Source organism: Marmota flaviventris, chromosome 6 (genome assembly GCF_047511675.1).
Source record: "Marmota flaviventris isolate mMarFla1 chromosome 6, mMarFla1.hap1, whole genome shotgun sequence".
NCBI classification, from domain to species: domain Eukaryota; kingdom Metazoa; phylum Chordata; class Mammalia; order Rodentia; family Sciuridae; genus Marmota; species Marmota flaviventris.
Window position 1 is genome coordinate 116,157,897 of NC_092503.1, and position 53,636 is coordinate 116,211,532.

The 53,636-nt window shown below is 41.3% G+C and overlaps 1 protein-coding gene, 1 non-coding gene and 2 pseudogenes across 4 annotated transcripts; 2 read left to right on the top strand and 2 right to left on the bottom strand.

Annotated features, from left to right (window-relative positions):
- Positions 1-4,696: 4,696 nt before the first annotated feature.
- Positions 4,697-51,346, bottom strand: Rnf8 (ring finger protein 8). 3 transcript variants are annotated; one of them, XM_071613439.1, is made up of 9 exons: positions 51,330-51,346; positions 50,654-50,859; positions 41,921-42,049; positions 30,295-31,023; positions 27,804-27,866; positions 16,360-16,449; positions 12,824-12,931; positions 10,467-10,671; positions 4,697-5,176 (listed from the first exon to the last, which is right to left on the bottom strand). In XM_071613439.1, exons 2-9 carry the CDS (start codon positions 50,762-50,764, stop codon positions 5,160-5,162), a joined length of 1,452 nt encoding a protein of 483 aa, XP_071469540.1. In that variant the 5' UTR covers positions 50,765-50,859; positions 51,330-51,346; the 3' UTR covers positions 4,697-5,159. The 3 variants fall into 3 exon arrangements, 2 of the variants coding, with proteins under 2 accessions (XP_071469540.1, XP_027799470.1); XM_027943669.3 differs by lacking the exon at positions 51,330-51,346 and having other exon boundaries at positions 50,654-50,940; XR_003583878.3 differs by lacking the exons at positions 4,697-5,176; positions 51,330-51,346 and having other exon boundaries at positions 10,581-10,671; positions 16,328-16,449; positions 50,654-50,944.
- On the bottom strand, positions 14,674-15,172 carry LOC114099365 (small ribosomal subunit protein eS25 pseudogene; annotated as a pseudogene).
- Positions 27,037-27,143, top strand: LOC139706299 (U6 spliceosomal RNA). The gene has a single exon (XR_011707906.1). It is a non-coding gene; the product is annotated as a U6 spliceosomal RNA (small nuclear RNA).
- Positions 47,336-48,279, top strand: LOC114099364 (ribose-phosphate pyrophosphokinase 1 pseudogene; annotated as a pseudogene).
- Positions 51,347-53,636: the final 2,290 nt, after the last annotated feature.

Below are 53,636 nucleotides of genomic sequence, written 5' to 3' on the forward strand. Positions count from 1 at the left end.
TCACTGCACTGTACCATCCTGCTACGTAGAACGCCTTACCTTCATTCCATCAGAGGCCACATGCTCGCTCTCCCTCACCTCCAAGCCTTCCCACCTCTCTCCACCCAGATGTTCCTTGTCCCCTCCCTAGTCCTACCCTCTTTGCAGCTGTACTCTGCTGATCCCTAGCATTCTTGGGGTCTCAGCTTAGATGTCACATGCTCCAGGTTCCGTGCTTTTTTGGCTCTCAGGACTATCCCACCTAAAAATGCATTTATATGTATTCCCCAGAGGACAAGTTCAGCGAGTGTGTCCATCTTCTTCAATGCTGTAATCCTAGTATCTAGCACAGTGCCTAACATGTAGTAGGTGTTCAATAAATATCTGGGGAACAAATGTATGATGAGAACTCTTCCCCTCCAGCAGGGGTTCAAAACCTAAGGGCTTCTAAGAAGGGCCTGGATAACTGTAGAAGGGAAAGGGAAAGCGAGCAGTCCTGTCCCTTCACATTTGGGCATCTGAAGGGGAGATAAAGGGGAACTCTATTTCACATTCTAGAACTTCAGGATCTGGGCCACAGGGGTAGGGAATTTTTGGTTTTGGTACTGGGGATGCTTTACCACTGAGCCATATCCCCAGCCCTTATTTTTATCTCGAGACAGGGTCTCCCTAAGTTTCTTAAGGCCTCGCTAAGTTGCTGAGGCTGGCTTTGAACTTGTGATTCTCCTGCCTCAGCCCCTACCGTGCCACTGGAATTACAGGCATGCGCCACTGCTACTTGGGCTGCACATTTGGAAACAAATCATGTGACTAGGTAGATTCACAAGGTTGGCCCTCAAGCCCCACATCATGACCTTTGAGTTGAGGGTAGCTGCTAGCTCCAGGACATCGCAGGGTCACCTGAGCCTTCCTCATAAGTCCCCTAGGTGTCTGCCTGCACCGACCGCGATGTGCGGTGCTGAGGGCCCAGATTTGCCACAGAGGTGCCCTTGAAGGACCCTGGCTAGAGAGAGGCAGAAGCCCAGGAGAGCCTGAACTCTCAGGACTGGTCCCTACATCCCAAGGGGAAGTCAAAGGAGAGGACTGAAGAGGTTTGGGCTGCACAGGCCCCTCCGGTGAGAAATGACAGCTTTGGACATGAGCCGGGCTTCAGCATCGCCGCAGACTCTGCTGCCTGGAGTTTGAGGAAAATGAAAAAATATTCCCCCCTCTCTTAATTTCTATGTCAAATAGAGCCGATCGTAGGATTCATCAGAGACCAGGTGGGATGTGTGTCAGATAAACACACCTGGGGCACCCCAGGTTGCCAGGTGATCCTCAGATGTGGGGTAGAGAGACTCCAGCTTACAAAGGATGCAAGAAATACACAGGCAGCTGAAGGGAGCTGCCCCTCACTCCTTGGCACTCCTTGGCACCCCTGCGGTCGTGGTGACTGCCTGGTCGGTCACTCACAGAGGAGGAAAGAGCAGTAAAGAGACAAGGCTCCGAGGTAATGAGGGAATTTAGGTCTTCCCATGAAAACAGCAGCTTCCAATCAGAGAAACAGACGACAGGTGTCAAGCCACCAACCTGCAAAGGGCAAAGTCCCCACCTGGCACAGTCTGATGGTTGGGACAAAGCGAGCCGAGAGGTAGAATGAGCCCTTTCTAGGCTAACGTGACCAGATGGCTATGGGACACCTGCCACTCACTGCAGAGCCCCTCATAGAAGCTGGCTGCGTGCATCTGCTTAATGAAACCCTCTCCGCCCAGGGTCTCCAAGCCCTGCTGTAGTGACTATGCCTTTAATTAAAGGCAGAACGCACAGCAGGGGGCTCAGCTACACTGCAGTAGTTTGGTGCTGCAAGGCAAAAAAAGTTACCATGAATTTTTCTAGGCAAGCAAAATGCGGATGACACTTATTATCAGATATGTCTCCAGGAAAAGAACACTCTGTAGTTCAGAGGGAAAAAATGCTAGTTTGGGTTAATTTTTGGTTTGTGTCTTTTAAACACAGAATATTCTTACTTGTTTAGGAGTAATGCAATAACTGGGATGTAATTATTTAGGCCTCACTTTGCTATACTTTAGAGATGGAAATACATTTAGAGATGAAGAAATCAAGGCTTCAGAGAGCTTAGGTAACTTGCTTGAGGTCACACAGTTATAAACAGCAGGACTGGGATGCAAACCAGCTGGTCTGGCTTTTACATTTTAAGTTTTTATGTATTATTATTAGTAGTAATATGTCTTTGAGAGGTTTGTTGTTTTGGGTATCAGGGATTGAATTCAGAGGCACTCAACCACTGAGTCACATCTCCAGCCCTATTTTGTATTTTATTTAGAGATAGGGTCTCACTGGGTTGCTTAGCACCTTGCAATTGCAATTGCTGAGGCTGGCTTTGAACTCACAATTCTTCTGTCTCAGCCTCTGAGCTGCTGGGATTACAGGTGTTCACCACGGCGCCTGGCTTGTTGTTGTTTTTAATAAAGCATGGCACACTTGAGAGCGACGGGACATCCTGAAAGGAGTAGCTGCAAATTGGGGTTGGTCCGTTTATGAGGTCAGTCTCTGCAGATGACCTTCAGGTTCAAGTCACAGTATTTAAAGAGAGAGAGAGAGAGAGAGAAGAGAGAGAGAGAGAGAGAGACAGATTGACTCTTTTTTGTAGATGGACACAACACAATGCCTTTATTTATTTTGTGTGGTGCTGAGAATCAAATTTGGGTCCCGCCCGTGCTAGGCGAGCGCTCTACCACTGAGCCACAATTCCAGCTCTAAGTCACAGTATTTTTAAAGGGTCTTTTCTCTAATGATGGATGTGCACGGGTGTCCACTGTAGCAATGTTTTAACAGTAAAAGCAACCAGACTTTCATCAGAAATAGACTGGAGAGCTGGAGGTCAGCTCAGTGACAGAGCATACCCTGCATGAGGAATGGAAATGGGTTCCCAGCACACATACAAAAAAGTAAAATACAGGCTGGAAAAGTAAATCATGGGGCAAATATACAATGAAATAATAGGTAGCAGTAACAAAGAGCAAATCCTTTATGTACTGACATGGAACTACTGGCCAGCTATATCTGAAAGAAAAGCAAAGTACAGAATACTACAGAGTTTATCCTCTGTGTAAAAGAAGGGCAAATACCATGCACGTGTTACCTGTTTATTCAGAGAAGGTCCCTGGAAGGGTACAGGAGAAACTGTAATACTTGTTGCCTCTAGGGAGGAGAGGGCCACTGGGGATAAGAGTAAGAAGTTTTTCACTCTGTGTCCTCTTGTCCTTTTTAATTTCAAATGATGAAACCATATTACCTATTTGGAAAATGTGATATATGTCCTCTTAAAAACCAATGAGAATATGTGAACTTAAAACAGAAAAGAAAAAAACTAATACGCAGCCATGCAATCATGTCAATCAAACACGTGCAGAGAAACAAGAAGTCCCTACATGAAGAAGGGAACAATCTTCTCCTTCTGTTCTGTTTTGTTTTTTTTTTTTTAAATTCTTATGATGTGTTCATAATAAATACTTTATATGCAATTTTTCTATGTTTAACCTTATTTCCTCTTTGGCTCTACCAGTATTCTTTCTTTTGGTTTCCTTTCTTACTTCTTTCAGTGTGGGAACAAACCCAAGGTCTCAGGCATGCTAGGCAAACACCTGCTCTACCCCTAAGCCACATTCCCAGCCCTGTACCAGCATTTCAGACAGTCATTCTGGGCAGAAAGATGGATAAGAAGACCAGAGACTCCAGAATCAGAATTTCATGGTATATTCAATAAAGCACTCCCACCATTCCTAAAAAGTTGCCAAGTCAGTCGTTTTTCAACATTTTATGAAAATACATGTTGTATAAAAAACAAAATAGAAAGGTTCTTAGACAGTAAAAAGTGAGAGGGAAGCAAACCATTTGATGACACAAGTAGTTTCACAATTCTACTAGAGGGCCCTTACCTTCAAATGACTACTCTTCAACTTCCTGTGTTTTTCCTTCATTTTCATCACAAGTAACCAAGGACACCACAATCTGTCCTAAGCGTCTCTCTCCCAAACATTAAAACTATGGGGTTTTTTCCTTTTTTTCCTTCTGTTTAAAAAGGGGAGGTGGACCAGGTGTGGTGGTATACAAGTGTAATCCCAGCTACTCAGGAGGCTGAAGCAGGAGGATTGCAAGTTAGTGGGACCCTGATTCAAAAGAAAAAAATAAAAATAACTGGGGATGTAGCTCAGTGGTAAAGCATCCCTGGGTTCAATCCCAACTACCAAAAACAAAAACAAAAACCAAAAACCAAATACCCCACACACAAAATGGGGGAAGCAGAAAGGAGACACTTTTTAATTTTTAAAAGATGAGGAAAAACGCACAAGTAAAAGTACTAAAACAAAACAAAACAAAAGAAAGAAAGAAAGAAAGAAAGATCCCTGCCCCTGAGTTGATGACATTGGGAAAACAGACATGGAAATGTCTTCAGAACACCAGCTGAAGGCAAGGAACCTGAAAACAAGTTAAGTAGTAACCAGACTCTGAAATGAAAACAGGACAGGACAGAGGCCCCCTCACGTGGCCAGGGTCTCGGGCTTGGCTTCTCAGGCTGAAATTCACTTGAAGTCTATCATCTGCTACAGTCACTTTCTTGGTTGTGATCTATGAGCTGCCAGTGTTTACTCGTGAGACTCTCTGGGAGCTGGAAGGGAAGGAAGGTAAATACGCCAAAGCTCAGCTGAGCAACCGATAGGTTTTACATTTTATTTCCAAGAAATGACATCTTGTTTTCACAAAGAAGAGAGAAACTAGACTGTCAAAAACAGGCTGCCTTTAGGGGCGGCATGAGGTACACCCAACTGTCCAAAACGAACATCAACTGAGTGCTTCTGAGGTATCAAAAACAACAACAACAAGTTAAAAAAACAAAAACAAAAAACAGAACTTAAATAACCCATCCAACATGTAGTGAAGCAGTCTGTTAAGTACCCTGAAGCACTTGGTGCTGTGAGTCCTGGTAGTGCTTCAGAAGACGATGGCAGCAGAGCTGGCCATCACGGAGGCGGGTGACGCAGGGCTTCCTAACTCAGTCTGTCCCACGTGGCTTCTCAGATGACCTCCAGAGTGGCCCGAGTCACACCCAGAGACATTCCTCAGGAACGTCCCGAGCTCCCATCGCCTTGAAGTCTTTCAAGTGTCCTTCACGCTGGTCTTCAGGACAATCTCTTTGCTTGGGAAAGAAAAAAAGAAATAAGGAGGAGCCCGCGTTCTCTCCCTCCTCCCACAGCAGGCAGAAGGAAGGAAAAACACAAGTCGGATCATGTCACCCTCTGCTCAAAGCCAGTGACCAGCGGCAAGAGGGGCTGAGGACTGAAGTTACTGCCGTGGCAGCAACAGGGTCCCTCTGGGCCAGCAGGTTCCAGGCTTCACCTTTTTTTTTTTTTTTTTAATGTGGTGTTGAGGATCGAACCCAGTGCCCTGCGCATGTCAGGCGAGAGGGCTACCGCTTGAGCCATATCCCCTGTCCCAGGCTTCACCTTCAAGAAAACTGCACTCACTCACTGGGGCTCCCCACAACCAGACTCCCCTCTCCTGCACTGGCCTCCGCAGGGCTTATTTAAAGGTGAGGGGGCAGGCAGTCAAGGTCAGCCCTTGACCTCTCTACTCTAGCCAGGCACAGTTCCCTCAAATTCAACTGTCTACAGCCACTTCGATGTTTATAGCTGCACAATTCACAATATTAAACTGTGGAGCCAACCTAGATGCCCTTCAATAGATGACTGGATTAAAAAAACTGTGGTAACTATACACAATGGAATATTACTGAGTGTATAAAAGGAGAATAAAATCATGGCATTTGCAGGTAAATGGATGGAGCTGGAGAATATCATGCTAAGCGAACTAAGCCAATCCCAAAAAACCAAAGGCCAAATGCTCTCTCTGATACGTGGATGCTGATCCATAAGGGGGGCAGGGCACTGTGGGGAGAATGGAGGAACTTTGATTGGGCCAAAGAGAGGGAGGTAAGGGGAGGGGGACTGGGGGCAGGACAGGTGGTGAAATGAGACGAACATCATTACCCCAGGTACATGTATGACTGCACATCTGGTGTGACTCTATATCGTGTACAACCAGAGAAATGAAAAGTTGTGCTCCATTATTGTACAATGAATTGAAATGCATTCCGTTGTCATGTATAACTAATTAGAACCAAAAAAATTTTTTTTTTAAATTCAACTGTCTATGAATTTAGGGTTCAATGAAGGAGGGTTAACAGTATCCAGGAAAGCCACTCTCCTGAGCTGTGGAAGCTTTTCCAGGGACTAGCAGGGAAGTGGTAGCTTTTGGTGAAAGGAAAAAGACCCTCTCCACTGAGCACAAAAGTCAGGGAACCTGGCCTCCTTATGGAAGGATGGCTCTGGAATCACAAGGAGTACACCTCAACAAGGAACCTGAAGTCCTAGGACTCTCTGGCTGCTGTTTCACATGGTCCAATTAATGTCACAGCTGCCCTCCACTAAGCACCGGGAGGACATTCCTGTGACGCCCTTTCCATATCACACTGCATACCTAGATGTCAGTTATGGGTGACGAGGGGAGGAAGCTAAACAGAGGACGATCCCATTTTGATGACAAGAAAAGGATAATAGTAGACAAAAGAACAGAGAGGGAAAGGGGGGGTGGTATTAGAAAAATAAAACCTTTGAGTAACAAGATCATTCATTTTCTATCCCATGATACATTTTTAAAAATCAAAACTTCCTAGAGTAGTGTTACACACTATTTCAGTGCGTGCATGAGAGCCATTTTCTCTTGGGTGAGTGTGGTCCTATACAAGGCAGGCAGTAATACTTCATGCATATAATTCTGGATTCCCTCAGAACAGGACTAGATAAGTTAAAAGGCCCTATTAACAAGTACTCTCTCTGGGTGGGTACAGTTTGCCAGATAACCATATTGCTGTCACTCCCTGAATATGTCAGCAAAGGAGGATGGGCAAGATCAGGAAGATACTTCAGAGTCTGACTCTGCCAGCTGCTCCTGTCCCATGTTTGGACCACTCTCCTCCTAACATCCAGCAACCTGGACAGAGCTGTGGGCCAGGTGCATCTTTCCAGAAATCTCCAACTCTGGAAGAGCCTCTGTCTCAGAGTCATAAAGGGTGTGGTTCACTCTGTAGTTCACAAAGGCCGCAGTGTACTCTAACCAGTAACCTCAAACCAACATTTTGGTGTCAAGGGAGAAGGGGCTGTGAAACCGAAGCACAGGCTGTCAGCCCGGGCAGTCCATGGGTGAGAGCAACCCCGCCCAGGGTCCTGCCACAAAGTAAGAACTAATATCACCAAACATTTGCCAATTGAGTTTCTAGATCCTAAATTTGATCCTTTTTAAAAATTCCCATGCACAAAGGATTAAACCAGCTTTCAACTGGCCCTAGAACATGCAAGGAGGATTGGTATTTGAACTGAGAATTTTGTCTAAACCCCATACTGCAGCCCCGTGAAGCTGCCTTTGGCACATCTTTCCCTAAATAAGGTTTTAGAAACTTCTATCTCTAGAGAAAACCTCAAAGCTGCATTCACTGTGATAACTACAGAAACTGAGATGGTTGCCAGAACTGTTCTCAGCAAGCGCATGCAATAGGAGAGGCTGTTTCTGTTTCCTGTGTAGCCCCTACGGTTACCAGAAAGGGCAAGAGGTAACCTCTGGAGAGAAAAGCGGGATTTGGTACTTTCTCTGCATAATGAACTGTGTAAGGGAAACAGAGGTGGACATAGAATATGGGGTTCTTCTTTCCCTTTCCAGTGCTTCATGAAGTCATCTACTGTGCTTGGACTGTGAGAAGGAACTTAGGCAGCAGGCCAAGCCAAGAATGCACATGGGTGTCCCCACCTAGGCAACAACCAGTATACTTCATATGTCAAAGGTCATGACCTAATTCTAATTAAATTTGGATTCCCAGGGCATGGCAAAGAGGGAAGAAAAAAGAAAGTATTTTTCTGGCCTGAGCAGATACTTCCTAAGTCTTGGCTGTCCTGTAAGACTAGCACCATGTAAATACTGTCTCATATGGACACACGAGGCAGGGGTGGGAGACAGGTCACCCCTTTCTCGTGCCTCTGTGTTTTGCTTGTGCAGTTTCCTCTGATTGGAAAACAAATCCCCTAGGGAACCTTTAAGGCTCAGTTCAAAAGTCATATCCTCTGTGGAGCTTCTTAGACCTCCACCTGCCCAGGCCAATTATGTGGCCCCTCCTCTGAATTTTCACAGCACTTTTTGCTGTGGAATTCACTGCGCTGTCTATGGCCTTTATCTCCTCCACCAGTGAGTGCTGTGAGGCTTGAGATGAGGCCTTATTATCTCTTTATCCTGATGTCTAACACAGTGGTCCTGTGGGGGATAGGAAGCAAAAAAAGGAAGAGCAAGGGAAAATCACGTGGACCTTGGAGATAAAAACCTGGAGGGGGAATAAAAAACCAGTGGGAAACACTGGTTCTAAAGAATGAACGAGCCGGGTGCAGTGGCGCACGCCTATAATTCCAGCAGTTTGGGAGGCTGAGGCAGGATAGTAAGTTCAAAGCCAGCCTCAGCAAAAGCGAGGTGCTAAGCAACTCAGTGAGACCCTGTCTCTAAATAAAATACAAAATAGGGCTAGGGGTGTGGCTTAATGGTTGAGTGCTCTTGAGTTCAATCCCTGATAACCCCCCCCACCAAAAAAACAAGAATGAATGAAGTTCGCCCCAACCTCCACAGGTCAGAATATCTTCCTCGGGCACACATAGCTCAGGTACACTCACAGTCCTCAGCTCTGTGCTGAGCTTTCTGGGATCTACTCTGGCTAACCAACCAAGGCTAATTTCATACCATAAGTGCTTGAAAATCAGGGTCAGATTCTTGGCCTGACTCAAAATGGCTAACATCTGTTGAAGGGCTAGAGAAAAGAAAGCAGTGACCGGAAGCTTCTATTCTTAGCAGTTTGGCCTCTAAGATCTTCCAGCTTCTCCAGACTTAAAGAAAAGTACAACCAAGAATCTCATGACCATGGAGTTCAAATGGCCAGGTGGTAGGGGCCTATTACAGGGAGCCAATTGACATCACAGCACTTTGGCTCTGAAGCTGTCCCAGGAGGTAGTGCTGGACTATTTAAGGGACTGAACATGATAATCACATCTATGCTATTTTAATGCACAATGGATCCTTATTCAATAAGCAATCCTTGTGTTCGGAGCCTAGACATTCTTGAGCCAAAGTCCTGCAAGTCTCAAGCACAGAGGCTCTCTGCAGCCCTTAACAACAGGCTCCAAGTGTGGCGACATCAATGAAATGAGCAGCTATTCACTACAGAAGCATAGTTCATTCAGGAAACTTACTCATCCCTTCCCCGACTCTTTATCCAAACTCCCTCTGACTGTGATACTTGCTGGATCCCCAGATTAACTGCAGGATTATATTTGTATCTTTTTTATTCCTTTGGTACTAGGGATTTAATCCAGGGGCACTTTGCCACTGTGCTATTCCCTCAGCAGTTTATTTATATATTTTTAAAAAATTTAAATTGTAGTTGGACATAATACCTTTATTTATTTATTCTTATGTAGTGCTGAGGATCGAACCCAGTGCCTCACACATACTAGGTGAGTGCTCTAGGGGAGTGGGGGATAGGAAGCAAGAAGGAAGAGCAAGGGAAAATCACATGGACCTTGGAGATAAAAACCTGGGGGGGATCAAATAGCAAAAGCACACAGATATCAGTGGGAAACACTGGTCCTAAAGAATGAGTGAGCCGGGTGCAGTGGCGCACACCACAACCCCAGCCCTGTTTTTGTTTTTTTATGTGGTGCCAGGGATCGAACCCAGTGCCTTATGCATACTAGGCAAAGGCTCTATCACTGAGCCACAACCCTGGCCCCGTTTTATATTTTTGAGCCAAGGTCCTGCTGAGTTGCAATCTTTCTGTCTCAACCTTCTGAGTTGCTGGGATTACAAGTGTGTGCCATCACATGCAGCAGGATTATATTTATATCTCTTTAGCTTAACCTTATATCCAATTTGTCTAATTAAGCTGTGGCTCTTATGGATAAGTCCAGTACGTGTTTTCTTCGGGCATTCTTCAAGCTGTGAATCTGTGACTTACACACATTCTACTTGAAACTGTCCACACAACTCAAGGATTTTGCAACCCCTGGACGCAACTCAACTGTACCGAGCAACAGCACCTCCAGTGCAGCAAATGATCTGTTTTCTAATCAGATCTCTTTTTCTCTAATTTCACCACCAAGCTACAATTACCTAAGTTTTCCACTTCTCCAATGTTCAAACAGCAGAGGTTACTTCTGCCTTAATTCTTTCTTACATAATTATCTGAACTTCCTTTATTCTTTTGCATTTCTTCTACCTTGTCCTTAGTTCAAGAATAATCTACCTAGCGCTCTCTCTTCTTCAACAATAACAACTACCTGTTGGCGTTAAGAAGTAAATCGGTCCTCTGTTGAGGGACAGGGATTCTCAGAACCACTCACCTTTTCGTTCCCTAATGAGGACAATTCGTCGTTCTTTCACTTCTGAGCTCAGATTATCCACCATCTTATTAATGCAATTGTCCAGAACCAGGGAGTGAGTTTTGGACTCAATGTCCTTCCGACAAATGGGGCATTCTATCTTCCGCTTCATCCATTCATTGATACAGTAGGAGCAGAAACTGTGGGCACAGTTCAAGGTGACCGCCTACGATGGAATGGGAAGATACGAATCATACTTGTTATGCTTACTTTCTCAAAGCTAGTTTCCAAGGCCAAAAGGAAAGTGGGCTACTGTTCCATCTGGAAGGCTTACAAAGGGTATTAGAATCATCCTTGGTGATGGAAAATTTTAAACTTCTTATTAGACAATTAATTTTCTCCTTTTTCAAAGGCCATAAACTCAGTTAAGGTCCTAGACTCGATCAAGGTCACATATTCAGGTCTCATGTAGGCTGATTTGCCTGTTTTGTTCCACAAACCAAGTTCCACCACTGCCAGAAAGATCAGCCACTTGCAAACAGATATCACTGGACATAAGTAGAAGGTATGTGAATGCTTTGATTCAAATACATTATTAATTCCCTTTTAAAAAACAAAATCATGTCTTGCTGTAATCCCAGCAACTCAGGAGGCGGAGTTCAAAGCTAGACTCAGCAACTCTGTGAGACCCTGTCTCTAAATTTAATAAAAGGAGGGGAGGCTGGGGATGTGTCTCAGTGGTTAAGCACCCCTGGGTTCAATCCCAGGTACAAAAAAAAAAAGTACCCCAAAGGTGACCAGTGGGGCTAAAAATATGATTCAGTGGTAAAACATCTGCCTACCGTGCCCAGGCCCTGAGTCGATCCCAAACATGGCAAAAAAGAGAAAGAGGCAGGAGGAAATGATCAGAAGAGTAAGTCAGGCAATGTGGTGTAAATACAAACCAAGCCAAGTTATTTGTCTTTCCTCTGACTCTGAAGATGCTCCAGGTTGGCTGACACATCACCCATTCCAACCTCCCTTTCCTCTTCCTCTACTGGTGTCCATAAGCCCTGTCAATACAACACTGAGTTTCCCCAAAGTAGGGAATCATCTAACTAGAAAGTGTGGGGAAAATTATGACCTGGAGTCAAAGTGGATCCAGACTAAAGAAACTGGTTTCCTCAGGAGAGATATTTTCAGGAAGCTGATAGATCCTACCTCTGCAAAGACTGCCTGGGAAAATAAAGCAGTGTACATATGGGTTTCCTCTTTATTTATTTTGGTACTGGGAATTGAAGCTAGGGATGCTTTACCACTGAGCTATACCCCCAGCCTTTTTTATTTTAAGATAGGGTCTCTCTAAATTGCTAAGGGTCCTGCTAAATTACTGAGGCTGGCCTCAAACCTGCAAACCTCCCACTTCAGTCTCCTGGGTCATTGGGATTCAGGTGAGTACCACTATATACTAGTCTAAAAAGAAGTGGCATTTAACAACCTGACTACGACATTTGTAGTCTAACAGGAACTGGTCACAAATGGTAGAAATTTATGAAACCAGAAAGAGATGGTGCAAAAATATGACAGAACAAATTATAGCCTTGGAGAGTGAGATTTCATTTTCAAAAGGAGCTTCAGAGTCCTGAAGTGTATTCACTTTAGCCCCTGAATTCCCAAAGTGACCACACATCAAAGACATTTACCACCTTGTTTAAAAGGTGGCATTATAGGCTGGGATTGTGGCTCAGCGATAGAGCGCTTGCCTAGCATGCGCGGGGCCCTGGGTTCGATCCTCAGCACCACATAAAAATAAATGAATGAAATTAAAGGTATTGTGTCCAAATACAACTAAAAAAAAAAAAAAAAAGGTGGCATTACAAGCCTACTCTTAGCATTGTGCTCATTCGGAGTAAAGCAAGCTTTATTATTTTTTTAATACTTTTTTTTAGTTGTAGGTGAACACACAATATCTTTATTTTTATGTGGTGCTGAGGATCGAACCTAGTGCCTCACGCATGCAAAGCAAGCACTTTACCACTGAGCTCTAGCTCCAGCCCAAGCAAGCTTTATTGAGCAGCTGTGTCCTGTTTGAAATTATAATGTGGCCCTGTTTTCCCCTCCCTCACCACAAAGAGATAAGGCTTTATTTCTGCTAAAAGCGTTAACTATAATAATAAATATTCAAGGATAAATACAAAAAAGGTTAGTGAAGGGAAAGACAACTACAAAATCAAGTAAGCGGCCATCTCTAGATGTCACTTTGCAATCAAACAGTTATAAATTGCTGAGAGAAAAAAAATCTCTTCAAAATGTTTCCCTTTAGCAGAAGGAGGCTGCATAGTTCATGTTCCACTCAGGGCTGGAGGGATGGGAAGGGGTGAGCCACAGCTCATCGTTACCTCGACGAAGTATTCTGAACAAATAATACACTGGAGCTCATTCTCTAGCACGTCATTCATGTGGCTAAGCACTTCCTCCTTCTGTGCTTGCACCTTCTCCTTTTCTTCCTGCAAAGATACACAATACCATCTGTCATTTGGAAAAACTGACAAGAATGTATAACAGGACATGGGGCAAGGTTCATTGACTAAAGTAGGACTCAAGAGGAGTCTAAATTAAAATTCATTCTGGTGCAGCCACATGAGAATAAAACTCTTTCCTATGAGTTACTGTTTCTCAAGAATTGCTTTCTAATACAGAGCGGTAACTAACTTCCTTTCTTTCCTCTCCTATTTGCTATGGTCTAAATGTCTTGGGGCTGGGTTTGTAGCTCAGTGGTACCCCACTTGCCTAGCATGTATGAAGCACTGGGTTTGATTCTCAGCACCACATATAAATAAACTTTTTCCTAAATTGTCTATATCTCTCCAAAATTCACATGTTGAAACCTATCCCCTATGTGATGGTATTAAGAACTAGAATCTTTGGGAGGGAACTAGGTCATGAAGCCTCTGCTCTCATGAATGGGATTAGCCGTCTTATAAAAGAGGTTCAAGGAAATGTGTTCTCCTTTTCTACCATGCAAAGAAGATATCATCTGTTAACCCGAAAGTAGACCTTCCCCACACACTGAATCTGGCAGATTGGTCAAGAACCTTGGTCTTGGACTTCTCAGCCTGTAGAACATGAAAAATACATTTCTGTTGTTTACAAGCTATCCGGTTTATGGTATTTTATTATAGCAGCCTGAGTGGACTAAAACACTATTTTCTTTTTCAGTATCTGCATGATAGCTTGTCTCATTCCCCAAAATTAACTCATCAAAAAAGTGAAGGTAGCAATACTGAAGTATACCAAGTTGCAATTCAGAGGTAATATATAAAAACATCCCAACAACAAAAAACTCACTGGACAAAAAAGAGTTATGAAGACCAATCCAGAGAGGCAGGAAGTTTCAATTAGTTATAAGGTTCCTTGTGTTTTTTGTAGTAACTTCTTCTATAATATAAGGATAATATCTATATTCCCTGAAGGCAGAAGGCAGGAGAGATGGCCTCCTAAAATACTTTCAGGCTCCAAGCTCTATGATGCTTGCCACTCCCCACACCTGTAGAGGTCTCAAGGATAATTTCCCTGTGCTTTTTCCAAGAAGTCAGGCTGCCTATGGACATACATTTTGGGGAGGATCCTAGGCAGGCTCTTTTACTTTTTTTTTTTTTTTTTTTTTGGGGGGGGTAACCAGGGATTGGACTCAGGGGCACTCAACCACTGAGTCACATTCCCAGCCCTATTTTGTATTTTATTTAGAGACAGGGGCTCCCTGAGTTGCTTAGCACCTCACTTTTGCTGAGGCTAGTTTTGAACTCATGATCCTCCTGCCTCAACCTCCCAAGCCACTTGGATTACAGGTGTGCGCCACCATGCCCAGCTCTAGGCATGCTCTTTTGATACATTTAAGACAGTTAACTCATCCCCTCAAACAAAAGCAACAAGAGCCCCTGGGGAGGAAAGAAAAAGCCATTTGGAGTATATTTGAGTAACTGGTTCTTTTTCATCTTTTATTTTCTCTTCCAATCAAAGCAAAGACTGTTAGGTTACTTAAGGAAGTGAAGAGATTCTGGACCCATTTCTAACTAGAATAAAGTTCCCTAAAAACTTAAAGAGCACAGGGATTGGGGGATGTAGTTCAGTGGTAGAGTGTTTGCCTAGCATGCACAAGGTCCTGGGTTTAATCCCCAGCACCACAATAAAGAAAAAAATAAGATACGGTGGTTTCTTGGAGGTTGGGGAAGAAGGTACTAGGTGATTTGTTTGTTTGTTTGTTTTAATAAAGTTTTGTTGTTTCAAATGTACAGTTGATTGGACCTGTTCCTGCATCTTCACCAGCAGCTGGAGAATCTCCACCCTTGGTATTTCTGGTATAAATTACTTGAGCTCTATGCTTTGAAACCAGTTTGATAAGTCCTTTACTGAGGAGCTCCTGAAGGGCTGCCCTGGCCAGGGAACCTCGAATCTTCAGTCTCTCAGAGACCACAGCTGGGGTAATAAGCTTATAGTTGGGAACTTCCTTACAGAGTTTGTCATAAGTAGCTTTGTCAAACAAGACTAGATTGTTGGGATTGTCCCGAACTTTGCCTTTGGACCACTTCTTCTTTTTGGCTTTGCCCCCAGATTTGTTCACTGGGTCCTTGTCTTTCTTAGCCGACTTTCCGGCGTCTTTCTTCTTCTTGTCATCCTTGGGCGGCATCGCTAAGCTTGGAGAGCAGCAACAGCCACTGGAGCCTCGTCAAGATGTCGCACAAAAAGGGTACTAGGTGATTTGAATACAGGACACGGATATCAAGTCAACTGAAGAAAAAAGAGTCTCTTTCTTCTGCACTCAGCTTCAGGTCTGTATGTGGAGTAGGAAGGGATGCAGTCAGGTATTCATTTCAAGGTTTTAAACTGGGTAACCTGTGGACCGGATCTATCCTGCAGACTTGTTTAGCTTGGTCTTCATGGTATTAAAAAGCACGTATAAAAACCCTAAACTTATATGCGTATTGAAACGTCATGTAGAACCTCTTAAATATGTACAATTTCTATGGTTTTATGCATCAGTTAAAAAATTTAAAACTGTGCCAGACATGATGGGACATGCCTATAACCCCAGCAACTTGAGAGGCTGAGGTAGGAGGATTGCAAGTTCAAGGCCAGTCTCAGCAACTTAGTGAAACTCTCACAATTTAGCAAGACCCTGGCTCAAATTAAAAAATAAAAAAGACTGGGGATGTAGTTCAGTGGCAAAGCACCTCTGGGTTCAATTACCAGTACCAACAATAAATAAATAAATAAATAAAACAAAATAAATAAAAACAAAAAATATTTGTGGCCAATGTTTGAAAACTGGGGTACTTTTATACAAACATCTGGATTTCCATCTCCTGTGGAAAAAAACAAATATATGACAACACCAACCTGCATTTCTGGACAGCAACAAATGACTGAGCAAAGAGCTGACTCATCAGTTTGTGTGGAAGGCGAGTACCACAGTCCTCAGCAATCCCTACTATGTTTTTATACTCAGGCCCCTTTGCTCACTTTTATTACTGGCCATGGTAGGCACTTAGGTTTATAACCCGATTTAAGAGTTCTACCGATTCACTGAGGGAAGGAATTGCATAAATGCATCAAGATGAACTATTTTTCAATTTTGATTACAATACTCCTTAGTCTGCATTCACCATACCCTGAAGGAGCACCCATCATTCAGAAAGGACTAGAATGCAGGGTGCAAGTACCTCATTCCCAGCACTTAGCTTCTAAACAAGGGAAAGAATTAGATGTTGTCTTGCAAGCAGAGTCCTCTACAGGCCTGAATAATTTTACAGATTATTTCCCCCGAGGCTCGGAGCAGCCACAATCTCTCTCATTCACCATAGCAACCCTTGCACTGTTGAAAATGCTGAGTTGCATGTACTAACCAAATTCTAAACCTCCATCTTCTTTCCAGTACCTTGGTCTGCTCCAATTCTTTGTTCTTAGCTTGAATGATTGTTTCAAAATCCTTCTTACTGCGATTTAACTCTTCCATTAGAGCTCGATGCTGTAGAAACATAATAGATACATAGATGAGCTACACACCTGTTTCCCCCCCTTATAGTCTCTGTATATATATATATATATATATATATATATATATTCAGAAATCAATGAATTAACAATTTCAAAATATCTTCTTTCATTCAGAGTATCCCATCTACCTGCTGCTTTTTTCATGCAAAGGGGCCGGTAGGGAAGGAAGCTATCAAGTCTATTAGTTTCTCTCCATTAACCCAGCCTCAGTGGCCAACCACACCAACTGAAAAACTTAACACGGCCTTCCAGGAAGTGTGATTCTGTACCTCTGGTCTGGGGCCCATGAATGTGCATCTTATTAAAGGGTCACTTATATGATTCTGGAAAACCAGTGTGTAAGTACTATGAGGCTACCCAGCAGGGAACTAATCCCCCAATCTGAGGGGGATACTCCCCCAATCTGTATGTCTGAGGGGAAGGCCCCAGTTGGCTTAGGGCCAGCACCCCACTTTCGTTTTTGTCAACAATCTGAAAAGGGAATCTGTGTCTTTTTGTCTATGTCTCTGTTAAGTGTGATGGCATTGTTTTACTTTGGACAGATGCAGTGTCCCAAGTTCCGATCTGCCTTAGATGTGTGGAGGTAACTTTAGATAAATTTTAGCCTGAAAATGTCCCTGGTATGCTTCTCCTGCTTCCCTGAAAGGGACCAAAAGTCAATAGAACTGCCAGCTTTTCTGTTCTCACCCTTTACACCCCTTTGAGCTGTGTTTTAAAAAACTTTGATAAACTTTACTCCCCTTTGTTAAATGGGATTAGGGAAGCAATGTTTTCTTTTCTTCCCGTAGTTGGCTTGAGTGCACCCACTGCAGAGGGAAATGCCTTCTGGGGATCTAAGAACTTTGATATCTCCCTTTTTCTTTTTCTCAAAACTCTGTCCTCATTATTAAATTGGCATTAATTGGCTTCAAGGACAGGAACCGAACTTCCAGTCACAAATTTTGGCACCCCAAAGGGGACTCTAGAGGAGCCCTCGCTCTGCTTTCCTGGGAAGGCCTAGCACTTCAAGCAACTGCATGCGGAGGATTAACTTTTTGACAGCTGACTACTGGAAAGTTAGGAGATATGCAGCGTGCCTGGGATTGGACCTAACCAGAGGAGCTAATCCTGTAAGTAAAAGGAGGGACTGAGGGACTCCCAGCAGTTGCCGAAGCCCCTTTTGCTTCGGGGAACTCCCTCCTTCCTTCTCTGCACTGTAAAGATTGCTCCATCTCTGTCTACTTAAAAAAAAGGGGGGGGGGGGGAGACACTGAATGCAGTAAAACCGCCACACTGAGACCCTTGATTTTACACTTCTGGTTGCCCCTCTGTGAGAACATCTGGTCCACTAGTGTGGACATCTATGGTGCCACTGGTGTAGAAGTCATAATTAAATGGGAGTTAGAAACTTGGGGAGATTTTTCTCTTATCTGGTCTGTTTTAAAAGTTCCTGTCTGTCAGCCGTAGTCTGGAGCTCCTTTCTCTCTATCTGTATCTGTTTCTGGCCCTTTAAGACATGGGCAATAATGTGTTGATATCAACTGTGGAGTCTTTAAACATTGCAGTGGAGATTTCCCCTGCGAAAAGCTACAAGGCCTTTACTATTGTGTTATGTGTGCACACTAGTGTTATGTGCTGTAACAGATAAAAATAATGATGTCTTTATGAAAATTGGCAGATATATAGAGCACTCATGAAAATTAAAAAAAAATGGATCCAAATATCTTTGATTCACGTGATTTAAACGGTTCAATTTAAATTGGGTAAACAGATGAAAATAAAGATGTTTTTAAAATTAAGCTTACAAGTTTTTCTAGGTGTCCAAAAAAAAAAAAAAACTAATAAAATGTTGATGTCTATGAAATAATCTGCCTAAATTCAGAAATTTACAAGGATTGTTTTAAAATGTGAATAGAAAAGGAGGCTAACAGATGGAAAAGGGAAATTAGAAGGTTCTAGGTATGGATTTTAATAGAAGGAAAATGTGTTTCTGGATAAGAGAGTCTATGTGATTAAGTAAATAAGAGGGTTTAAGTAAGTGATAAAGCAGGTCTGTGTATGTTGGCTATATAGGTTTAAGTAAGTGATAAAAAAGGTCTGTGTAAGTTTGTCTTTACAATCAGTCATATGTTAAAAGGACAAAGATTTCTCATAACATTTTGTTTTATTAAGTTTTGTTTCTTGTTTCTAAAGTAAGTAATCTTAAAGGAATTAAACAGCTGATTAAACAAGAACTGTTATTTTAGAAAATTGTGCTATGTCTTTAAAAGCTAAACTTGGTTAATATAAAAACATCAATACACCAACAAGACTTAACGATCATTAATATATATGCCCCAAACAATGGTGCAGCTACGTTCAAACAAACTCTTCTCAAGTTCAATAGTCAAATAGACCACAACACAATAATCATGGGAGATTTTAACACACCTCTCTCACCACTGGACAGATCTTCCAAACAAAAGTTGAATAAAGAAACCCTAGAGCTCAATAATACAATTAATAACTTAGACTTAATTGACATATACAGAATATACCACCCAACATCAAGCAGATACACTTTCTTCTCAGCAGCACATGGATCCTTCTCAAAAATAGACCATATATTATGTCACAGGGCAAATCTTAGCAAATACAAAGGAGTAGAGATACTACCATGCATTTTATCTGATCATAATGGAATGAAATTGGAAATCAATAATAAAATAAGAAAGAAAAAATCCTACATCACATGGAGAATAAACAATATGCTACTGAATGAACAAAGGGTTACAGAAGACATCAAAGAGGAAATTAAAAAATTCTTAGAGGTAAATGAAAACTCAGACACAACATATCGAAATCTCTGGGACACTATGAAAGCAGTACTAAGAGGAAAATTCATTTCATGGAGTTCATTCCTTAAAAGAAGGAAAAGCCAACAAATAAATGACCTCACACTACACCTTGAAGCCTTAGAAAAAGAACAAATCAGCAGCAAATACAGTAGAAGGCAAGAAATAATTAAAATCAGAGCTGAAATCAATGAAATCGAAACAAAAGAAACAATCGAAAAAATTGACAAAACTAAAAGTTGAATCTTTGAAAAAATAAATAAGATTGATAGACCACTAGCCACACTAACAAAGAGAAGAAGAGAGAGAACCCAAATTACTAGCTTACGGGATGAAAAAGGCAATATCAAAACAGACACTTCAGAAACACAGAAGATAATTAAAAATTATTTTGAAACCCTATACTCTAATAAAATAGAGGATAGTGAAGGCATCGATAAATTCCTTAAGGCATATGAGCCACCCAGATTGAGTCAGGATGATATAAACAACCTAAACAGACCAATATCAAGTGAGGAAATAGAAGCCATCAAAAGACTTCCAAGCAAGAAAAGCCCAGGACCAGACGGATACACGGCAGAGTTTTATAAGAACTTTAAAGAAGAACTAATACCAATACTCTTCAATCTATTTCAGGAGATAGAAAAAGAGGGAGTACTTCCAAATTCATTCTGTAAGGCCAACATCACCCTGATTCCAAAACCAGAACAAAGACACATCAAAGAAAGAAAACTTCAGACCAATATCCCTAATGAATATAGATGCAAAAATTCTCAATAAAATTCTGGCAAATCGGATACAAAAAAGATCGTGCACCATGACCAAGTGGGATTCATCCCTGGGATGCAAGGCTGGTTCAATATATGGAAATCAATAAATGTAATTCATCATCACATCAATAGACTTAAAGATAAGAACCATATGATCATCTCGATAGATGCTGAAAAAGCATTCGACAAAATACAGCATCCCTTTATGTTCAAAACTCTAGAAAAATTAGGGATAACAGGAAATTATCTCAACATGGTAAAAGCTATATACGCTAAGCCTCAGGCCAGCATCATTCTAACTGGAGAAAAATTGAAGGCGTTCCCTTTAAAATCTGGAACAAGACAGGGATGCTCTCTCTCACCACTTCTATTCAACATAGTTTTTGAAACACTAGCTAGAGCAATTAGACAGACGAAAGAAATTAAAGGCATAAATATAGGAAAAGAAGAACTTAAATCAGCACTATTTGCCGATGACATGATCCTATACCTAGCAGACCCAGAAAGTTCAACCAAGAAACTTCTAGAACTAGTAAATAAATTCAGCAAAGGGGCAGAATATAAAATCAATACCAATAAATCAAAGGCATTCCTGTATATCAGTGACAAATTCTCTGAAATGGAAATGAGGACAACTCTCCATTCACAATATCCTCAAAAAAAATAAAATACCTGGGAATCAACCTAACAAAAGAGGTGAAAGATCTATACAATGAAAACTACAGAACCCTGAAAAAAGAAATAGAAGAAGACCTTAGAAGATGGAAGGATTTACCTTGCTCATGGATTGGTAGAATTAATATTATTAAGATGGCCATATTACCAAAAGCACTTTACAGATTCAAAGCAATTCCCATCAAAATCCCAATGACATTCCTTGCAGAAATAGAAAAAGCAATCATGAAATTCATCTGGAAAAATAAGAGACCCAGAATAGCTAAAGTAATTCTAAGCAGGAAGAGTGAAATTGGTGGTATTGCAATTCCAGATTTTAAACTATACTGTAAAGCAACAGTAACAAAAACAGCATGGTACTGGTACCAAAATAGGCAGGTAGACCAATGGTACAGAATAGAGGGCACAGAGACAAATCCACAAAATTACAACTACCTCATATTAGACAAAGATGCTAAAAACATGCAATGGAGAAAGGATAGCATCTTCAACAAATGGTGCTGGGAGAACTGGAAATCTATATGCAACAAAATGAAATTGATTCCCTTTCTCTCACCATGCACAAAAGTCAACTCAAAATGGATCAAGGAGCTAGGAATCAGACCAGAGACTCTGCATCTAATAGAAGATAAAGTTGGCCCTAATCTTCACCACATGGGGGCAGGCCCCAAATTTCTTAATAAGACACCTATAGCACAAGAGTTAAAGCCAAGAATCAACAAATGGGACGAATTCAAACTAAAAAGTTTTTTTCAGCAAGAGAAATAATGTGAGGTGAATAGGGAGCCTACATCCTGGGAACAAATTTTTACCCCTCAAACATCAGATAGAGCTCTAATCTATAGAGTATACAAAGAACTCAAAAAGTTAAACAACAAAAAAGCAAATAACCCAATCAACAAATGGGCCAAGGACTTGAACAGAAACTTTTCAGAAGAGGATATACAATCAATCAACAAATACATGAAAAAATGCTCACCATCTCTAGTAATCAGAGAAATGCAAATCAAAACTACTCTAAGATACCATCTCACTCCAATAAGAATGGCAGCCATTATGAAGTCAAACAACAATAAGTGCTGGTGAGGGTGCTGGGAAAAAGGTACACTCATACATTGCTGGTGGGACTCAAATTGGTGCAGCCAATTTGGAAAGCAGTATGGAGATTCCTTGGAAAATTGGGAATGGAACCACCATTTGACCCAGCTATTCCCCTTCTCGGACTATACCCAAAAGACCTAAAAAGAGCATACTACAGGGACACAGCCACATCAATGTTTATAGCAGTACAATTCACAATAGCTAGAATGTGGAACTAACCTAGATGCCCTTCAATAGATGAATAGATTAAAAAAAAATGTGGCATTTATACACAATGGAATATTACTCAGCACTAAAAAATAACAAGATCATGGCATTTGCAGGCAAATGGATGTCATTAGAGCAGATTATGCTAAATGAAGTTAGCCAATCCCTAAAACACAAATGCTGAATGTCTTCTCTGATATAAGGGGGGTGACTCAAAATGGGATAGGGAGGAAGAGCATGAGAAGAAGACTACCACTAAATAGGGAAGAGAGGTGAGAGGGAAAAAGAGGGAGAAGGGGAGTTGCACGGAAGATGGAAAGAGAACCTCATTGTTATACAGAATACATATATGATGTTGTAATGAGAAAAAGAAAAAAAAGTGTGGATAGAGAGAAAGGATGGGAGAGGAGGGGAGGAGTAGGGGGGATAGGAAGGGCAGCAGAATAGAATAGACATTATGATTGATGTATGTACATTCCATGTATGTATTATATGTCAAAATACATTCTGCTGTCATGTATGACTAAAAAAAAAATAAAAATAAATCATATGGTAAAAAAAAAAATCAATGTAATTATTGTGCTATTAATGTGTTCATATCTTCCAGGTATACAAGTCTGTAAGGTAGAAGCTTTAAAAGAGCATTTTATCAACTGGTATTGTAAAGTTGTATGGTAATTTTAGGCTTAAAAGAAAAACATATTGGAGATTTATTTATGTCATTTGATGTTCTATAACTGGACCTGTTATCAATAAGATATGTAAAGTTTTAGGTTACTTTTTACACTGAGGTACAATTTAAATCTATTTTTAAGTTAATGAGAGCCTGAGCTATGTAAAAGTTAATACTGTAAAACACAAAAATACTTTGCTACTTTTCTACAAAAGGTTAAAAGCTTTCAGCCTTTCTTTAATTCATGTTTTAGATGTGATATTATATTGTTACCTAATATTCATGTGAACTTGAGCAACAATTTATGTAAACTTTGTAAAATGATGTTTAAAAAACAAAGATCAGCTTCAGAACTAGAGCACTTAATACTTAAGAATTATGAAGAGCCCCGCCTTAACTGAAATAAGGCTCTGTGTCCCATCTTATTACATGTGAGAATGACTCTACGAAAGAAGTAGGCCAGATTTCAGTATATTTAAAGTTGTGTCCAAAAGCTGGCTTTTGTCAAGATTACTAGGATCTCAATCAGGGGATATAATGTATAACTCTGCCAAAGTTCAAGGTAGCTATTTCACGAACTAAATATGTTTTTACTCTTGTTTGTTTTGTTTTGTAGTTTTCTTATAAATGGTCTAAAGATTGCCTGTTAATATTTTGCAGAGGTACTGCTTTAAGAACACACAACCTGGGTTAATTTAAGATAATAAGTTATCACCTACAGGATAGAGAGATAGACATTAAAGCCCAGTGCTCTTAATATAAGACTGTTGAAATTGATTTGCTGAATGTTTAAGATTTAGAATTAAAGTTAAATTAAAAGGGCCAAGAAAACCAATATTTGGCTCTTGCCCTCTGAGTCAGTCTGAATCCAGGAAACAGGGAACTTCTCTCAAGAGCTTTGCAACTCTGGGCCACATAACCTCCCGATCAGGGAGATTAATGAGACCACTGAAGAACAGAAAGCCAATCTGTGCATTTGCTATGAAGAGGAGGGTCATTGGAGAAGGGAGAGATCCCTGATGCTTCCAAGAGAAGCCACATGGTCAAGCAAGACCTGGACCCATCCTAGTGCAAATGGCACTAGCAGAAACGAGAAGCTGCTGTAAAGTTCCCCCAGGACTCCCATGGAAACTCAGCTGTTAACAATAGATAGAAACAAAAGTCAATTTGCTTCATCTTAAACACTTAGCAAAGACAGTTAAAACCCAAACACCGTTATTATTGGGCATTTTAAATAATAATAATTAAATGTAACTTAAGGTATACACCTTGTGTTAGCCCCCAAGAATAAGTATGACTGGAGGCTACAAAAGAGATTCTTAGGCAGGAATGCCTGATTACTATCAAAAGAAACTATCAAAAAGAACTGCCAGAGTAGTTTTTAGTTTAAGGCCTACAGATATTCCTAACATACACATGTAGGCTTGGTGTTTGCTAGTATAATCATGCAGCCCCAAGTAACAGAATTAAAGGTTTCTCTATTAGACACAGAGGTCATACTAGTAATAGGATTTTGCAAGATCAGATGACATTATTAAACTGTATCTTAATGGGGAAGGACATCTGTAACACTAAAAGTTAAAGTTAAATGTTATGCTTTCAGTCCTGATAACTGGGGATGTTAAAGCCTGGTGAGGAAACTTTTATTATACAGCGACCTGTTCCAGCTGCTGCAACATTTATTCAGTACTCATGGTTTTTGTTTCTCTCATAGAAGCATCCATCCCCAGATGACTTTACAATCTGTTCTTCCCCAATCAGACTTCAAACTGAACTGACTTCTAAAAGGGAACTCTTGTCCCCCACGTCCCCTATGTTGTCATCCCCCGCATCGTCGAGCCCCCTCATGTTTGACGCCCCCCTCTCAGCTTTGAAGCAGCTAGAACGAGCCATCGCCCCTTCTTACAGCAATAAGGTGTTCCTAAAATTAGAGGGGGGAATGAAGCCAGAAATAGACAGTGTAGTAAATTGAGTCAGGTTGGATTTAGGAGGCCAATTTTGAGTGAGTCTGGGAAGTTGAAGACTGTCCCCTGAGGGTTACTGTTTACTCTACCAAGATGTAGAGCCTGCCCAAATAGACCCTCAACTGAGGGAACCATGATTGGTTCCCAAGTTTCCAGACAAAGGGGGGAATAAGAAACTGATGTGACTCTATTTTTTGAGAAACCAGCCTCTACCTCAGAGCAAAGCCTGTCCAAGGAAGGGGGCATGACCCTTGTCCTTGGAAAAACCCACAGAGCACTCTTAGGCACATACCCACTCTGCCTATCTATAAATAACAGGAGAGATCTGTGGCACCCTGACTCAGTCAGGCTAGGTGAGGACCCACTGCAACCCCCTAGCAGCCACCAATCAGCATGAGACAGGGAAAATACCTGGGATGCCAGATGACCCTCCCAGTAGTTTATGGTGGTTGATAACATGTTGGGAAACCATGTAGTTCAGCATGCACTCCCCTCATGGCTTAAACCAATCAGTTCAAACGAATCCCCCTCTTGTACTAACCAATCACCCTTACCCAACTTGTTCCCACCAGTGAATGTGCTAATCATGTTTTAGAGTTGTTTTATGATCTTCCTGCGGTGTGTGATGATTTGCTAAGAGATGCTATGATGTATGTGAAGTCCCTGCTTTCCCCAAAGAGTATATAAAACTGCTGCAAACCCTGGGCTCGGGGCCTCTTAGCGACACCAGTTGCTGTGTGCACGGAGGACCGAGCTAGCTCACCATAAACACCTCTTTGCTGCTTACATCGATCTTGGTCTCTGGTGGTCTTTTGGGGGTCCCGAACTTGAGCATAACAACCCCCACCACACACACACACACAAGGAATCAAACAAACCAACCAGCAAACATTCAGGGGGAAAGAGGATTCTGAGAAATGAGATACTTATTTTCATTTAAATAAAAAAGACCTTTAACCTATTTATTCTACAAATCACAAGGCAATGTTGCCTGAACCTTGCCAGTATCTTCTAGAAGTAGGCATAACCAAGAACTAATAGTTAATTCACTATAACTAACTGCCCACTGCAAATGTCTAGGAGTTCCATGTCTATGAAACAAAGTTAAGGCTGGAGGTGTGAGTCCGTGGTAGAACACGTGCTTAGCATGCTAGAGGTGGAGGGAAGGAGGGAAGAAGGAAAGGCGAGAGGGAGGGAGGAGAAAAGGAAGGAAGAAAATTTGTGAGTTCCTTCACATGTAAACATAGCTTATTTTTTAGAATCTCACCTCAAATTATTTTTTAAAAGAAGTGGAGAAAGGCAAGCATTTCTGCAAAGACATTCCTCAAGAAACAAAAGTTTAAATGTGTGATCTCCTGGAATAAGTCATGTCAGAGGCCTGGGTCTTCATCTTGACCGCTAATTAGATTTATGTTCCTTAACTTTTTCACCTGAAAATGGGAAAAATGGGTGCTCCTCTTAACCCCAGTGTTGATAAAAAATAATAGGTATGAAAAACATTCAAAAAAGTTTTTAAAGCTCTATGGAGCCAGGGGTGGTGGCACAGCCTGTGATACCAGTTACTCAGGAGACTGAGGTGGGAGGATCACAAACTCTAGACCAGCCAGGGCAATTTAGCAAGTTCCTGTCTCAAAATAAAAACATAAATAAATTCAGCAGCCCTGGGTTTCATCTCCAGTATAATAAAAAGAAGCTCTATGGAAATACAAAATTTTCTGTGGGCCTAGGAACTTCAGAAGGCCCAGCAGGGTGGAAGGGTGAAAGAGAAAACAACCATCGCTCTCAAGTTGAGAAAGGCATGCCCTCAGGCATGATGGTACAGAGCCATGATATTTGCATCACACTTTAGGTTGATGAATGCATGCCCAACCACCCTTTGACATAAGTGTTTTCCTGTCTGCCTCAAGGCAAGGTGAGGGGTTTGTGGGTGCAGGGAATTTAATGATCCTCATGGAACCTTACTCTTTCCCAATTGATGAAAAAAAAAATTATTAATTTAATAATGCTCCAAATGGGAAACATGCCTACCCTCCCACTCTATAAAAATAAAAGAGCCCAGGAAATAAAATTCCAAAAAGACTAAATTGATTTTCACCCAATTCTTTCCAAAGCTACTTGTGGACCCCTCAAGGAAATTAAGGCAGGCACCCTGTCATGCTTCCAAACAATGTAGCTGTTAGTACTGTAAGTTTGAAAAGATAAATTCTAACAGTTTGCTAAATTTCATCAAAGAAATTCAAGTCACCCCACTAATCTAAGTAAACTTTTATCAAACTACTAATTATAGTACATAAAAGGCAGAAAATACAGCAGGTTTTAAAGATGCAAAAAAAATACATAAAAATAATCAAATGGGTGATCGCTTTAGTGACACATATACTAAAATTGGAACAATTCAGAGAAGATTAGCATAGCCCCTGCTCAAGGATGGCGCGCAAATTCATGAAGCGTTCCATATAAGCACTTGCCTTGCAAGTGTGAGGCACTGGGTTTGATCCTCAGCACCACATAAAAAAATAAAGAAATGTGCCCACCTACAACTAATATATATATATATATAAAATAATCAATGGGAGAAGTAGCCAAGTTGAATGAAATAAATTATAGGCAATCTTATAGAGGAATTTTATTCCTGTGAGCTTTACTCTTCTGTTGATTTAATGTGTTTTTGGTGACCATTAAAACTGAACATTTTCAATCTGACTGAAAATGCTTAATTAGAACATTCTCGAATGGTTTCTGGATGGCCACAGCTCAGGGATGATGAGGCTTAGAGGCCCTCACAAGCCCTGAGAGCCAAGTCATAGACCACATTTCCTCTCCGCTGCCCTCACTATTCTTGAAGTAGAGCCACTTCCCCAGAGAGCCTCCTAATTGCTACAGACTCGGTTCCATTGACACCAGAGCAACTTCTGTTCAGATGAAGATGTAAGTTTTCATACTGAGATCTGGCATATCTGTGAGGCTCCAAGTCTCCAGCCTGATGGTGTGAGCATCTGCCACCTGCTCTGTCTGCAGACTAGAGACGCTGCAGAGGTATGGGCTAAGCCACAGGGGCAGCTAGTGGCCATGTGATGCCCGGCTACTCTACAATCTCCTTACAGAAGCAAGAGATAAGTTACCTCCTGCAGAGCCTGGGCCAGCTGTTGCTTGAGATCTTCTTCTCCTTGCTCTTTATCCAAACCCTGCAAAGCCAAAACAAAATGAAAGGTTTTCCTATTAAAAAAGGGGGAAAAACCCAACAAGGAGCAGAACCTATGAGCTAGTGTTGGAATCTAGAAATAACAGAGGTCAGTGAGCAGGTTGAAATCTCTTCACTCTCACCTAAAGCTTATGGCAGTAAAGGATTTGAGCAGTTATCCCCACAAACACTACACACCTCAGGACTGTCAGCTTTAAGCCACCACTTGGGTGGTTCTGGAACAGTCCATGCCTCCTTCACTGGCTAATGCCAAGACACCCCAAAGGATATAAACTGAGAACTTCTGAATCTAAACTCAGACATAATGTCTAATGCTGGGACTCAGAAGATCTTCTATGTTTTTTCCCTAAATTCTGGTCACCCTGTCTCCTCATTCTGAGACCACTTTTTGCTTATAAACTAGTCTTCCTGTCCCCGAGCATGAGCTTATGTTATATTTCCTCCACCTGACGGTGTGAGCGTCCGCCAAAGCTGCGATAATGCAAGCCTTCCACAATCTCATTAATCTAGTCCAGCTTCTTCCAAAAGAACCTCTGGGCTCTTCCCTCCTTAAGAATTACCTACCCATTTAGTATGCCCACATGAAATTGTAGTCTGGTTTAGAAACTCAATGAAAACTGTTTTCCTATTATATTATGTGCATAATACATCTTGTCTCTTCAACAGGATGAATTACTTAATGGCAAAAACCATTTATTAAGCATTTTTTGCCCAGCAGAACTTCTTAGTGCCAGGCATCATGGTTACCCAAAAAACAAACACAACAAAAAAAAATCTATGTGAACTTCTGAACAAGGAGCAGGGGTAGGCTAAATCCCCAGGGTTGGGTGGGCAGAAGGAAATGCAACTAGGACTATATACACTTTGCTTTGAGCCATTAATACACGACCCCTGGAGAAATTCTCTAAACCAGGCTTTTTCACCTTTAGTTAACATTTGGCTACAGGAATAGGTTTTGCACCTATACCTTGAAGCATACAAAATGGCCACAAATATTAACAGTAACTCTTCAGGATGTAGCTCAGTGGTAGAGTGCTTACCTAGCATGCGTGAGATCCTGAGTTTAATCCCCATCATCACAAAACAAAGAGTAACTCTTATTCCTGAACACATTATCCCTTCAAGAGGGTTCTGTTCTAGTGAAGGTTTGACACACTAAATACGTAGAGATAAAACACCCTTTATTAATCTAAAGAACTAGTCTAGGCTAGATAAGGGAAACAAAAAGGTACACACATGCAACAGTATATACCCTAAAAAGAGCTTCATTTTTTAAAAAATATTTTTTTAGTTATACATGGACACAATATCTTTACTTTGTTTATTTATTTTTATGTGGTGCTGAGGATCGAACCCAGTGCCTCACATGTTTGAGGCAAGCGCTCAGCCACTGAGCCCCAGCCCCAGCCCTAAAAAAGAGCTTCTTAATCCATGTTCTCTGCTACTACTAGCCAGCTCAAAGGGATAACAGAAATTAGAATGAAATTTATAAATTGTTCAGAAATAAGCCAGTTGTTGTTCCTTGCCCTGAGCAACCTAAGCAAAAATAAAAGCTTATTCACTTCAGTTGTGATTGGTCCTTCTTATTTCTAAGTCAACAACAGAGAATTCCTGACATTCAACAATACCTGAGCAAATGGGTGGGAGTAATGTGTGGTTCCTGCCAGATGGGAACTGACATTTTGAGTAGGAACAGAATCAGGTTTGCCTAAAGCTTGTGCAAAAGCTTGTCATCTAAGCAAATGATTCAGGCATGGAAACACATTTAGCATTATTTTGACACCACCAAGACAGTCATCCCAGTAAAGGAAAGTAAGTGGCTTATCATTTCAACATAATACCAGAGTCATGGTGTCCCTGTCCTCAGCATGCTGGATGCTCAAGACTGAAACAAAAACATTTTCTGTTTTTCTAGCCTCTGACCTCTTAGGTTAGCTACAGAGTGGACTCATCCTCAGAGCTAACAAACTGTCAGGTACAAGGGCAGAGTAACCAGCTGACCTACTGCCTTGCAGCTAAGTGATTTGGCTTTGATCACTGAGCAAAGACAGATAAGTCATGAGGTCAACTCTTGGCTTAATTGGAGTGGAATGTGGTTTTGTGCCATCCTGACCTTCATCCAACTTCTTCACCTGACAGTGGGTCTGAGATACCTTGGCTTGTATTCTGAGATCAGTTATGCTCTAGCTGGCTCTTTCAGTCATCATACCCTATATCTTGACACCCTAAGTCTGGCTCCTGGTCAGCATGCTCAAACTTTAACCCCCTTCTCAACTTTCTTCTCCCATTCTATCTCCTGTTTCTGGTACTCAAACATTTAGTCTCTGGACCAGAAATAGACAGCTCTAGATAGAGGTTCCCAAAGTAACAGCCCACCGATGGGCAACCTTGCCTTCCCTTCAGTGTGGTACCTGGAGATGCTGCTCCTCTTCCTGGAAAGTCTTTTCTAGTTGCTCTACTCTTGCCTGCTGCTGAGCCTGCTCTGCATACAGCTGGGACTGTAAGTCCTGCAGTTCCTGTTCCATTTTCATGATTTTCTTTGAGCTCCCCTTTTGGGTTTGCCTTTTCACATTCAGAACAGCAACTTGTTTTTCCTGCATCTGCGTTTTCAGCTTCAGAATCCTGGACATGGTCACCTTAAACAGCTCTAAGCTGCTCTGAGATGCTGAAGGATTTGAGGCTTTCTGCTTCTTTTGATGAGGCTCCATGACTTTGGGAGGGCCAGGGCAAATACTAGCCCCTGGGGTCTTCTCATGTGCTTCAAGAGAAGTCAACTTAGGATCCAAATATTCAGAGGGTTCACCTTTCCCATGTGACTTCAGTGGCTGACCAGGTTCACATGACACTTTACTTATTTTGGATTTCAAATTTGAGGGGCCTTCAGCTGCAAGACCCTCCAATTCATCTAAACTAAATTTCCTTTTAGTTCTCAAGTCCTTATTTTTTTCATTCATCCGGTCACTCTTTGGGGACAGATAGGGATAAATTTTCTCCCATTCTTCTTCAGTAACTTCATATTCATACTCTGCATTCTCCTTATTTTCCAGAGGCACCCCAAGCTGGATGTGGTCTCCCTTTTGGATGAAATAAAGCTTTAATGGTTCCAGGCGCTCTCTGTTCAACCAAACACCATTCAGACTCTGGGGAAAGGGAAAGAAAGATTAAGTAAGTTTCCTGGTTTTGCTCTTCTTTTTTTTAATCTTTTTTTTTTTTTTTAGTTGTCAACGGACCTTTATTTTATTTATTTATATGTGGTGCTGAGAATTGAACCCTGTGCCTCACACATACTAGGCAGGGACTTTACCATTAAGCCACAACCCGAGCCCAGTTTTGTTCTTCTTAATGAAATTTCTCACCTGCTGCTGCAAAACCTTCTGCCTTTTCAGAACAAACACCCTTGAGAACAAATAGAAAAGAAAGGTCCATAAACCACCATCCTTAGAAACAGCATTCTTCAAACAGTGCTTTGGCTTTTTACCCATATTTCACATTCATGCCTCCACTGAGAACTGCCTGGAAAACAGGCAAGAATCACCTTATTATTGGTGGATAAATTGCTCAAACACATGCAATAGCACTAAAGGAAACTGAAACTGAATTGTTCTTATTGACCTAAACTGCAGGCAATAGCCCAAGAATGGAAAAATTGCTATTAGCGAAGGAAGCGTCACCTAATAGTGAAGTCCACAAGGCCGGCTTGGCCAGGAATGCTGCTCAAGTACTGTTTCTGAAGTGATGCCTCAACACAATGAACAAAGCACTTCTCAATATGCATAAACGAAAAAAAGAATACCAATGCTCTGTACTAGGATCAAACTGTAGGTGGGATCTGGTCTAATTAATACCAACAAAGGCCCATAGTGGTTAAGTGCTAGAGCTCTGGACCCAGGCTTGGGCCCAGAGCCTGAAGCAACACCTTGGGCTTATTAACTGTATGTCCTTTCTGCAATTTATTTAACTTCTCTGTGCCTCAATTTTGTCTGTAAAATAGGGATGGTAAGGAGCAAATAAGATAATGTGCATAAAACATTATTATACGTGTTTAAGTATAAAGTAAATGCTTGATGTTTACTTGTCTGGTTTTAATGAAGTGTAAAGGTCAAGAATTTGGGGGTGGGGTGGGGGTGGCTCAGTGGTGGAGCACTTGCCTAGAATGCATGAGGCACTGAGTTCGATTCTTAGCACCACACAAATAATAAATAAGGTCCATCAACAACTAACTAACTAAATAAAAAACAATATGGAACTTGAGGCTGGGGTTGTGGCTCAGTGGTAGAGCACTTGCCTGGAATGTGTGAGGTACTGGGTTCAATTCTCAGCACCACATGTGAATAAATAGAGTAAAGGTCCATCAACAACAACAAAATTACCAAAAAAAAAAAAAGGAACCTAGGTACACGTACAAATATGTAACAACAAATCCCATCATTAGCTACAACTATAATGGACCAACATAATCATAATTATTATTTGTTAATTACCAATAAAATAAAATAAAAATTTTAAAAATTACAACTAAAATAAAATAAAAAGAATATGGAACCTGGGGGTGGGGATGTAACTTGGTAATAGAGTGCTTGCCTTGAAATCACAAGGACCTGGGTTCGATCCCCAGCACCATGAAAAAAAAAAAAAAACAAAAAAACCATGGACCCTGCACCTGGAGTCAGGCTGCCTGGATTTATAATCTGTCTCTACCACTTACCAGCTGTATGACCTTGAGCAGATTTCTTGCCTCTTTATGGACCATTTACTTGCATCTATAAAATGGGGAATAATAACAGTCTCTCCCTCATGATCTTTTTGTGAATTTGATGAGTTAATGTGCAGTTAGAACAGTGCCTAGTCTGTGGCATTTTATAAATGTTCACTATTATTATATCCTGGCTCAACTGATTTATTAAGTCACTCCAATTCTAAGCTCCACATCTTACAAGGTAAATACATCAAGTGCAAAGGCAGAAGAAAACAATTTTTTTTTTTTTTCACTGGGGATTAAACCCAGGGGTACCAAGGTATATATGCCCAGACCTTTATTTTATTTTTTATTTTGAGACATTGTCTCACTAAGTTGCTGAAGCTGGCCTCAAACTTGCAATCCTCCTGTCTTAGACTCCCAAGACGCTGGAATTACAGGTGTGTATCACCATGCCCATCTGAAAACTTTTAGCAGCTGACTACAGAAAGAATAACCCAAGGGCACAAACAGGTGTGGGATTACATGGCACAGCCTATAAACGCAAAGGATTATCACGTGAAGCTGGGGTATTAATGGAAATGATAGGTCCTAGCTAAGGGATGCTAAACAGAAATGATAGGTCCACAAATAGATCTGAAACAAATGTAGGCTTTAGAGTTAACAGATATTGGTAGTTATTTTAACCCATATCAAGGACTTGACTTTAGGGGAGAGGCCAAAGATGAAACTCACTTCTGAATTGAGACTAAGACTTATGTTGGGGTTTGGGGATGTGACTCAGTGGTAGAGTGCTTGCCTAGCATGTCCAAGGTTCTGGGTTAGATCCCCAGCATTGGAGAAGGGAAAAACTTATCTTTATACTAGCAACTACAGCTGCTTACTTTTCAGCCAGAAAAAAATCCCTGATCAACCTGAATATGACAGAGGGCTTCACCACAAGGCACAGAGGATGAATGGGGAATAGAGATTGGATCTTAGCCATGGTTTGGTATTAGGCCTCTATTTCTGGCTTTTTCTATAGTATTTGGCTTGAGCAGAATATATGTGTGTGTGTGTGTGTGTGTGTGTGTGTGTGTGTATGTGTATATATATATATATATATATATATATATATATATATATATATATACATACATACATAAATGCTAGTCAACCCACTTCCTTGGGCCTAACATGGCTCACCTGGCAACCTTCCCCCATTCTTCTACTCAGCCTAGGGGAATGATCAGTCCTGCTGACTCTGCATCAACACATAGGGAAAAAACAAAGGATGGGGATGGAGCCAGAACAATCCATTTGAGAACAATTTTAGAACATAAAAGTTGATTTTAGATTACACGTAGGAAAAAGGTCTCAGGCAAAGTAACGTGATATAGGTGGCCACCTGATGCCTGTATATAGAAATTTAAGAAAAGTCTTAAAAAGTAGCATAAATAGGTTATAGAAGCTCCAGGCTAGAAGGAACAAGCAACCTTTAAGAAACTGAAGCAAACTTTTGAGATGTCTTGCAGCCCTCCACTGGATTCTCTGCATTAACCCGTCTTAACAGGGTTCTTTTGGCCTGCAAAATAAGTTCTCAAAAATTTCCCAATACATTTTATCCTTGGATCCCTCTGTTTAACCATTCATCACTTTCTGGTGACACCTAGTGGTATAATTTGAACCACAGCTCTGAGTCAGGTCTGTTCCAAAGGTGACTACAAAATGATGAACAAACTATGACTGGATTAGGACAGTCAAGCCTTGCCCAGGAATATGGTCACGAATACAATGGTTTACATTAATCATGCTTTGTTCAAGGATTTTCTAATGTTGGTTTTCATAGTCACCAGCTTGGACAAGGTCCAGCAGCAGCAAAATTATAACCAGAGGAAAAACCTGCCTGAAGTCTTTCAGCCACCCTGCAGTCTCCAAGCCATCAATGGCAAAAAAAGATGGGATAGGGCACACCCTCCAGACACGTTACTTTACTCAAAGCTCAATCTCTATCCAGCTACTTTTAAACAATTGTAAAAAACAGTGAAAACCCAAAGCCCCAAGGCAATGTTTTCTTGGAGTTTTCTAGATAAGTTTGGCATCTTTCACTTAGCAGAATGGCTCTGAGATTTCTCCATGTTGCTGCATTATCAGAGGAGTTTAGTTTTTTATTGCTGAGTAGTATTGAGTGTATGAGTAACAGAATTCAGCCATTCCCTAGTTGTTTTTCCAGTTTTTGATGATTATGAATAAAACCACCTTAACATTCATGTACAAGTTGCTATGAGAGGATAAATTTTTGTTAATCTCGGGTAAATATTTTAGAAATAGGAAACTAGATAAATGTACTGCTTAACTCTTTTTAAAAAATCACCAAAGTGTTTTTTGGTTTTTTGTTTTGTTTTATTTTTAGATTGAAGGTGGAACCCGGGGGTGCTTTATCATGGAGCTACATACCCCCAATTTTTATTTTTTTCTTTGGAGACGGGGTCTCACTCAGTTACTTAAGGGCCTCACTAATTTGCAGAGGCTGGACTCAAACTTGCAATCCTCCTTTCTCAGCTTCCTGAGTCACTGGGATTACAGGTGTGTATCACCACAGCCCACCATCAGTGTTTTTCAAAGTGGAGCTACTATTTTATATTCCTACTTGCAACGTATAAGAGTTCGAGTTACTCAGCATGCTCGCCAGAACTTGATACTGAGTTTTATTTTAGAAATCCTAAAAGGTGTGCATTGGTCAATATTTTGTGAAGTCATTTTTAGCTGGGGATGTAATTCAGTGATAGAGCACTTGCCTAGCATGCATGAGGCCTTGAGTTCAAACCCCAGTATTCCAAAAAAACTCAAATGAATAATTAAATAAATAAGTCTTTAATAAAAGTACAACATACAGGCGTAAAAGTGCCCAAATAAATAACTAATTACAGAGTAAATATATCTTTTATAACAACCATGAAATAAAAAAAAAATTATAGGCATTCCAGAGACTTCTACTATTTGGACATCCAGCCTCCAAAACCATTTAATATCCAGAACTCTATGTCTGGATCAGTCAAGATCCATTTGCAGGCAAGGAAATGGAAGAAAGGTTTCCTGTGGGAAGACTTCCTGTCCCAAAGGAAGTGAATCACAAGAAGAGACCAACACTATCTCCCTGACTCCACTGGGCAGCAATGAATTCTACTCCCCAAGTACCAGTTACCTCCACTTTTCTTTTTTTTTTTTTTTCACCTTTTTTCTTTTGAGACAGGGTCTCGATAAGTTGCTGAAGTGGCTTTGAACTTGTGATCCTCCTGTCTCAGCCTCCCCCTAGCAGCTGGGATTACAGGTGTGTACCACTGTGCCAAGCCACCTCTACTCTTCTTAATTGTAACATCTCCATTTGTTTTGCAAACAGCATATGGGTACTGATGAGGCCATGGTATCCTAAATGGGATTTTTTTTTTCTGTTTAAATCATTGAGTATAAGAAGAAACTAAGGGCTGGGGATTTGGCTCAAGCAGTAGCACGCTCGCCTGGCATGCGCAGGGCGCTGGGTTTGATCCTCAGCACCACATAAAAATAAAATAAAGATGTTGTGTCCACCGAAAACTAAAAAATATATATTAAAAAATTCTCTCTCTCTCTCTTTAAAAAAAAAAAAAGAAGAAGAAGACGAAACTAACAAAAACTAAGCCTGACGTAATAGCACACACCTGTCTGTAATCCTAGCCGCTCAAGAGGATGAGACAGGAGGATCACGGGTCCAAAGCCAGCCTCAACAACAGCGAGGCACTAAGCAACTCAGTGAGACCCTGTCTCTAAATAAAATACAAAATGGGCATGGGGGTGTTGCTCAGTGGTTGAGTGCCCCTGAGTTCAATCCCCGGTACTCCCCCCCACTAAAATAAAGAAGAAACTATAGGAGTCTGAGCCTTGCTTTAGAATTCACAGTGGAGGGCTGGCAATGTGGCTCAGTGGTAGAGCACTTACTTGCCTATAATGTGTGAAACCCTGGGTTCCATCCCCAGCATTGTTAAAAAAAAAAAAAAAAAAAAGAAGAAGAGAGAATTTACAGTGAACAAAAAGGTATCATCAAACCAGTTTTTAATCATTCTGACTCAAGAAAAATGCATAGAATTTCACACTGTGAACCCACGTAGTGAACAGGCCTGGTTAACTACAACACTTTCTTTCTCAACTCAAACTCCTACTGTGCTCACACAACGGGTCCACTCCTACCTTTCCACTCACTCAGCTCTCGACTGCTTCTTGCAGAGGCTGGGAGTCTCTCCCTCAACACACGCCTTTTTTTTTCATATAGATGCAATAAGCCTAGTAGCTTATGTTCATCGATTGTCTATGATCTGTGCATTTTTTCCATGCACTCTTTTGATATATAGAAGTAGTTTCTGAAATTCACTGTTTCCTATGTTAACTGACCGAGATGCTGCCATAAGACCCAGGACACTGATGAATGGTGCTATTTGGACTTTCAACATGCTCCTTGGCAAGGTACCTCTGACGGGGTTATATTTTATTTCCATGTTCTAAGAAGGTGTTAGTACCATTTCTCAATGTTGTTCTTTAGACAGACTGGATCGATTCATTTTCCTTGTGTCTACAGTGTGGCTTTCTTCCTCAGTGTTCCAGGTTGAACAAATGCTACCCACAGTATCAGACTGTCTCACTGACTGACACTCATGGACATGCAATCACATTAGAAGGAGCAAGCACAAACTGTAACTTATTTACCAAATTTCCTTCTATTTGTAGCCTCACCTGCATTAGAGAAAGAAAAGCAATAATTTTACAGGCATTTTGAGTTGTTTCTTTGGATTCTTTTTGTTTGACCTGGTAAGGGGGGCCGGGTAAGGTTTACTCTTTTCAAACAAATGCCATGTGAAAAAAAAATCTAAAACACTGGCATCTTAGTAGGAATATGAAAATTATACTTTTCTCAAAAATTAAGTTGGAAAAATTTATTTACAAAATAATAATGATAAAAGGCAGAGTACTCTTTTTTGGCAGTTTTGATAAGCAAGGTCCTTGCTCCTAATGAAATGGATAAATAAAATTAGATAATACTATCTTAAAAAAGCATGTCAGCTTTGCCTAGTTTTGAACATTACATAATTTTGAACATTTAATGTTTAAAATGGAAAAAAGATATATAGATTATGTATGTATAATATATATAGTATTTTGTGTGTCTGGCTTCACAAAAGAAGCCACATACACACACACACACACACACATATATGTACATTTACTCTCTTATTCAATATTATGCTTGTGAGATATATCCATATTGTTGGATAGTGTCGTCATGCATTCATGTTTACTATAGTATAATGTTTCATTATAAGATATAAGACTACTCCACAGTTTGTTTATCCATTTTGTTGATGGACATTCCAGTTGTTTCTGGAGAGAGAAAATACTGTGTCATGAGCTAAATATGTTTAAATTTAGTAAGCAATGTCAAATACTTTTCCAAAATAGTTGTATCAATTTATTCCCATCAAATATAAAAGAACTCTACTTGTCCCATATCCTTGCCAGAACCTGGCACTACCAGTTTAATTTTAGCCATTCTGGTGAATGTGCAGTGTATTCCATTGTAGCTTTGATTTCCCTGAACACTAATGAAGCTGAATAACTTCATGAATATCAAACATTTGGAACATTCTTTTGTGAAGTGCCTGTCTTTTCCATTTTGCCTTTTTTTTTTTTTTAATAGATTTGGAGTTCTGTCGGTTATACAGCAAACATTCTACTGAGTCTGCCTTTCATTCATCTCACAGTATCTTTTGAAGTTCTAAATTTTGTAATACTACCATCAGTTTTCTTGTTTTTTTTTTTTTTTTGTGTGTGTGTGTGTGTTTGTTTTGCTGTACTGGGCTAATCCCCAGAACCACACAAAATAATAAAAAATAATTTAAAGAGAGACTTGACGAATGACTTCAAAAATAACCACAACAATAATATCTTGCAGCAGAAATTCAAATCTCTCATCAGCAGAAGACAACTGCAATACTATTGTGCCAGAAAAAAAGCCCGAAGGAAAGGGAGCATCTGTCAAGCCAAATAAGTAAGTAAACAAATGAGGGAAGGGGTTTACTTATGAAAATTGTTCCTAGGCAGGCACAGTGGTGCAAGCTTGTAATGCCAGCTACTTGAGAGAATAAAGGAGGAGGATCACAAGCCTCGGCAACTTAATGAAACCTTGTTTCAAAATAAAAAATAAAAAGGGCTGGAGGTGTAGCTCAGTAGTAGAGTGCCCTGGGTTTGATTCCCCAGTACCATGCTCCCCAACTCCACCAAAAACAAAAACAAAAAACCCTTGTCATAGCTTTTCCCAAAAGCCAGTCACCTCAAAAACAGAATCAAAATTAAGAGGTTTATGCCAGGCAAGGTGGCACATGCCTGTAATCACAACAGCTCAGGAGGCTGACACAGGAGGATTACAGACTCAAGGTCAGCCTCAGCAACTTAGTGAGACCCTGGGGATGATGTGGCTCAGTTATTAAGTGCCCCTAGGTTCAATCCCTGGTACCAAAAAACAACAAAACAACAAAAAAGACCCAACTAAACTAAGAGGTTTAAACCAATTGTACAGAAAAGGTTTGGAAGAATGAGGAACCTATCTTTCCTCCAAATTAGCCAACTGAGACATAAAGAGTCACAATGATAATCATGACAGCCTTACAAGAAAGGGTACGAAGAAACACTGGAGTGCAACCCTAGAGCACAGCCATGACCTACTGCTAACACAGGCTGCTTCTATCATCCCTGTGGCTGACATTCCAGGAGTACTACATGAGTCAGCTGGTAGCTTCCCAACCTATTAAAATCTGCTAATCCCATACATGGATCACATCCATGTGGCTCATAACCAAAGATATGAGATATCTGCATAAAGATAGCAGCAGCAGAGAATTCACCTCTATTGCACTAATTCATTTCTTGAATGGCCAACTCTGATGAAGAAAACATCCTTCCTAAAGATTAATTTTTATTTTTATTTATGTATTTATTTATTTGAGGATGCCTCACTATGTTGCCCAGGCTGGTTTCAAACTCCCAGGTTCAAACAGTCCTCCTGGCTCATCCTCCCAAGTGCTGGGATTATAGGCACATGCCACTATTCCCGGCTCCTAAGGTGCTTCAAAATAAACTATTAGAGGCTTTAAAAACCTTAGCAGGGCATGGTGGCTCATGCCCGTAATCCCAGCAGCTTGGGAGGCTGAGGCAGAAAGATCGGGAGTTTAAAGACAGCCTCAGCAACTTAGCAAGGCTCTAAGCAACTCAGCAAGATCCTATCTCTAGGGACTGGGTTTGTGGCTCAGCTGTAGAGCGCTCATCTAGCACATGTGAGGGCCTGGGTTCAATCCTCAGCACCACATAAAAATAAATATATAAAGGTATTGACAACTACAACTAATATATATATATATATATATATATATATATATATATATATATATATATATATATGCCCTGTCTCTAAATAAAATATAAAAAAGTACTAGGGGGCTGCAATCGTGGCTCAGTGGTAGAGCACTCGCCTCGCACATGCGAGACCCTGGGTTTAATCCTCAGCACCATATAAAAATAAATAAATAAAGGTATTGTGTCCAACTACAACTAAAAAAAAAAAAAGAAAAAAGGCTCTGGGGATGTGACTCAGTGTTAAGCGCCCCTGGGTTCAATCCCTGGTACCAAGAAAGAAAAAAACTTACAGCTTAGATATGCATAATTTTCAATTTTTTAAAATCATGAAACTAGCATAGCAAATTGTTTATGTCCTCTATTGATATTTATCAACAGGGCACTGTAGAGAATCTTAATTTGAGTTTAAGTCATGGCTTATTCACTAACTCACCAGTTATTCACTCATTCACCAGTTTGGGAGGATAGTGTATCTCTGAGGCTCAGGTGTATCTGTGTCCACAGAAAGGGTTAAACTAGATAATTTCAGTACCAATTTCTATTCTGTTCATTGTACCTTACAAATAATATTGAAACAATTCACTTAGCTTTTAAATTAGCTTCTTCAATGCAGCGCTAACTCAACTTAATTCTAGACCAGAAACATACTTTCTCCAACAGCTTACATCTAGTAGATTTATGCATGCAAAATGAGTCTGCTGGGCAGGCTTGTGGGATATCCTCCCTTCTAACAGGTACCTTTAAAATCCTTCCAATCAGAGCAGTGAAGCAGTATAAAATGATATCTAAAGATATTTCATACTTCTTAAATTTAATTGTTCATATTAGAATTTCTCTCACTTCACAGTCTTTCATTATATTCATGGGTACTAGTATATCTGCCTATCTGCACTTTAGGTAAGTCTTTTTTTGGAGGGGATTGGGGAGGCAACAGTGTCTTGCTATGGTATCCAGACTGGCCTTGAACTTGCACTCCTACTGATTCAGTCTCCTGAGTAGCTAGGTACTTCTTCATACTTCTTTTTTTCTCCCTTGTTTGTTTATTTATGGTACTGGAGACTGAACATAAGGGCACTCTACTACTGAGTTACATCCCCAGGTCTTTTAATTTTTTAAAAAAGTTTGAGACAGGGTTTCATTAAGTTGTCTAGGATGGCCTTGAACTTGTCATCCTGCTACATCAGCCTCCAAAATCTCTGGGTTATAGGCATGTACCACCACATCAGGCTAGCAAGGTACTTAATTGCTGGGTTTTATATACTATTTCCCCTCCTTTGGGCCTTTTTGAAGTTATATATGACCTAACCTGGTATTTTTCATTCAACTGTACCATGTATACTGACCACTAGAGCAGTGTTTTTCAAATTTGTTTAAAGCAGAACAACTATTTTTTCCCCAAAGGAAATCTTCCACAGAAGATTTACTAATTTGTAAATTTACTAATATGTAAAACAGTTAAAAAAAAAAAAGGAGGAGAACTGGGATGTACATCAGTGGAGCATTTGCCTAGCACATGCAAGGCCCTAGTTCAATCTCCAATGCCAAAAATAGAGAAAGAGAAATAGATGAGGGAGGGAATTGCTCTGATTTAAAGGAGTGAGGAAGGAAAGGAGCTAAGTGCTCACTTTCTTTCTCCTCTCCTGTCCCCTGAGCTGTAGATACACTACAGAAATTTCAGCAGATTCCCAGAGTTCTGCATCTCAAAAGGGTCAATTCCTCCAGTAACTTAGCCTAGTTTTTGGAATAAGACCTACATCCCCAATTCAGATATTTCCTTCATGGTAACAAATTTCAACCCAAGCATTAGAAATTATCTTGGCATAATCAAAATTATAACAAAAAAAAAAAAAAAAAAAGAAAGAAATTTTTAAAAATTAATTTAAAAATAAATAAAAGCAATTAGGTGAATCTGTGAATTCCTGTACCTTGTTGTCCATAATTGTCCATTGACCCTCAGGATTCTGCTTCAAAACACAGTGGTTGCGAGAAATCATCAGAGGGCAAATTTTTGATATCAGTTGGTATGTGACACCAAATCCTCGGCCTATAGTCACCTGGGAAAACAACAACGATGCAAGAGAGATAATCAATCATTGTACTGAAAAAGGAGGTCCTTTATATCTTATCAACCAACAGTGTACACAAGCCCCAGTTTGAGAAACCAGATTCCTGTGGAATCCAAACAGTTCATTTGCTATCTCCTCTTCAGCTGCCAAGGGAGCCACCAAGTAGAAAGTCAAGAAACTGTGACAAGAAAAAGCTGAAGGAAGTTAAGACCCTGAAAGGTTATCTGGTTCAGGAAGCCATAACATGGAAGAATTCTTTCTACACAAGCCCATCAACTCTTCTTGAACACTGCCTTTATATAAGTCAGGCCTTAGGATTTTTTAATGGCTATAACTTGGATCTTTCTCTCTACAAATTCCATTTATTGGCCCTGGTTCTGCACTGGGGACCATCAGAAAATATCTAATCCTCCTTCCACCTCATCTATAAAATGTCTACTGAGACTTCTCTCTCCCTGGCTGTGTTCCCAATTACTTCAACCTAATTCCCAGGGGATGGGTTTGAGTCTGTCATTCTAATGGGTCTGTGAAAGGACTCCTGGTTTGTCTTTATTCCTGGATACTGTATTAAGAAAATTAAATGTAATTTTACCACACAGTCAAATTCAAGTTATCACTTTCCCAGTTCTAGATATTATTAGCATAGAATGCAAATTGCATTTGCTTCCACAGCAGATACAGTACTCTGCCAATGTAATCTCAGACTTAGAAATGATTATATTTCTTGGTCTCCCCTCCCCCAAGAATTGTTATGCTAAGTCATGTCTCTTCCATTCTATACTTGACTAGTTGGGAAAATCTGGATTCAAGTGTAGGACCTTACATTGATTTCTATTAAATTTCATCTTGTTAGTCTAGGCTATCACACCAGTTTGTCAAGACTTTTCTGAATTTTTAAGCGGCCATCTGATCAGACATATTCAATATACCTTCTAGATTCAGTCTCTCACCAAATTAACATGGCAGTTCATTCTGTACCTTCACTCAAGACACAGATAAAAAATATTGAAATTGGGGGACTGGGGTTGTGGATTAGCAGGAGAGCGCTCACCTAGCACGTGGGGCCCTGGGTTCAATCCTCAGCACCACATAAAAATAAATAAATAAAATAAAGGTATTGTGTCCAACTACACTAAAAAATAAATATTTTAAAAAAATATTGAAATGGGAAGTAGCCAAAAACAAAGCTCTCAGGGAAAGCCTAGCAAACATTCTCCCACATAACTTAGGTATACTTTCAATCAATTAAAATTCAACCAAAAGTCTTTGCACTGAGTCAATATCCTCCATCTTAGCCATAAGGAAAGTGTTGAGTGCCTCTGGCAAAGATTGAAAAGAAGCCCAAATTCACATCTATCATATTTTCTGATGGACTTGTCAAGTTCATAATAACCCTGTGAAAGAAGGAAATGAAATTCTTCTTAGATCCAGATCTTTCCTGCTTATTATTTTCAGTGCACAAGTGCTCTCTTTAATGACCCCTTCCACAACCTTAACTGGAAATATTGAAGTTTTAAAGTTTGTGGTTTTTTAGCCAAACACAGTGTGCATGCCTATAATCCCAGTGACTAGGAAGGCTGAGGCGGGAGGCTCACAAGTCTCTACAATTTAGCAAGATCCTTTCCCAAAATAAAAAATAATGTTTTGAAAAGGGTGGGGGATATAGTTCAGTGGAAGAACACCCTGGGCTCAATCCCCAGAAACATACACACACATACATAGAAAGTCTGTGGGGTTCTAAGACCTACCCTCTTTGCTCTTTCTGAAAATCTTTCAGAATCATCCTTGTCTTCAGTTCCTTAAAGATTAATGAAGCCAGGTATGGCATTGCACCCTGGTAATCCCAGCCACTCAAGAGGCTAAGGCAGCAGGATTTCAAATTCAAGGCCAGCCTCAGCAACTTAGCAAGACCCTGTCTTGAAATTTTAAGAAGGGCTCAAAGAAGTAGTTCAGTGGTACAGCACCCCTGGGAGGAGGGGGAGAAGGAAAAATAAAAGTCTACCTTGACTGTCTCTGACCTAATCTAGTCACTCCTCCCAAATTCTCATTTCAGTAATTGACAATGTCATCCAACCAAATGCTCAGCCTAAAATCTAGAAGTCATTTTTGATTCATCTATTCCTCATCTCCACATTTTAAACATTAGCAATCTGCTGGGCACACCTGTTAATTCCAGCATCTTGGGAGGCTGAGGCAGGAGGATCCCAAGTTCATAGCCAGCCTCAGCAACTTGGCGAGGCCCTAAGCAACTCAGTAAAACCCTGTCTCTAAATAAAATACAAAAAAAGGGCTGAGGATGTGGCTCAGTGGTTGAGTGCCCCTGGGTTCAATCCCTAGTACCAAAAATAAATAAATAAACAATAAAACATCAGTAATTCTACTGGCCATAATTCATAATCTATTCACTTCTACCTCTCCAGATACTATCTGAGTCCAAATGTCCTGGCCACCTGCTGTTTCTGCTCCTACTCTAGCTCCCTTAAATTGTATTTTTCATGTAGCATCAGTGGTGATGTAAAAATTTTAAATCAGATCATTTCTCTTTCTTTAAAATCCTTCTACCATCCAAACTTCTTCCCATGGACTATAAGGCCCTGAATGTCCTGACCTCCTCTTTAGTCTCAGACTCATACTGGGCTGCCAACACTAGCTTGCTTCTTCAGCCACTTGAGCCTTCTTTTTGTTCCTTAACCTCCTCCAAGTTCCAGCTTACTGGAGGGTTTTTTTTTTTTACTTGTCCCCTCTGCTTAAAACACTCTTTTCTTAAGACACTCTTTTCTCAGACTTTTGCATAGGCTACTTTTCTCATCTTTTTCAAGTTTCAACTCCTCAGAGGCCTACACTGATTACCCTTATCTAATGTTGCTGTCTACACTACTTCCGCCGTTATTAGCATGCACTTATCATGATTAAATTATCTTGCTTGTTTGACCTCCCCCTCCGCATTTCCTAGAACATAAATTTCATGAGCAGGGACTTTATCTTTTTTTTAACACAGTATTCCTATACTGGACATGGTGTTCATCAAATATTTCTAAATGAATAGAAGGACAAAGAGATCTTGCCTATGGGTCCTTCCAGATTCTAGAATGGACATTTTTTAGGTCAGAAGTTGGAAGCTAAATTATTACACTTGAAAATATGGAGCACCAGCTAGGAACTCTTAAAAATCAGACTTGTTTCCCTTTAAAACATTGTGGTGGCCATCTCTACCAAAACTCTTTTGTCCGAAGCTTTTGACAGTTTAACATTTAATTATAGAAGTTCCTCTGAAGGCTGGGGCATAGCTCAGTGGTAGAGCCCTTGCTAAGCATGCAAGAGGCGTGAGGTTTGGTCCCATCATAGTTGGGGGAGGAAAGTGTATAAAGATTACCTGTCATTCACATTCAGTATGAATTTCCATCCTGGTAGCTTTCTTTCATTTTTCTTTTTTGTTTTTGGAACTGGGGTGCTTTACCACAGTACTATATCACCAGGCCTTTTTATTTTTGATTTTGAGACAGGATCTCCCTAAGTTGCTCAGGAACGCACTCAATTGCTGAGGCTGGCCTGGAACTTGTGATCCTCCTGCCTCAGTCACCAGAGTTGCTGAGATTATAGGCCTGCACCCACCGCACCCAGCTTTGATAGTTTTTTTTTTTTTTTCTTCCCCCAGAGGAAATAAAAATTTCCAGGGGCTGGGGATGTGGCTCAAGCGGTAGCGCGCTCGCCTAGCATGCGTGCGGCCCGGGTTCGATCCTCAGCACCACATACAAAGATGTTGTGTCCACCCAAAAAACTAAAAAATAAATATTAAAAAAATTAAAAAAAAAAAATTTCCACCTGCCATTTTAATACTTGAGGGGAAAACAGCCTGATTGCCACCAGGGAAAATAGTACAGAAAAAACAAAGGAGTGCCTTTTTCTGAATTGCCTTCTACAGACTGCAAATCCAGAAAAGATTTTTTTCACATCCTTTCACTCTTTCATCCAAGAATCTACCTTAGCATTCTGATATTTCACCTATACTACAGTTAAAAGAGTACAGCCATGCTCATTTGGAAATCCATTTACAACAGTTTTGCAAGCCTTTGAGCATGTTGACATTATTGATCTAGAAGTTCATCTTGACCCTGTCCACCTTCACTAATGCTACCCTTTCCACCTGGGCACAACTCCTGCTGTTTCCCAGATGAAAACCATTCTTTCCCTTTTTCAACCCACTTAGGGCAGAAAGCTTTAAGAAAACCAGATATGAGAGAAGAAAACAAGAAAAAAAAGATATTATGGCTTTAGGGTTGATAGTTATAGGACCTAAGAACTAGTCAATTTGCAATAAAACATTTGTTTTTACACCGAACTCTGAACAGGTATTAAAAAGTTTAAAATACCATGACCAACAGATAATTTTACTATAGTATTCCCTTCAACAAAATGAGGGAAGCCATGTTTTATTTTTTCATCTGCAAAATCTGAAACTTTGAAAGGAACTGGAAAGGTGGGGAACTGACTGCTGTTATAATTAAATGATATCACCACACCTCTTAAAAATCTGTGCAAACCAACTAATGGTTTAAGAACCATTACTGTAAGACTTCATCTTGGCTTTAATTCAGACTCTCTTCACACACACTATAGGCTAAGCTCTAACTACTGTCTAAGACCTGACCTTGCAGACAACCAGGCCTGGCAAGCTTCTACACACAGGCTACCAGGCAAGCCATAATGTCCCCAGTATGTTTTTTCCATTCACTTGGTTTGTACTGGTCTCTCCCCACAGAGGTGGGCCCATACAAATCTATCAAATAGGTTAGAACATATCTAGAAGTGCTTTATGGACTTGGGTTTTTGGGTTTTGGCAAAGGGGATTAATGTTGTTTTACCACTGAACTACATTCCCAGCCATTTTTATTTTTAGACAGGGTCTCACTAAATTGCTTAGGGCCTGGTTAAGTTGCTGAGGCAGGCCTTGAACCTGCAATCTTCCTGCCTCAGCCTCCCAAATTGCTGGGATTACAAACATAATCCCACGCCCAGCTTTATAGACTCCTTGTCTTACATCATTATTTTCCCTTATCCTCCCTTCTCCCGCAAAATCCAGGACTACCTCCCAAGCTATTCAGGAGAAATTAATGAAGTAATTCATTGAACTGATCTAAAAGAATAAGTTAACACTTGAAAATGGCGCAGTAGCAAAGGTTAGTGGTTAATATTAACTCTCCGAGTCGATTTCAGTTCAGAACCCTGCAGCAGCAGCGATCGCTGAGTGAAGAGCACCTAGGGTAAGTGCCCAAGATGCCAAATATCAAAATCTTCAGTGGCAGCTCCCATCAGGACTTACACCAGAAAGCTGCTGACCACCTGGGCCTAGAGCTAGGCAAGGTGCAACCAAGAAATTCAGCAACCAGGAGACCCGTGTAGAAACTGGTGAAAGTGTACATGGAGATAATGTCTACATCAATCAGAGTGGCTGTGGTAAAATCAACAATCTAATGGAGCTTTTGATCATGATTAATGCCTGCAAGATCACTTTAGCCAGCTGGATTGCTACAATCATCCCACGTTTCCCAGATGCCCAGCAGGATAAAGATAAGAGCCGGGTTCCAATCTTAGCCAAGCTTGTTAAAAATACGCTGTCTGTAGCTGGTGCAGATCATATTATCACCATGGATCTTGCTTCTCAAAATCAGGGCTTTTTTGATATCCTAGTGGACATCAGAGCCAGCTGTCCTGAAGTGGAGTAGGGGGAATATCTCAGAGTGGAGGAACTGCACTATTGTGTCACCTGATGCTGGTGGAACCAAGAGTGACCTCCATTGCAGACCAGCTGAATGTGGACTTTGCCTTGTTTCACAAGGAATGGAAGAAGGCCAATGAAGTGGACCACATGGTGTTAGTGGGAGATGTGAAAGATCAGGTGGCTATCCTTGTAGATGACATGGCTGTCACATATGGTACCATCTGCCATGCAGCTGACAAACTTCTCTCAGCTGGAGCCACCAGAGTTCATGCTATCTTGACTCATGAATTCTTTTCTGGGCCAGGCATTTCTTGCATCAGTAATGTATGTTTTGAAGTAGTAGTGTTCATCGATACCATACCTCAGGAGGACAAGATGAAGCAAGCACTGCTCCAAAATACAGGTGGTGAATGACATCTCTATGATCCTTGCAGAAGCCATCAGGAGAACTCATAATGGGGAATCTGTTTCCTACCTGTTCAGCCATGTTCTTTTATAACAGAATAACTTGAGGCTTTTTAAAAAATAAAATCAACCCCACTCCTTCTTTCCCTTGGTATCTGATGACAAATTCAGAAGACCCAGCTTGCTCCTATATAGCTTTCTACATCCCATATCATGTAATTGAGAGTTTTGTAAATTGGGGAAAGACAGATTGATATTAACTGTTGGGATTTCTTAACTGCATTGTCTCATTCTGGCTTCCTTAATGATTTTGTGAATCTTACAGCTCTAACTAGAGTTCAGTTGCTGCAAGATTTCAGACTTCTAAGGATGTTGAATAAAGCTGTTTGAATGGTTGAGGACTTTCAGACTCTGCATGTGAATGCTTTGGAGATTTTTCCTTGTCAGAACAACTAGTAACAAAGCAGCCCATGTGTGACAAGTTCTCTAAGATCTAAGCTAAATTAACAACAAGAGCCCTGGGCTTTTCATAGACCTATTTCCATAGCTGAGCAAGTGTTAAGGCAGGAGCAGGCAGCTCAGCCTGAAAAAAAAAAAAAAAGCAAACAACAGTTGGGTAGGATCACCATGGGGGAGAGGGTAGCACAGTGCAGCCAATATTTCTAGGGAGGAAGAACCCTGATTCATTGCCATCTGCTTGACCACATAGCATGTAGTCCCTTTGTGCCAATTCCTTTCTATGACTTTACCTTTAGCCATCTTGACCTTTTTATGGCCAAATACCCTCTTGGGCCCAAATTATCATTGTACCATAGTCTTCTGAACACAAACTTGCTTCCTGCTGTGTAATTGCTAACATTCACGTTAGATAATTTGCTGTAGCTTAACCTTCCTACTTTAATGGTGGTCATGAGTTTTAGGTGGTCTTCCCTCCTAGAATCTGTTTGGCCTCTCAAATGACCTGACATTTCTGTTAAAAGTTTGATGTTACTGTCTCTTGTAGAGGAAACTAATAAAGTGTCTGTGTGCGAAGAAAAAAAAAAAAGGAATAAGTTAACACTTGACTATTAAACTGCCACACGCAGTTGTGTGTGTGCAGTTCATCTATAGGACCAGATCAAGTAATGTATGTAAATTATACACAAAGTAACCCTTCATAATCTCTTTATTTAGCAACATTTAAGGCTGGACCTGAAGCCTTCCTTGACTTAAGGAACTAGTGCTTTAGACTATTACTAAATAATTCACGTTTTGGCATTTAATTATTCAGCCCACATACTGTCAGACTGCTTCACTGTATAAATTTTCTCATTCAAGCCATAAGCTCTTTGACTACAGAAGTCATCATCTGTCTGTCTTATAAGTACACCAAATAACATAAGCACTAGATAAATATCTGGGAAACTACATTGAGACTAGATGGCTTATAAGAAAAACCTTAAAAAAATAATCTAGAAAAAAAGACCTAACTAAAACTAAATAATAATCAAGGCTTATTTAACTTACAACACTACCACTCAGTATTACCGCAAAGTGAACTTTTCATACAGAGACTTCCAAAACCCAAATGGCTCCTCATCACCGAGAGCTTGTTCCTGACCCAGTTTTTTCCAAGCTGTCTGCAATTCTCTCCCTACCACCCCACTTCTAGCGCCCCCTCCCCCACTGGTACCAGGCCTCACCCTTCCTTTTTGTTTTTATTTTTAACATGAATTTATTATTCTTTGTTCATCTGCATTTATCAAACAGTGTCAGCAACCTCTGGGGAGAACTCTGAATCCCCATCCTGACCCATCTCAGGGGGCGCCACTTGGAGGCACCCAGACTCCCAGGCTAAACGTGACCCATCCCGACCAGCCGATCTACCTCAAAGAGACGGAAAGAAAGAAGTCATTCTTACATGAGTACCTGAAGGATGACACATCTAATTCGCAATCGGTTTCAAAATAAACTCGAAAAAGTTCACACCGCATCAGACCTCGGGCGGCGTTTCGGTCCGGGCCGCGCCGCCTCCGTGGCCGGCACCGCGGGCTCCGGGCGACCCCAACGGCGCGGCCCCGGCCTCTGCTCTGCCCGGCCCTGCTCCTCCACGCCGCGGTCGGCGTACACCAGCTCCGGCCGCCCTCCGGCCCAGCCGCCCTAGAGGGGCCATCTTCCCCCCTCGGCACCATGGGCCTGGACCCGGTCCCCACCGCCCTCCGGGGCTCCGAAGGTCTCCCCCGAGTGGAACCCTTTCATCTTTCTCCCCCAACACCTCCCGCCTCAGACCCCTCCACCGCGCGCCCGCGATCACGCTCACTACGCGGCCCAGGATCCCACCTCTTGCTGCTACTCGCTCTCCCATCCCCCGGCTTCCCCATTCATCGCAGCCGCCCCGACGCTGCCGCTCCCGTCCCCGGCTCCCTTCCACCCCCAGCTCGCCCCAGCGGGACCCCATCGCTCCCCACAACAGGACCCCCTGCCCTCACCTCGCGTCCGTCCTCCAGCAGCAGCCACTCGCCGTTCATCCCCACCCGCCGCAAGCACCAGCTCCGGCCACCGGCGTGGTCTTCAGTGACCAAGGAAGCAGACTCCCCCATAGCCCACTAGGCCCTGGGTGCCGCTCAGCAACGGGCGAAACTCTGGTCCCGATCCCGGTTCCAGCCGTCCCTCGGTTTCCTCGCCGGCGCCATACCTAAACAACAGACAGAAGCAATCGCTAGGAGATCGGGATCGATGCGAACTCTAGCTCGGGCTGCGGGCCTGGTGCACCCGGAGCCGGGAAGTTGGAGCGCCGCGCCTGCGCGTAGGGTGGCGCAGGTGCTAGTCCCGGCTGGGGCAGGCTGGCCCACAGCTGTGATTCTGGCGTCACAAATTCCTCACAACTCACCCCAATCTTACGCACCCGAACTGGAACCGCTCCTTATTTTTCCCCTTTTAAAGATTTTTTTTTTTGCTTTATGGCCACATCGTGATGATGATAACCCTGTTACTTAAACTGTAGCCCGCGTTCCCTCACCCAGTATCTCAGTTGCCGAATTTCCCATCCTCCTGCCTCTGCCCCCCCAAAGAGCTGGGATAAGCCGCCCCGACGCCGCCGCTCCCGTTCCCCGGCTCTCTTCCACCCCCAGGTCGCCCCAGCGGGACCCCATCGCTCCCCATCACCTCGCGTCCGTCCTCCGCGCCCGCGCCGGGCTTTTTGAAATACCTGGTCTGTCAGTAAGCCCCACCCCCAACCCATTTTGACCTACTTTTAAAATAACTTGAGATTTGTGGAGGTGGAGAGTGATACTGGAGATTGAACGTGGGGGCGCTTTACCACTGAGCCACATCTCTAGCCTTTTTTTTTTTTTTTTTTTTGAGACAGGATCTTGCTAAATGACTGAGGCTAGCCTTGAATTGGCCATCGTCCTGCCTCAGACACCCTAGTAGCTGGGTTTACAGGTGTGTTCCCACACACACTTGTGATACATTTTAGGTTGCTTATTCTTTTCCTAAATTTCATCCATTTTGCACGATCTCCTTTTGTTAGTGGATTTTTAAATTTTATTCTAGGCAAATCTACATAGACAGGAAGCACAGGTACCAGTGGCTAATTGAGGAAGTGAGTGTTGAATGCAAATGAGCTTGTGAAGGGGGTAGTAATAGAAATGTTCTAAAAGTATATTGTTATGATTGCACACCTGTACAAGTTTACTTCCAATGGGTGGATTTTGTGGTATGCACACTTCCAATGGGTGGATTTTGTGGTATGTAAATTATCCTCTGTAAGCCATTAATTTTTTTTTAATTGCAATTTCAACTCCTTCCCTTGGATTCTCCAGTATAGGGTCATAGTTGCTACCTGTAGTAACTATTCTGATAGCTCAGTGCTGCCTTTTGCTTTCTCAATTTTCCAATACCTGCTTAATAATTTAGTTATAGTAAGTTCTATCAGAAAAAAAGTGTACTAAATGAATAATAAAAAGTATAACAATTAAGGGCTAACATTTATTGAGCACTAACCAGAGACTAGTCCAAACCTCCTACCAACTTGATTTTAAGAGTTCTTCATGAACTATTTCATGATGGTGGTTACAATTATAACTCCTACTTTGGGGAGGATAAAAGAAGAGACATAGGGAGGTTTAGTAACACATTTGTGACTTTGAAAAGTAAAAAAGAAACAAATTTGTTGGTTTGAAAAGTAACAAATGGGGGAACTGGGGATGGAGCTGGGTGGTAGAGCTGAGCTAGCATGCCTGAGGCCCTCCCTGGTTTCCATCCTCAGTACCCCAGCACACCTGTGTTAAAAAAAAAAAAAAAAAAAAAAAGACAATTAGTCTGTTTCCAAAGCCTAATGTCCTAACTCTGGTTGCAAACCCAGCTTGGATTGATTCATCTTTGTGGCACTATAAGATCAAGAACTGCAGCCCCTATCTTCACAGAGGGCCAGGACAATGAGGGGGAGCCATAGACGCAGTCTGGACAAGCTTCCCTAGACTGCGGATGTATGGATGTGTGTCTGTTGGTTTCCCACCTTAGCATTCTATCCCAGCAACTGCACATAGAGGCCATCTTGACACTTAATCTGTGTTTCCTTAGGCTTCTCTTGCCTGTGACAGATCTCTAGACCTTTTTTTTTTTTTTTTTGGTGTTAGGGATTGAACCCAGGGACTTGTGCATCTAAGCAAGCACTCTACCAACTGAGCCATATCCCCAGCCTCCCCCCACCTTTTTTTTTTCCCTGAGACATAGTCTCACTAAGTTGCTTAGGACCTCGCTTAGTTGCCGAGGCTGGCCTCAAACTTGTGATCCTCCTCTCTCAGCTGTCTCAGCCTCCCAAGCTGCTGGGATTACGGGAGTATTATGCTCAGCCTTCCTTACTTTGGATGACCTTGACAATTTTAAGACTACTGGCAGGTATTTTGAAGAATCCCCTCAGTTGTAACTTACCCCATGTTTTTCTTATAATTAGACCAGGGTTACTTTGAGATGGAAGACCATGAAGGTAAACCACCATACTCATATCTGGGGTACATGCTATCAACACAAATAATCCCTATCGATGTTAATCTTGAGCACCTGGCTGGGGTAGTGTTTGTCAGGTTTCTCCACTGTAAACTTACTCTTGTTTCTCCTTTTCTATAATGTATACTTTGGAAAAAGTCAATATTAGAAGCCCGGCTGAAGAAGTAGGGAGTTAAGCTCCACTTCTTTAAGAGCAAATGGGGCAGGGGATGGTGTCCCAGCAACTCGGGAAGCTGAGGTAGGAGGATCACAAGTTTGAGGCCAGCTTTGGCAACTTAGTGAGACTCTGTCTCAAGATAAGAAATAAAAAGGGTTGGGGACATAGCTCAGTGGTTCAATCCCCAGTACTGAAAAGAGAGAAAGAGAGTGGGATTCTCTATAAAGAAGGTTTGTCACTCCTCCTGTTTATTTATTTGTTCCCAAATTTATTAATATCATTATAGACCTATGGATATTTATTTT

Excerpts from the sequence above, each read along its gene's own strand:
- Rnf8 (XM_071613439.1), bottom strand. The coding sequence starts at position 50,764 with ATGGGGGAGTCTGCTTCCTTGGTCACTGAAGACCACGCCGGTGGCCGG. Across the intron at positions 12,932-16,359 it reads AAGAATTGGAGCAGACCAAG|GAAGAAAAGGAGAAGGTGCA; the intron begins GTACTGGAAAGA and ends GTATCTTTGCAG. Across the intron at positions 10,672-12,823 it reads GTTCAGAATACTTCGTCGAG|GCGGTCACCTTGAACTGTGC; the intron begins GTAACGATGAGC and ends ATTCCATCGTAG.